Source organism: Syzygium oleosum, unplaced genomic scaffold, assembly GCF_021117445.2.
Source record: "Syzygium oleosum isolate NSW1041296 unplaced genomic scaffold, Sole_v2.1 Sole_v2.35, whole genome shotgun sequence".
Taxonomy (NCBI): Eukaryota; Viridiplantae; Streptophyta; class Magnoliopsida; order Myrtales; family Myrtaceae; genus Syzygium; species Syzygium oleosum.
The window spans coordinates 72,031-129,621 of record NW_026607519.1 but is presented as its reverse complement, the minus strand read 5'-3'; the positions used below and the strand labels follow the sequence as shown (position 1 = coordinate 129,621).

At 40.2% G+C, this 57,591-nt stretch overlaps 5 protein-coding genes across 8 annotated transcripts; 1 reads left to right on the top strand and 4 right to left on the bottom strand.

The window, feature by feature from the left end:
- Positions 1-6,253: 6,253 nt before the first annotated feature.
- Positions 6,254-10,022, bottom strand: LOC130135619 (metal transporter Nramp3.2-like). The gene is made up of 4 exons (XM_056305219.1): positions 9,388-10,022; positions 8,543-8,679; positions 7,789-8,438; positions 6,254-6,907 (listed from the first exon to the last, which is right to left on the bottom strand). The coding sequence occupies exons 1-4, from the start codon at positions 9,951-9,953 to the stop codon at positions 6,686-6,688; spliced, it is 1,575 nt and encodes a 524-aa protein (XP_056161194.1). The 5' UTR covers positions 9,954-10,022; the 3' UTR covers positions 6,254-6,685.
- A 6,663-nt stretch (positions 10,023-16,685) lies between these two features.
- Positions 16,686-19,040, bottom strand: LOC130135611 (E3 ubiquitin-protein ligase APD2-like). 4 transcript variants are annotated; one of them, XM_056305196.1, is made up of 5 exons: positions 18,627-19,040; positions 18,277-18,352; positions 17,947-18,019; positions 17,478-17,769; positions 16,686-16,883 (listed from the first exon to the last, which is right to left on the bottom strand). In XM_056305196.1, exons 2-5 carry the CDS (start codon positions 18,286-18,288, stop codon positions 16,805-16,807), a joined length of 456 nt encoding a protein of 151 aa, XP_056161171.1. In that variant the 5' UTR covers positions 18,289-18,352; positions 18,627-19,040; the 3' UTR covers positions 16,686-16,804. The 4 variants fall into 4 exon arrangements, with proteins under 4 accessions (XP_056161171.1, XP_056161172.1, XP_056161170.1 ...); XM_056305197.1 differs by having other exon boundaries at positions 18,712-19,040; XM_056305195.1 differs by having other exon boundaries at positions 18,277-18,364; positions 18,627-19,039.
- A 4,945-nt stretch (positions 19,041-23,985) lies between these two features.
- On the bottom strand, positions 23,986-27,204 carry LOC130135623 (probable indole-3-acetic acid-amido synthetase GH3.1). The gene is made up of 3 exons (XM_056305225.1): positions 26,850-27,204; positions 25,923-26,024; positions 23,986-25,363 (listed from the first exon to the last, which is right to left on the bottom strand). The coding sequence occupies exons 1-3, from the start codon at positions 27,173-27,175 to the stop codon at positions 23,986-23,988; spliced, it is 1,806 nt and encodes a 601-aa protein (XP_056161200.1). The 5' UTR covers positions 27,176-27,204.
- An 8,518-nt stretch (positions 27,205-35,722) lies between these two features.
- LOC130135591 (pentatricopeptide repeat-containing protein ELI1, chloroplastic-like) lies at positions 35,723-37,819 on the top strand. The gene has a single exon (XM_056305118.1). It carries the CDS (start codon positions 35,735-35,737, stop codon positions 37,637-37,639), a length of 1,905 nt encoding a protein of 634 aa, XP_056161093.1. The 5' UTR covers positions 35,723-35,734; the 3' UTR covers positions 37,640-37,819.
- A 2,330-nt stretch (positions 37,820-40,149) lies between these two features.
- Positions 40,150-51,654, bottom strand: LOC130135613 (WD40 repeat-containing protein HOS15-like). Its single transcript, XM_056305201.1, has 14 exons — positions 51,492-51,654; positions 49,169-49,314; positions 48,727-49,066; positions 46,706-46,800; positions 46,523-46,569; positions 45,279-45,429; positions 44,973-45,036; positions 43,945-44,103; positions 43,745-43,866; positions 42,116-42,190; positions 41,843-41,896; positions 41,699-41,772; positions 40,918-40,992; positions 40,150-40,637 (listed from the first exon to the last, which is right to left on the bottom strand). Exons 1-14 carry the CDS (start codon positions 51,550-51,552, stop codon positions 40,418-40,420), a joined length of 1,683 nt encoding a protein of 560 aa, XP_056161176.1. The 5' UTR covers positions 51,553-51,654; the 3' UTR covers positions 40,150-40,417.
- Between the last annotated feature and the right edge of the window lie 5,937 nt (positions 51,655-57,591).

The following is a 57,591-nucleotide window of genomic DNA, read 5'->3' as shown; positions in this document are numbered from 1 at the left end:
GTGGTATTCCTATTTATTATTTCAAAGACCCGATTACAGGACACTATTACTGGGAGGTGAACTATCAATGTAAACTTTGAACAGTCCCTCTAGAAGAAGAAGATGATCACCCTTCGGTGAAGAAGAAAAGAAAAAGGCCCGAGATCCTTATTACTAGAAATACTTAGATGGAGATTCTTTCATAGGACCTCTTGATGAAGATTGTGTAAGGTACCAGTTTATGGTATCCTACGTAGTGCCTAATCTCACTCCTTTATTACCTTCGGTCTCTTCACCACCTCCTGATAATGAGCCTAATGAATCACCAAAACCAAAGCCTCAAAAAATAGAGCCAAAATAAAAACCCATTTCCCCATTTTTCAAACCCATTTACAAGTGGATTAGAAAAAATTCCTCTTGAAAACCATACTTACTCAACCTAGGAGCTTATCCTCCTATTGATCCGATACCAAATGGCAAAAAAAAATCCAAAAGCTTGAACAAGATATGGGAACCCAACTTCCTACTGTATGTATGTTCTCTCCCGTTGAGTTTCCCCCTTTGACACCTATACCTCAACTAGAACAAGAGTTCGAGATAACTACTTCCGGCTAGAGATTTAAGCATGTTGCAAAAGTACCAAATCCTTCACGGGTTAATGCTAGTGAAAATCCTAAGAATATTTTTGCAAGAGAAGTTGTTCTTAATTGGCAAACTAAAAATGCACTTCTTCAAAATAAGGTGCTTGTTTATCATACTACTGCTCTTTAGCAAATTGGCACCACTCTTGGAACCATGCATGAACAACTTGATCATGTGCACCAAAGAGCTAACCAATGTGTAGAAACTTCCATCAAAATAGAGGGCATGATTAGAAACCCTGAAAAAAGGCATTCTATTTGGATAACCCGCTGGAAGATATTGTAAAAGTAAAACAGCAGATAGCTGAACTCAAAGAGCATGGTCTTCCTCAGAATCTGAGACAACTAGCTGATCTTTTTGCCCCAATTGCTGCTCCAACTCTACAACTTAGTAGTTGTCTTTTAAGCTCTACTAAAAACATATTTGCAGAAATCTCAGCTAGGCAAGACTTGGTAACTCGACGCCCTGATATTAGAACTCTATGAGATCGTGTTCGAGACTCGAAAAGAAAAGGGGAAATCCCAGAATCCAAGGATGGAGATCCTGTTTAGATGAGCTGAATGGTTCTCAAAATATTCCTTTGAGTCCAAGCATATTAAAGGAGACAATAATGTCCTTGCAAATCTCCTTTCCAGACCCAAAGAAGATTCTTCATTGTTTGTATTCTTTTCCAGAAATCCGACCGGTGGATTTCGATCACAAGACATGAAGCCCATATTCCTTAGTAGATTGTATCATCCTCAAGTTCCAGACTTGATCAAATCCAACATTCTTTTTGATAATTTCACAAACCTCATGTAGGGAAATTAGTATAAGATCTTCAGAAAGTATGGTGCGCTAAATATACAACCAAGTGGCATGCATTCAGATTATTCGTTCATTCATCATTTGTCATTCTCTCCGGATGATGAATTTTCGGAAGAACTCAAATGGTTTTACTAGTATGCATTTAATTGTTATACTTTTGCCATTCAGTTTCCAACCGAAAAGATGTCAAGAATTATCGGCCAAGTAATATGAGAAATTGGTGGCAGAAAATACCATCATTTTGCGGAAATACTTTGTTAGTTTAAACCCTTAAGGCTACGTTTGTCTGGACTTCTAGCCAAGATATAATTGGATAGGATAAGATATAAAATCCAAGGGATTTGCTATATCCTATCTACTAATTGGCGAATCGCAGTAATAAAGCTGGATTTTTTTATATATTACCATGCCCAATATTTGCTATGAACATCGTATCAGTGTAAATGAACATGAAAATTGCACAAACGGAGATGATAAAAATTTCTCATGATACTCTTACCTACTTCATTTTTATTTGCTTATATTTTTAGTATTTTTCCCTCTCTCTTTAAATTATTTTCTTTTTTATTTCTTTTTTTCCCTCCCATCATTCTCTAATAAAATTTTATTAAATAGTAAACTATAAAAATATGCCTAAAATATGTAATAAATATAAATACTAAATGTATTTATAAATATATAGATGAAATTTATATCATAAGATAGAAAGAAAAATGAATATATAAATAAAAATAAGAATAAATAAAAACGAATTTATTGTTATTTTTTATTTTGAATTCTTTATATTAAAACTCAATTATTATTTTTATTCAAATATAATTTTAATTTTATTAATTTAACAAGTTTGTTGTTTGAGAAAAATAACTTTTATATTATGGATATTAGAAATCCTATCCACCTTTATCTCACCTCCTCCATGGGATAATTTTATCCGGGTTATATCTCTCTATATCCGACTTTATGCTGTCTTGGACAAACACCAAACACGAGATAGGATAAAATCTATCATATCCTGAATTTTATCCCAACTACCAAGCGTAACCTAAGAGTATGGAAAGTCTTTTTCACTGAACAAGTAAGAGCATGCAAGCCATGGATGTTTGTCAAGCTAGACAACAACATTTCCAAGTATCTAGCCGATATAGGAATCATGACCTATAAAGCTCAAGTAGTCCCTGTCAAACTTTATAAGACGCTCTCATACTATATTAGAGTCAATCTACGAGCATACAGGAAAATTTAGCAAGTCCTCTGTGAAACTAATTGCAACATTCTTCTAGGAGTTTGGCCTAATGACAATACTGATGTACCGTGGGATTATCTAAATACAAAGCCCCTGATTAAGGCTGCCTTGGCGGAATTAAAAAAAAATAATCTAGACCAGCAGTCGTCATCAAAGGCCTAGGGGGTGGACCACTCTCTCAAGATCCTTTTGATTGTGGACTGTCATCAAGCTCGAGAAACTCCTCATCATTGATGAATGTGGACAATTGGCCACGGCCAGTAATGCCCGAAACACATCTATCCCTCAATGTGCAAGATTCTATAATGAACTTCGACCCAACAAACATTCCATTAGAATCAAATGATATCCCATCAAGCTCTTATCAGTCTCCTCTCAAAAAGTCGTGAACTGGACCTACTTTTGAGATTCTCCCTTCTAGATTTATGAAGGAAAGCGTATAAGCAAGGAGAAGAAGATGGAGATAGGAAGGTGTTATAAGCCGTTCAAAAAAGGCGATGGAGACATGTTGCTCTTCGTTATCATCAGATAGTAACTAATAAAATGTGCACCAATAATTGGTTGCGTTGTTGTATTATTAGTGTGTGTGCCAATAATTAATCACATGACACCAATAATTGGTTGTGTCGATGTATTATTAGTGTGTGCGCCAATAATTGGTCACGTGATAGCAATAATTGGTCGCGTTGTTTGTTTTATCTTTCTCCCATGCCTATATAAAGGCATGGTTATATCGTTTGAAGGACAGAGTTCCCTTAATAATAAAACCTATGTAGTGTTTTTGTGAATCATGCAAGGCTAAATGCTCTCTCTCCTTCTCTTTAAATTCCTGTACGGTATTAGGGATCTTAAAATGATAAGATATCTTATCCTGGTAATGAGGCTATAAGGCCTTATGTTCAGAATAAGAATTGAACTAGATACTAAGAGTCGGTCCCGACAGGTAAGAATTTAGCTAGATGCTAAAAGTTGGTCCTAATAGACAAGAATTTAGCTGGATGCTAAGAATCGGTCCCGACAAGGTAAGTCCTATGAAGGCACAACAGGGGACTGAATACCTGCATTCGCTAAGTTATGTGTCTCGTAAGAGGCACCAAAGGGATTGAATGCCTGCATTTGTTGAGTTTTGAGAGTCCTACAAGGGGCACCAAGGGGACTAAATACCTGCATTTGCCGAGTTATGTTTTGAGCATAGATCATTGAAGCGTCTATAGTTGATATAATCAACACTCAGAGCCTTGGTTTTTCACATTAAACAGGTGAGATTTGAATTTGAAACTTGTATTCAAAACGCATAACACCTGTTTGATAGATTGCCCGAGTGAAGTGCTGAAAAAAGTTTAGCATAATCGGAGTTTACAGCTTGAATTGATGCACAGTTACTTCGTTGTTTTGAATAATTATGTCCGACCCAGTGATTTCCTTTGATATTATGGCATGTCTTTCGATTTTCCAGTCGGCCATGGATGAACAAACTTGCCGGTGAATCCATTCCTTGTCAACGATGCTCGCGGTTAGAGGCCACCATAGTCGGTCCATTCTTCTTTGTTTTAATGCGCATTTGTGTTTTTAATATGCTGGAATGGTTGTTGTTTTGAGTATTTCATTCGGTGGAAAGGTGGTCGCCAACGATGTTTTTAAGTTGGCTGGAATCGACGGCCGATGTTGCAGTTCGACAAAGCATGTTGGTCGTCGGTGTTGACCGTCGGTTGTCGGCGCCAATGTAGGCTTGATTTTAGTTCACCGGCGAAGGTCAGTCGATGTTGGAGACGTCACTCTTGGTGCAGGAAGTCTCGGTGAAGAAAAAGCAAGGAAGAAGACGATACGAAGAAAGGGAAAAGAAGAACCTAGTTGCGAATTGGTTTAAACTTGGGAGAGCCCAAGCTAGATTTAGGCTTAGTAATCCATTAGCCAACCTCCAGTGGTGAAGCCAGGGAAGGTCACGACAATGTGGTATATGGATTTGCATTTTGTCAATTTTATGTTTTGTGTTTTTGGGTTCGGCGCATCCTATTTGGGGGCGTCTGGGTTTGCTCTGAGATAGCTTTTGCTTAGATTTGTGCTGAGCTAGTTGCTTTTTCTCTTTGATTGATTGAGTGGGGGGGGGGGGGGGGGGGGTGTGTTCTTTCTTTGTATTGATCAAGAAGGACAAGGCTTTTTCCAAGAAGCAGTGAATAGTGAGAAGAGAAAATGGCTGGAGGTGGAGGAGCAACAAAATCAAATGAGCAGCGCCACACTCACCAGAAGATCAGGTGTCCAACAGAGGAAGCAAGTTAACAATTGGGATAGGTGGAATGTTGAAAGTTCAGCACTTGGTTTCAGTTGCAAGATCTTCTGCTATGCACCAACACAACACATCTGGTTATCTGCAATCCAATCGAATTGCTTATGTTGAGTTCTTTGTGAAACCGGAGGTTGATGGTGATGATACATAAGCTTCTGTGACTGTATCAAAACCAGAGGAAGAACACCAATGGTTCATACGCCTTTCCAAAGCAAATTTAGTTCAGGTTACATCAGTATCAAAAGTAGAGGAAGAATAACAATGGTTTTCAGCAACATGATTGACTTTACTCTGTTATTTGAGGTTCCCAAAAAAAAAAAACTCAAAACTTGACCCGGCCCGACCCAAGGACTTGGGTTATATGCAGTCTTCCGTTTCGGTTCGGTATCATGTAAACCCGAACAGAACTGAACTGTTGACATCCCTAGCATCAATCCATGTTGTTCACATTACAGTCCCTTTGTCACGCCTGCATTGTTCTTTCACCTTCAATTTCATCCTTTCTTTGTGTTTGCTCGTTTGGGATCGTCAATTGGAGCTTTTCGGCACCAATTAAGGATTTTGATGATCCCGTGCATTTTAGTCAAATATTATGATTCTCATACAATAATACCCTTTCATCAGGCGCAGATATGGCACATGAAAATCACCTGCTCGCTGTCCGGTATGAAATTTGGCTGCGGTGAGTTGAGGGGTCGATTGTGACACAGGTTACTGCTTCGGGGTGTTAATTGAGACCAAATCCATGTTATGTTGCTATTTGCAAATTTGGCACTTCTTCAGGGTGTCTTTTGGAATTTTCCTCAAAGAAGTTTAACTTCCAATAAGGTTTGATTTCGACTCGCTACTTTGTGGCAGCATGAGATCATGAGACCATCATCAGTCAGATTCGCATATGTAGGAAGCTGATGATACTGATCGACTTCCGGCAAAGCAATGGTAAAGAACGAAACTACGGATACAGATGGAGAAAGAATAAGGATTTGAGCATCTAGAGATGAATGTGGCAAATGGACTTATGATATGCACTTATAAAGCACAACTCCAACTCCAGTGAACCGCACTTCCGACACCGTCCCAGAACACGATATAAACACAATGAGAACTCATTTGAAAGAAAGACGAATACCGACACGACTAACTTATAATGGACACATAATTATGTTGAAATACTTTGGTAATGACCCTAATATGATGACATGACCCCATTTGTTATCCTACTAACGCTTCATTCGGCAAATCTCAATCCGACCGTTGACACCTGACAACATACACAAACGGATGGCAAACATTAGGCGGACTTCAACTTTTTTGTGTTCTTGTTTCTTTGCACTTCTGTTTTCAACATAAGGAGTTTTATGAGCTATATATCATACATGTAAGGCAGTAACATGTCCACAAGTATCCAAGCCAAAGATATTAACATCATACCACTGCAATGTTTTCCATTTCAGTAACCCTGTCCACAGCTGAAATATCGAATAGCCTAATTGTACATTTAGCTGGTTTCTTTGAACCCTTCTCTCGTTTTAGTCCAATGGCTCGGATTCAATTCTCTCTACACAGGTCCCTGTGAGTGCGTCTAAGTGTAAAAGTACACGCTTCATCCAAAACGACACTGTAGATATGCCAATATGATGAGGAGCCCTTGAATGACTTCACAAATAAAAGGCTGCCGGATTGAAGCAGTGTCTGTTAATGTACACCAGACTCCATCGATTGGCCCGCTTTTAACTCTCTGTGGCAGTGACCGTCTTAGATTGTACGAGGTTGCGCCACGATGAAAACGTTAGGCCCCGAGAAACAAGGTACAGTATGAATGCGACGTAGGCAGCCGTGAAACCAGACACGACGGTGCCGAACATAATGCCGGTTACTTCATTGGAGAAGAAATCCAGTAAAAGATAGCCGTTGATCACAATCACCAGAGCAGCCACGAGCCAAGAGACGATCTAGAAACAAGAAAGGACGATAGTTTCAGGGTTGTTACCATGAGTACGATGAATGCCGATTCAAACAGTTCATTAAGAGATGTTTACTAATGTTTATCGAGCCAGAGCATGAGAAAACCAAATGCTTTCTTACAAGCTACAAGCGCTTTTCTGATTTACTAGTGAAATCTCATCATGCCTAACTAGCTACGGTACTCCACAGTTCCTTCATACAACATCAGAAGCTTGTGAAAGCAGATGGCATTACAATAATTCTCCACAAAGAATGCGGAGAACTGACAATTGTTAAGATGATGAGACTTCATGAAAAGTTTGCAACCAAATCCACTCGATCACCAAAGAGTTATGATTTAAGTATTTCACAGACGAAATCAAGGTATCTAGAATGAGTTGCACCAGTGTCCCTGTAGGTTAAACCCTACTTTACTGCACATACAGGCATATAAATGTACGTGTATACAGCATAAGAATGGAAGTAACTAGAAAGAATCGCACGCTAAAGCATAAAAAATTATCCGCCGCCAGTAATGCAGAAGAAGACAGAATAGCGTTGGTAAAACTGAACTCACAATCACAATCTGCCATTGTAATCACAACAAAATAAGAGGGAGGCCTTTTAGAGGCAAGCAGTTCACACATCAAAAACTTAATTTCTTTGATCCACTATCGATGGGTCTACTATCCACGTAGGCAATCATTTTCTTGTCCTTCTTACAACTAACATTCACGCCTTTATGTTCTTTCTGAGGTATACACTCGCATAGTTGGCCTTCATTTAGCTGCTACTTGGAAGGCAATAAAAGAAAGCGAATAAAGAATAGTGCATCAATCAACGTCGAAACGATCAGGGTACACAGCAGAAAAATGAAATTGCAGCATACCTTAAGAACAGGGCCGATCTTAAAAGAGCCCATGATCTGCTCCCTGGAGACCAGATAGAGAAGAGGGATAAGTGCGAAAGGGATCTGTATTGATTGGAGCACATTAAGCCACTCGTTCAGAACATCTAGCGTCTCCTCAGTATCGAAAACAAGAGCCACTATCATAGTCGGCACGATCGCACAGCTCCGCGTGATCAACGCCCTCAACCATTTCTTCAAACGCAGGTTAAGAAAACCCCCCATTATAAATTGCCCGGCATAAGTGCCTGTGATGGTGCTGCTCTGCCCCGCAGCTAACAACCCTATTCCCCATATGTACAGTATAGGAAAAAGGCCTCCCCCGTATTTCTCTTGGAGATACTGCCCGGCATTTACAAGACCAATGCTGTTGGCAGCCGGAGTGCCGTAGAAACCCTTCGCAAAAACAGTCGTGACAAAGAGATTGATGATGAAGGAGATCACGAGGGCGGCAGTGGATTCTATTGAGTAATACCTCAGGGCTTCGTGGACCCTGCCCTTTTGGTTATGGTCAATCTCCCTCGATTGCACGAGGGCCGAGTGCAAGAACACATTGTGAGGCATAATAATGCAACCCACGACTCCCACGGCTTGCTTTATTGTTCTGGAGCTAAGTTTCGGGATCAACATGCCTGCAAAGAGAATTCGGTTTACCATCTGTCCCCAAGGTTACTATTGTGGATCTCAGTTAAGCACAATCTGAGAAGAACAATTATAAGAAACTATTTATAATTACCCAAAAGCAGCTCGGTTCCACTTGGCTTTGCATCAGCAAACATCCAGGCAAATGCCATTGCCATCGTTGCAATAAGGAAGGCAAAAAATGCTTCAAGTTTCCTCACTCCATAGTTCTCAAGTAACAGAAAGATAAAGCTGCAGCAACAGTAATGGAGATTTCAGATTCAGGAAGCATTCTACGAATAGATAGCATAAATCACCCCTATCAGAAGCTTGTCACTTTTCTAGATGGGCTGCATTTGCTTTCAGACAGCAACTTAGGAAACTTCAACTCAATCTACTATTGTCATTACTCAGCGACTCTATTTACTCTGTGAATTGGCCTGACCGAGCAAAATAGTAAATTCAAAATCTGACAACTCCTAAAGGGCCCGAGAAAATACTCAATATAAATCCTTTCAAAAACTTTGGCATGTCATTAGAAAAACTGCAATTAACCCAACAAAGACAATCCTCGAAACATGAAAAGGAAAAGTAAAAATCAACCCACGGATAACTATCCTCTCCTGCAGAGAAAAGGCAAAGAAAATCCAAAAGGCCTCCGGCACACAACTCAGATTAAAGCCAACAACGAGCCTCAAACCCCACGACAAAGAGAAAGCTGGACGAAACAAAAACAGAACAAAATTTTTATCAAGAAAACACCACAAAGAGCGAAATTCCGCACCGACACCAAGACCCCTGCAAATTCATAAGGCAAAGGCAAAAGCTAACATAAATTAATTAAAAAAATTTCCATCTTGCCAAAAAATTCAAGAAAAAAACAACTATGAAGTCACCACAAAGAAACAAAAAGCAAGGATCGAAATCAAGATTCCACTTCAATCGAATCGAGAAGCTCACCAATCAGCGGCAGTGATGACGACGCCGGACCAGAGGGGCAAGACCCCATTGCTGAGAATCTTGATGGCGATGGCGCTGCCGATGACCTCCTGTATGTCCGCGCCGATGAGGGCCAGCTCGGCCATCACCCACAGCACCATCCTCGCCCACGGCGGGTACTCCTCCCGGCACAGCTCGGCCAGGTGCCGCCCCGTCGCGACGCCGAGCCGGGCGGAGAGGAGCTGGACAAGGAGCCCCATGGCGGTGGCCCACATGAGGAGCCACAGCAGGGAGTAGCCGGCGATGGCGCCGGCCTGGAGGTCGCCCTCCAGGTTCCCGGGGTCGAGGAAGGCGATGCTCATCAGGAACCCCGGGCCGGTGAAGAGCCACAGCTTCCGCCACGAGAACGGCGGCGCGCCGCCGGAGGAGGACGGGCGGCCCGAGGAGGCGGAGGGGTCGTCGCCGTCGCCGTCGCCGCCGCCGCCGGAGACGATCTGGACCTTCTCGGCGGCGTCGTAGGCGGCCTCCTCTTCTGTGTCGGAGGAGGAGTGCAGGAGGGGCTGCCGGCGCTCGTCTTGAGGTCCCATGGCGACGGAGAGGGAGGGAGGTTGGCGTTGAGGAAGTTAAGGTTTGCTTCTCCGTTTCTCTCTCTCTCTCTCTTTCTTGGCTTTATCGTTACGAGAAAGGGAAGCTGAGAAAACTGCCACTCTCCTCCTCCTCCCCCCTCACTCACTAGCTATTTCGTTTACGTTGTTTCTTTTTTTTTTGGGATTAAACTAATACGGCTGTGACAAATTTACTCTTCATTAGTGCTCGTTAAATTAGATTAATACCATGAGAAATCATAAACTGATATTGACAAACGAAGGGTAAAACTCCAAATTGGTGCACCCGTCAACTGTCCCGTGCCATCCAACTCAACAATTTGACGGTAAAATTTAACGGAAACCAACGGAGGTGAGTTTGTCACAAGTGTGCCAGTTTGGGATTTTTGGTGATCAAAAAATTGGTTTGAAGTAAATTCGTCACGGATGTACTAATTTGGGGTTTCTTTGTGGTATTAACCTTTTTATTTTAAAGGGATAAGTATACCGGAAGTTCTAAAATTTATCACGAAAGTGCAATCGAGTCCTGAAACTTTCGAAAAGTGCAATCAAGTCCCGAAACTTGTGGGGAAAGTGCAATCGAGTCTTAAAAATTTCAAAAAGTGTAATCAATTGAAGGACTTGATTGGACAAATTTGGTAAGTTTTAGGACTTAATTGCACTTATGACTTAATTGCGCTTTTTGAAAATTTTATGATTCAATTTCATTTTCGCGACAAATTTTAGACACTTTCAATGCACTTATTCCTTCTTTTATGGATGGATGTACTATAAGGTTACATTTTTGTATTTCGTATGCAAACACATGTCCCTAAATTTTTTAAAAATAATTCAATCATGTCCTCGACCTCTCTTATTTTGTGCAATTAAATCCTCAAAGTACACAGTAATGGTTGTTAATGTTTGTCTACTCATCCACCGCTATACAATGTTGTTTCATATCCTATTACAGATATTGATGCACATGTATCGAAAACATATAACAAGACAAGGACGAATACGTTGAACCAGTATGATGTGAGATTGCTTCAGAGGGACGTCGCCTAGTGATCATAACTAGAGTAATGTGGGATTAGGTCCGCCAAGTACTTGTAAATTTTTCTTTTGGCTAAGGTGACTTTATGTCAATGACATCGGCATACAGTTACAGCCCATGTTGAAAAACTGGCCTAGCTTTGTGAAATTTCGCGAGCCTTCTCGAGAAGTAAGGGGTTTTATTTTGATGGAGATGTCTGTAAAGTGTTTCCGTAAGTATCTTTTCTTCTTCATTCAAAGTACAAGAATGCATAATACAAGAAAAAAAGAACTATCTAAAAAGCCACAGCTTTATCGTCCGGCGGCCAATTCAGTTTTAAATTTTTCAATTTGATCAGTTCGGTCCTACATCTTCGGAGAATTACCAATTATAGCCCTTCCGGCCAATCTTGACGAAAAAAATCGCTAGCATGATGATACGATAAAATAGTCCCGAGAGGTAGAACAAGCCGTAATTTGGCAGGAAAAAATTGTAAAATTCTTACTAAAAATAAAACATGCCGAGTAAAAAAATGACCGTGCTGAAAATCAGATCAGAAATTCAGAAGTGACTGTTGAGCTGTCCACATCGGCACCGCAAAAAAAAGCTTGAAACCAAGCCCCCAATAATTGCTTCACAGTTTCAAAACTCACAAGGTTCCCCCCCCCCCCCCCCCAAAAAAAGAAAAAAAAAGGAAAGTCAAAAACCCATCTGCATTTCCGAAATTAACCCCACTTTGCTGCCCTTTTTCGGGGTTTGATTAGTCATTATCCATCACATGACATCACGGCGCGTCTTAGTCAGTGGGGCCCCACGGGCCACGATGGCTCTTACTTTCTTGACTTTTTTTTTCTTTTTTTGGGGGTCGAATATTTTCTTGGATTGAGTATGAACTGCGCAGCGACGTCGAATCGACCCGCTTCCCGCAGAACCGAAGCCGTATAAAGTCGTAGAAAAATATCCGGCACGGCTAAAAGGAGGTGGGGGTGCGAGCTGGCAAAAACGACGTGGCGGGCGGTGCCGTTTTTCCTCATTTTTCGACGAATTTGACCGCGACGGACGGTGAGTTGCGGGGCTAATTCCAAAAAACATGCACAGGCTTTAGATAGAATGATAATTTTGAACTAAATATTTTTTTTTATTTTGGCCCGAACTTTTTTGTCTCACAAAAAATTACCAACTTTCATCCTTATCCCAAATTTGGCCCCCCGTTGGCTTTATGTCATAAGTCTCCCTTGTTTGAAAAAAAAAGGTCATAGTCGTGAGCTCGGCAGATCTCGTTCATGGTGTCTGTCGATGGGCGGTGGTCTATAGCTTTAAATTACAGTCTGACCAAAGCGATTCGATAAGGAGATCTTTTTGACTTGTCGGTGAAGTGAAAGAGATCAACAGTTTTACCGTTATTTTTTAAGCTGTGGCTTAGAGAATAAGACAATGAATAGTGCTTTAAATCCAGTCAGCAAGCCATGTGAATTTATTGCTGAGGTGAAATAGTCAAGTCGAATAATCAATTGGTTCTAAATCAAGGGGATTGGATTTGGGATTTAAGTGAAAATTAGTGATTTTTTATGAGACAAAAAAAAAATTAGGGCAAGAATTGTTACTCGTCCTAAAGTTGGTATTTTTTTACGAGATAAAAAAAAAAGTTGGGATCGAAATTGTCGCTCGATCTAAAATTGATGCTTTTTTTTTTTTTAATTAGGCCTAAGTTGCGTGGGGTCCTTTGGATGACCGTGACCCGAAGGAAGAGGGGCGCGAGCGAGGACGAGTAGGAGCGGGACACGTGCGCGCGTGCGCCTCGACCGTGCCTGGCCCGTGGTTGCACGGGCTCCTCCGTGCCTCTAGTGACGACAGATGTTTTTCCCCCGTTTTGAAAATTCCGCGGGAGGGGTACCCCATTTTTGCGGTTTCCCACGTGCACTCGCTGGAGCGTAAGTCACACGCGCCTGCCCTCTTCGATTTTGCCACACTCTCCCATGTGGGGCCGCGCGCATTGAAGTGAATGGTTCCGAAACCCATTAATTTAGGACCAAACAATATCAAATTTTAAAGATAAGGGCATCATAGAGCGAGCACGTCTTTAAAAGGCTCCATCTCTGTTTTCGTCCGGACCTAAATATCACCTGCTTGTAAAACTTTCGCGGGGTATCCCATCTCCTTAGGAAAGTCAAAGATATAGAGAAATTAGGAGTGCGAGGCGTGTGTACACCAGCACATTAAAATAAGGAACACATCCGTGGAGTATGTCCCATAGAATGAGGACAGGCTATGGAAGCTTTCGTAGGAGCTAAGTTCCATTTTCTTGGTGAAGTTATCTTTTAATCGAACACCGGTATGTAACTATAGGATTGATAATTAACAATTCGTGGTGCCCCTTAATATAAGAAGCGTATTCATGTCAATTATAGGACTCTCCTGCGTGTAGTCATGGCTCACATATCATAAAACAATAAGGTGAACATATTTCAATTAATGAAATTATATAACAATGTAGAGGTTTTGGCTAGTGTATTTTTAATCTTAAAAAGGAAAAACAAAAAATATTGAGGAAAAACAGAAAATATGTTCCCAGGCTCAACCTCTGTGAACCTGGACCCAGTCTCGATAGACTTAGGTTCGAGTATCAGGGATCCGAGCATGGTCACAGAGGCCTCGGGCTTGGCCTCTGTGGACCCGAGCTGAGCGGGATGCCAAGGACCTAGGCATAGGCATCAGGTTCTCGCCCCCCTAACTTATGTGCATTAGGGATCAATTGCCGTGCCTGGGTCCTTGTCGCTTGGGTCAAGGTTCATCAAGGCCGAACCCGAGACCTCGGTGCTCACACCCAGTTCCCCAGTTGTTCGTGCATAAGTCGCTAATGCCCGAATAATATATGTCTCGATTTTCCTTACCAAGCAATGGAAATTATTTTCCTATTCATTTTCAGATTTCAGTCAAACACCGATGAATACTGTTACTCTCAGTGGAAATAACTTTTCGAAAAATATTTTCCAAAAAAATGTCATATTTTTCGACGAAATAAACGTAATCTACATCCGAAAAAGAAAAATCCTTGAATATCTAATACAAACTCAACCTGTCCAAATAGCAGGTTGGTGAACTCAAATTCCAAAGTGGGCAGTGGATGGTGCATCTTTCTCCCCAACTCCTGCAAAGATTCCTTAACAATTATAAGAAAAGACAAGTTGTGATCCAAAGTTCCGTGAACATTCAACTTTATTGCCCTAAAAACAAATGTTATCCGAGCAGAAGCAATGGCGCTTTGCAGTCTAGACATAGTTGGCTTCTGATCTAAAATGATTTTGTTGATGGGTCAAAAGCAAACAGCTCTGATTGCTACTTTCTATGGTCATCATGTGAGCTCTTGTTATTTCTTTTTTCCTTTCCCTATTCAATTTTTGGCACATTGGCACATTGGCACATTGTTGTTCGAATCCCACGTAGTCACGAGCAGACATCTTGTGCTTTAGTGCTTTTGTCGATGTGTGGCAACTTCGCAGTTGGTGTGGACGGAATCTTTCTTACTGGTTTCTGTCTTCCTCTTGTAGTGAGTGAGAAAAAAAGCGAAAAATTATCCAAAAAGTTCTAAACCTATTACATTATTGTCAATTCGGTCGTAAATCTTTCAATTTTGCCAATTAAATCATGAATCTTTTCACCTTTTCACCTTTTACCAATTGAGTTCAAATTTCTGATGCGGACACCCGCTGTCCTACATGGCGTGACCGACGCTGACGTGGATAAAATTTAATAATATTTTAATCTTTTGGAGCCATGGCGAGGCCCGACCTCACTCAGCCATGGCAAGTCTGAGCCTCAAGCCCGAGGCTAGCGGGCCGACCTCGCCGACCCTCGCCTCTAGCCGGTCATCGGCCACCGCCAAACGCCCTAAATATAAAGGGTCCCAAAGCACACAAAGCACTGTATTTTTACATTCTCCTTTTAACTTCATTTAAGTGCCTCGAGCTTCTTGAACAAGCTTTGGTTTGCATTCCCTCCTTGACCGCATCTGGTGCTCCCTGTCGCTCTCCATTGTCCACCACCATTCGATTTTGCGGCCTGAACACATCATGACCCATTTGAAAGAATCATTAAAGAAAAGGGGAAACAAAAAAGGCCAAAAAGGAAAAAAGAAGAAAAAATCCAAGGCACAAGTCGTTCAATTTGAAACGTCTCTCGTGTTGCGTTCCTTGAAATGAAGAGAAGGCATCCCCACTTCGTCGTGGGGTCACATTGATGAGAGAACAGATGACCAAACAGATCTTGTTCTGTAGCACTTCAATGCGCGTGCGGGTCTCCTTTCTGTTTCGCTTTCCTTCCCCTTCAAGCACCAGTTCATCTGATAGGTATGCACCAGATATTTCTTGGGAGATTGAGTGTGATTCAAGAGTGACATCGTTTCAAAGTCCTCAACTCGCCTTTCATGCGATGGTTGGCTCCACATACTTATTCTCTACTCCTAATTATTGGTCATGAATATTCCTCTAAAACTTTAAAGTAAAAGTACTGGTTTAGATTTACAAATATTATGACACATTATATATATATATAGTGTAAGAATTTCGTAATGTGGGCTTCATTAATTGAAATTAACTGAATTAGTTTGGTCTAATAAAGGTAAGATATATAGGTTCTTAATAAATCTAATATGGGCACTTGCCATGGCCGAAGACGGCCCGCCTGTAATGAGTGGCCGCTGGTCGAAGACTCTACAAATAATAAGCCAAGTCCCTCCCCTAACCCGATTTACGCACAATCGACTCACATACTGATTTTGAGAGAACTTTCTTCTCGTGAGTGGCAATCTCATTAGGCCAGTGTTCTAACGAAGGGGATAGGGGAGAAGTACTTGAGTTCGTGTTCGGAAACCGTCGCAAATTCCGCGTCAAGTTCGATGGATTCCAAATCCGGTACGCGAATCGACAATTTCTCCATTATCGTGTTTCGGTTTCTGATTATGGTGGTCTTGGGCGTGCCATTTTCGTGGCCAACATATAGGACGAGAGCCATGGCCCAGTCTTGCAACAAGTCAAAAATGACCTCGCTGAGGCACAAGTTAGAATACTTTCTTGGCGTATATTAGTGTATTTTTGAAAGGTGCCAGTAAAAGATCAAAAGTAGAAGTCTTCCGAATAGACCACTTATTTGGATTATGAGTCATCCTCTGATCTGAATTATTAATGAATTCTTAATTAAATAGTTTGAGTAAATTTAGAGTTTAAAAATCAGACTGCATCAAAGATATTTGACTTATATAATTCAGCACTTATATCGTTCCACACTTAACATTCAGTACTTAAAAGTTTTCAGTTTCGACATGTATGCAGCTCATAAGAGGCGTTCAGTGATCAAAAGTTCGACTAGAAAACGCATGCCACCCCCTAAAAATTCGCGAGGACTTTGTGTAGCTTCCCCTCTTCAGCACCAAAAATTTGAAGAGAATGCATTCTTATTAACCCCAGAAAAGTCACATGCAATGTACATATCTATGGACAGCCGAAAGAAGTGAAGAGTGTGTCTCAATTGAGCTGAGGCTTACACTTCGTTTAGTCATATTTTCCTGTCACCTTCTGACTTGTGGGCTGCTTTACAACGTTTGCTTGGGGCCTTAGGGACCATCTGTACGCTTGAAGTTCCCACAATCAGTTTGACCTCTCACGGTGACAGACAACTCTCATGTGACCATGAACATGAAGTGGTGAGCGCAATCATCAATTTTAATCCTAATAACTCGAGCCAAGGACCAAAAATTTCCACTGAAATCATCGCTATAAAACCCAAGAAAATCTTTAAACCGTAACAAAACGGTGTGTTTATCTCATGAGGTGAACCACTTCCTCACTTTCCTGACGGGTCTCCTGCAAACAGGGCATGCCCTGGTTTCTCCATCAAAGATCCTGCAGAAACCCAAAGTAGTCATGAGAAACAGAAGTAGCAACCACACCAGCAAAGTGGAATTGACTCGGTCCTTAGAACCTAATGTTAGACATGAGATTTTTTCCAAAATTTCAAATTAAAATGTTGATTTTCTCACCTGACACGCAAGAATTTTGTGGGGACAGATTAATCATAAGGAAAGGTGACTTTCACTCGCTTTTTTGATCATATATTGTCCAATCCGGTTGGAAGTTTTGTACTTGGACAAGCATTAAAACGCAGAGCTGGAGTGATATGCACTTTTCAAGTTCTAAATTGCAGATAGTGATGCTAAATCAATGTCCTTTTTTTTTGTTTTATGTCATTTTTCTAAATGACGAGGAAATCCATGTCGCCTAATCGTAAGAAACCCAATAATCTCGTGAACTAAGCAGCGATCTTGTGGGGATTGGGGAATCGAATCTGTTCTGTGCGCCTAATCTTTGCACATATGTCCATTCATACTTTTGCCGGGTAAGTACATGTTCATTCTTTAACCATTAAGCGAATCCATAAACGTGAGAAAGAAAGTTAAAGAAAAAGAAATCATCCATGATAAATCAATGTTTTATTACCTCTGAGCACAGTCATAGCAGGTAGCACAATGGCCACAAGGGACGAAGTAGCAATTCCTTTCCTCGTCGTAGCAAATCACACAAATCTTCCCATCATACAACTCCTCCGAGGAGCTGCTGCCACAGCTGCCGGTTTCTATGTCCTCCTCACATGTCCCGTACGTCGACTGTGGTGGCTTGAATAATTGTATCGGGGTTGTCTCTGTCACTACTGGCTCTCGTTCTGCTGGACTTTCATCCTCCGAGTTGTCCAGGTATCTCAAGATCGCGAAAACGATGAACACGAGCAACGCTGTGAGATTTCGAGACGTTGAGTTACCGCACAAAAATTATGAAAAGAAAGAAGGAAGAATTTGAGTAAGGGGTAATATGAACTCTCCAGTTACACTCTTTTGATGTTTCTCTCTTTCCTTTAACGAGATTCGAATCAAACACATCTAGAGAGTAACAATTTTGTGAGAAAACTCACCCAATACTGCGATGTAAGCGACCAACCGAGCCAAGAACGTAAATGCAAAGCACAATTCAGCCAGCTTATCATCCTGACACCGGCAAGGAACAAATCAGAAATCAAAATGTCGCGCCCGCTAAACTAGACATAATTGACATAAGCACTGTAAAGAATTGTTGAATATCGGCTGTCAGAACTCCCGAACGAGCAGAGAGAGAGAGAGAGAGAGAGAGAGAGAGAGAGAGACAGACAGACAGAGAGAGGCAATTGCTCCTCCTTGGGCTTTATATTTGAAGGCTTTTTGAAGGTAAACTGAACTCTAAGTTTAGATTAGCTCGATCCACCTACCGTGGAACACATTCTATCTTTCCTCTAGCCTTCGCGGCTGTCCGTTCTCTATTTTCCTCGAAGTTCAACTCCGGACCTGAAAAACGAACTTCCAAAATGGAAGCAAACATCATATCATTATATAATGGTGCTACACAGAATTCTGTGTATTGAACAGAGAAGTTAGTAAAGTGAAATGTAGCAAATCTCCTGATCAATTAGCATTTTACATCAACGTGGGTGCAAGAGCATGAGTCGAACAATATAGTTTCCTTCGTCTAGAGCCCTAGTTCGTGCCATCTTTTTTGTGTTTGGTAGTTTTCAAAGCAGATCCAGAAATGAAACACAGAGAGCTAAAGCAGAAAAGCTACCTGCATTGCTTCAGAGCGCCTCACATATAGCCATCAAGCTCGCTCAATCTTTCTCGGAGAGCCCACTCACAATGACAATGTGCACCATCTCAAGCGTGTCTCATTCGAAGATTGCTGATTCAGAAAATTCGCGATTGCAGACCCGGCGTTGCTTCTGATAAGTTAGAATTGGTTCAAGAAACGGAGAAAAGTAACCGAAAGCTTGCTTCTTGCGTGCCCAAATGAGCCCAAGATTTGACCAATGTCCGTGACTCTGGGAATGAACAGAGTGCGAGAGAACAATTGGAAACGAAAAGCGTGCCTTTGAGAATGATAATAAGAAGTCGAAGAAGAAGAGGAAGTTGAAGAAAAGCTTTCTGATTGGCGAGTGCGCGATTCTGGAAGACCCAGAAGAAGGAAAGGAAAAGGGTTGACTTCTTTCATGGAGAATGGAAAGGTAGTTGATGGCTTCTTTACTTGAGTTCTGGTGCTCAACTACCAGACAGCCTTTGAGGGTTTGGCGGGTAACCGAATCGAAGGTTGTCCCTAAGTTTCTGGTTCTTGAATGGTAGGTTTAGTACAAGCATGGGGACCAAAGTTATTGAGGTTATATTATAATATCCATGCGGGACAATATATTATAATTGCATGCATCCGAACCATTTCATCTGGTAAGATTTATCGGACTTACAATTGCGACGTGCTTAATTTAACAGTTCGAAAGAATTCAAGTAGTGCGTAAATCGATCCGTGTAATAATATTTCGAACGTCGTATAATGAAATGGGTATGCGCATCCTCGTGCCCCGTGCAATAATTGGGATGTTACAGCTATTTTTTAGTCACCCTACACATGTTTGGCGTCACCAAAATAAAGTTCTTCAACTGTTCTTGCAAATGCTGGTCCTCTGTCATGTGGGCCATAAAAGAGATGCTGCTGCATATGGTGGGTTCATTCCCACAAGTTCCCAGCTCTTTTAGTTAAGAAACAAAATCAGATTTGCTAGCTAGTCGTTTAGACATGTTCTCCACAAAATTGATTGTGTCGGCATCACAAGTATTTGTCTTCGCCTGCCCAAACCGACCACTTGGGTATTCTTAGCTTAGGCTGACGCCAAGACAAGACCGACCAGTTCGTGTAAATTCCCGGCCCGCGATCGTGCTGGAGCGAAATGGGTCATCATATCGGTGCAGAATCATGATTAGCCACAGCAAAATGTGCATGTGCAGGATAAAGCACTGGAGTTTCTGATCCGGACCTAGATTCGATCGATCGAGATGGTCCTAACCATCGATTTTATGGATCCCACGAGATCGACGCTTATCATGCACTTGGTCCTGTGATTTTGGGTCTATCAGGGGAAAACACGAGCTCTCACATTTGTCAAGAGATATCGGTGAATGTTATTGTCTCTGGCTCCATTTCAGACTGCTTTTTATCCAAAGTAACTAGTCAATATAATATCTCTTGCGACCTAATCTTTACAGCCAGAATGATAAGTGATGATGATTGATAGTGTCAAAGTGCGAGTTAGGTGTACTTAAAATAACAGATGATGCTTACTTTCCTATTCACATTCAAACCAGGACTTCTGTTCTCTACTCTTTGCCTTGCAAAGGCGTGCGATTCCATGTTCTGCGGTAATAGTTTTTTCCTTGTCTCTGTGGATGAAATGTTTAGATAGTGGTTTCCAAGGAAAGTTGTCAATTTCGTTGTCAACCGACCACGAAAGCCATCAAATGAGATGAATTTGATAATTTTCTCGTGCAGACAGATTCAAATTGGAGCTCCTAATAGGTTAATTTCTTATGGAAGATCGAAAATTTCTCTTTGATCCTGGAATTCGTCCGTGTTCCGTTACGAGGTATTGTCCACTTTGACCGCGGGCCTCACAGTTTTGTCCTGAAAAGGGTTATTGATGGGAATGGGGATGAGACCCAACTTATAAGCCACAACCATCCTTGATTCTCAATCATTGTGGGAAAAGTTTATAAACACACCAATATAAGTTCGAAATGAACTTACATAAGAGTTGATAAATTAAACATAGCTGCTAACTAAGTAGGGAAAACTTGTTTTGCCGCTAGAAAGTTTTTTGATTTGCCAGTTGGTCAATTTATATGTACTAGCTAATTTCAGAAGAGAAAAATTGGTAAGTCATTCGAATTTTAGGTGGTCATTTTCCATGATAGCCCAGAAATTCGTACAATTCATAATCAAGGAAAACAAAAGTTGGTTAGTTATTAAAAAAGCGAGAAAATTTCAATGCATAGTCCTAAAACATATATACTTCAGGCACTTGTATCCTGAAGTTAATATTAGGCTTTAACTTTAGTTAACTCATATAAATTCATTACTAAGACAGTGTCATGCTTAAACTCACCTCAATCATCAAAATTAAACTAATTGCCTCTAGTTCCAAATTTCCAGAATTTCGTAACTGCTCCAATGAAGTTATTCAGTTCACATTTTTTTTTTCACTCTTAACTTCCAATCTTTTCTGAATCAAGCCAAACTAATTAAAATAAATACCTTAGGCCACTCATTTTCTATATAAGACATAAGAATATTTTATTTACCTATAGAAATGTCACAAGTTTTATAAAATTATCAAAACGACCCACTTTTAAATTAATTATGCGATAAAGTCCAAATTTTGGGTAGTTAGATTAATTGCCTAGATTAATCAATTAATTAAAAAAATAATTTAGTTACTTGTCATCACAAGGTTCCTGATTCTATAATCATGCCCTAGGTTCCAGTTTTAGCAAATTAGCCCCCTAGCTGTGCGAAATTACAAATTTGCCCCTAAAGTTTCTAAACTTGTTATTTTTAAGCAGTTTGATTTACTTTAATTATCTAACTTAATAACCTGCTAATTAATACTTAAAACCATAAAATAACACTATTGCAATAGCCATCTCATTTGAGCAAATTTTACAAAATTACACCAAGACATGTCAAAGTTACTAAAATGCTACTTTTGGGCCTAATTTTATCATTTTCACATTTTCCCATGCAAGTTGCAACAAAACCTTTTTGCTAACACATAAATACATTTTTAGGCATCTGGGAAACTTTTCAAATTAAGCCACGAGATCACACTAGTTCAATATAACGAGATGTACATCATGCCATTTTTAAAGGCCAAATAAACTTAATCTCCAAACTCGAACAAACATTAAACAACCAAGTTTAAGAATGCCAAGTAGATAAATACTTAAAACCATAAAATAACACTATTGCAATAGCCATCTCATTTGAGCAAATTTTACAAAATTACACCAAGACATGTCAAAGTTACTAAAATGCTACTTTTGGGCCTAATTTTATCATTTTCACATTTTCCCATGCAAGTTGCAACAAAACCTTTTTGCTAACACATAAATACATTTTTAGGCATCTGGGAAACTTTTCAAATTAAGCCACGAGATCACACTAGTTCAATATAACGAGATGTACATCATGCCATTTTTAAAGGCCAAATAAACTTAATCTCCAAACTCGAACAAACATTAAACAACCAAGTTTAAGAATGCCAAGTAGATAAATGAGATAAGTGCAGTAAAAGTCCTAAATCTTGTCATGAAAGTGCAATTAAAACCTAAAACTTTCAAAAAATGCAATCAAGTCCTAAAACTTGTAGAATTGATAGAATCAAGTCTTTCCGTTATCACTATCAATTTGTCTACCATAAAATGTTGATATGGCCTTTTAAAATTAATTTCTCTTTCCTACTTGCATTTTTTTCATTATTTTCTTCTTCAAGTCTTATTTAAATTAGATTAAAAAACTAAAAAACGATAAAATTTAATTTTAAGAAAAAAACATTGAACAAAAGAAAAAAGAATGGCAGGGCCCTGCCGATGGTGGCGTTGCCGCCTATCGCTGGAGGGATCAACAGTAAGGGTGGCTAGTCTTGGCTAGCCCTAGGCGAGGCCTCCTAGGCCCAGGCAAGAGCCAGCTGGCTTGCCCCGATATGGGCGACGCCGACCCTCATTAGGCCTGGCCGAGTCCTAGCAGGGCCTCACTTGGGGTGGCGAGGCTCGCCTAGATTTGGGTGATGCTGGCCCTCGCCCGGGGCTGGTGAGGGCTGCCGGTCCTTGCCTGCGGTTGTCGATGCCTCACCTAGGTTGTCAAGGGCCGGCCACCCTCGTCGGCCACTTCGATGTTGGGGTGCGGCAACAACGCCCTAGGCGAGGCCCTACCATTCTTTTTTTTTTTTTCTAGTTTTGTTTTTTTAAAATAAAATTTTAGCCTTTTTTAGTTTTTTAATCTAAAAATAATTTAAATTAATTAAAAAAATGTCACATCAGTATTTTCTGTTAGACAAATGGACAATGTTAATGGAAAGACTCGATTGCACCAATTTGACGAGTTTTAGGACATGATTGCACTTTTTAAAAGTTTTATAATTCAATTACAATTTCGAGATAAGTTTCAAGACTTCTAGTTTACTTGTCACTAGAAAAATCTAACTTAATTTCTAGAGTTTTCACTTATCTTGAATGGAAGGCTTGAACTAATTCATAATCATACCTTTTACATCCACGATCAATGATTGTTTCACTAATGCGTATACCACTAGTGGTCGAAGATGCAATTACTTATAGGAAAATACCCAAGTTCCATAGCCAATTATGCCACTTGATCCAATAAATCTCACTCTTGCATGTAGTGGTGCTTTGATGGAGATAAGGTCTACTGTTCTTTGAGAAACAAAGAAGTAATTTTTCCTTTTCTTAAGATTAATGTGCAAGTAGGAGATTGTTATCTCTTATATCCAACCACCTCCTATGTAAACTCATGATGGCTTGTTTCAAGGAGAGGAGTGCTTATCCAAATTTACCCGTTCCCTCCAAAAGGAACCTCAAAGAACATGGATCAGGCTTTGAATCGACTCATCGTAGGCGGACTGGACCTGATATTCAACAGTTATTTTAATAGACCATAACACCATGAACTTCAGTGAAATGTTCTCCATATTTAAAAGAAAAAAGAAAACCATAAACACAAGTTTCTCCCTCTCACTCACCTCCTCTGCATATATCAGACATAGTTGTCTTGCCAGTCCCGCCCTTGCGCCTTCCCGCTGCCATCACACTGCCACCTTTCGCACGGGCGCGCACACACAAAGTGAAATAAATACACGCGCAGCTTGAAAGATCTCAATCCTAGCAATAAATTGATAATTCAAAGACGATAGCATGTTTGATCGTTTAATAGGAACACAGATATTGAGGTTTATGAAGACAAGAAATCCGAATTGACACACTTTTACATGGACAAAGAGAAGTTACATAGACAATCCATGGACCTTAATGCATGGAAGTAAGCTAGAGCAATAGAACTTGATTTTTCTTAGCTTGGCACCGTCAAATCAATGGCGTCTCTCTGGGGTCCAACTCGGTGCCCTCGGGCTAAAATGCGCTGAAACCACCCTAGAATCAAGAAGCTCAACAATCGGCCCAAGACTCACGCACCTTGGAACCTTATATTGATTAATGGATGCACCCCTAGAGATGGCATAGTCCATAAGTTCCTCGAACGAGCCATTCTTGACTACCCGAATCTCCAGCGGTCCGATCGAGTTGTCTGTGACCCGGCACTGTCGATACACTGAGTTGAGTGACTCTTCCATTGCGAGGCAACATTGATCAAGTACTTCATGGCTTGGCCCATTTTCTTTATCTTTCCCCAGCAATTCCCAATAAATCACGTAGTGCCCTGGTATCGTCGCGGTATCCGCATAGCTTGTGTACTCGACCACACTCGTGTTGGACTCACGCAGCAACCTCAATGCCCTCTCGACAGCACCCTGCAGCTCTGCCTCGTCGGTCTTGTCGGAGTCGATGCTGAGCAGCACGTTCCTCCTCCTTACAAAGCGGAACTGCGGGGCTGAGTTGTGGAACCCAGTGACCCTGAGGATATCCCCTACCCTGTAACGGCAAAGTCCCGAATAGGTCGTGACAATGAGCTCGTACTCTTTCCCGACTTCCACATTAGCTAAGTCGACCATCCTTGGCGGCAAGTCTAGGGACGGGTATGCCGGGACCTGCGGGTCATGGGGTGTGAACTCGAAGTAGCCCATGTTGGGCATGATCGTATAAGAGACCTCAGATGGCTTGCAAATTGGGTTCAGGTTGAGCCCAAAGTAGCACTCAGAAGAAGCATACATTGTGCACGCTAGAGGCAAACCTCGACTATAATAGTCCAACGTGGGAATGTATTGAGCCATAGCGCCAGTCACAATCACATCTAAGTACTTGGTATTTGGCCAAATCCTGGTGATGATTCCCTCCCAAGCTTCTCCCTCGCACTGCGTCCGGATAAACTCAGCGAGCCCTTGGTCCGGTCTCAGGCTCTCCTCCATGCACCGGCGGATCGAAGGGTCAGCGATTCTAGGGTTTAGGGTCCCAGTCTCAATGTCGTGAGCCAACAGCTTCCAATTGACCTGGAGGAATCGGATGGCCCGGATCAGGCCAGAGGCAAACACGGCGCCGACACGGAGGACCTTGTGGTGCATGATCAGGCCACACAGCATTTGGGCGTACATGCTCTGAAAGGTGTCCGGACAGAGGATCGCCTCGTTCGGGCTCGTGTAGACATTGAAGGGGTCGTACGGCCTTGTCTTAAAGTGGTCGCTTTTGTAGTAGCCCGTGAGCACGGGGCGCGCCAAGAGTCCTCCTGGGGTTTTCGTCTCTGCTTTCACGAAGAGGAAGTAGAGTGCCTTTCCTTTGTCCAAGTCTGGGACATAACTGTTCCAAGAGGGAATAGAAGTTTAGATTAAATTTTTGTCAAAGAATTGTTCTCGATATTAAGGTTAATCAACACAATAGGTTCGATGCCATTAGATCCTTGAAACACGAGGATTTTGCGATTAAAGGATCGGTTTATTTTTTTTAAATCACAGGAAGAGACTAGCTCGTATATGCGAATTAGTATGGGGATTCTGGGGTATGTATGTATATATGTATATATATATATATATATATATATATATATATATAATGGAATATTTCTAACTATTGAATGGTAAAATATGAGCTCATCATAGTCATTATTTGAGAGACCATCTGTCCTACTTGCATAAATATATCAACCTACAAAGAACCTGTTATATGTCAATATACCCTTTTGGACAACACGTCCATATGAATGTCTAATTAATTATCAACATGGTCATGTTGCATACGACTTGAGAGAGAGAGAGAGAGAGAGAGAGAGAGAGAGAGAGAGAGAGAGAGAGAGAGAGAGAGAGAGAGAGAGAGAGAGAGAGAGAGAGAGAGAGAGAGAGAGAGAGAGAGAGAGACTAACAGGTTCATTACGGGCATGAGGAGGCTGTAGAGTAGCTGGCGACGATTCCACTCTTCTTCAATGGTAGGCATGAGCTTTCTTTCTCCGGCTGAAGTTCCAGAACTGAAAAGTTTCATGTATGAATCACGCGTTATTTCCAGGATTAATCCTCATACACCAACAATTCTTGTTCTTTAAGATTTGTCATTAGAAATGTTGGGAAACCCACATGCTCTGAATTGAATCCTAGTAATAATAAGAATTGGTACAGTACTCCATTTATCTAAACTAATTGTGGTTGTAGGATCAAGTCGAATAAGATTAGCGGTTAAGCAGAATTATTAGTTAATATTTCTAGTCAAAAGCATTTATAAATAATAATGAATTGTAAATTTGGGATTCTTGAACTTGACTGGAAGCACGAAAAACTTAATGTGTGTATATGAACTGTCATAGCCTTCAGTAGCACGCACTGCAATCTTTTCCAGCAAGAATATGGCATGAGCAAAAAAAATGCTCACTATTAATGATGGAATTAATACAAATTCAATGAAAAACCCAAAATCAAGATCAAGTTTCCTGTCCTGCTTATGTATTGACACTTTGATTCTGCACGGGATGCTGCATGGTTTGCCGAAACCAGTAACGGGGATTAGCAATATAGCGAGCTGATCATTTTGAGATACTAGACACAAATTCACGTGTAAAACTTAGATTGCACCATCGGCAAGATTTTCCTTTTGATGAGCCAACTGCATACATTTAGACGAAAGATCTTAGTCTAACGCACGTAGTTATTTTGTTGGAATAACATGTCTCATGTCCTGGATTTCGCATTGCATAGCCAAGCATTAATCTTCCAACGAATTTAATCAACCGACGGAACCTAAATTTTGACAGAATAACCAATTAGTAATTCTGAACGTCATCAACAAATATTTATCTTGCCTGGTGAGGAACTCAGAGATGGGGCGAGAGGACAAGATTTTGGAGCGGTCGCCATTGGCGATACGTTGAATCTCTGGCTTCAAATCCTCGTACGTGACAACGGGCACTTTGGCCTTGAACGTGTCTCTATCGGTTTTGCCACCGAGTTGGAATCGCTGGAGATACTCAGTGTCCGAGTTCCCACTCAGTATCTCGCCCAGAACCCTCTCTTGAACCGAGTCGCAGTTTCGGGTCATCTCCTCGATGAACTCGAGAGCCTCCACGTCCTTCTCGTGTGCAGGACGACGGCGGCCCAGTGGAGATGAAACGACCGGTTCGACGGACATGGTTTGAATGTTGTATAGTTTCTGAACTCAGAGATTCAGAGATGGTGAAAAGCTCAAAGTTATGCAGCTCGATAGTGAAGAGACCATGCCACGAGCATGCACTCTATATATACAGCGAAGGCACAGAAGTGCCACGTCACGTGCGTCACGCGTTTTGGTGTACACGTGGAGGCAGGCTTTTGGAAGCAACGATGGCTTCGGGGAGGAAGCTGACTGAGCCTTCGGGAGTCTTGTTACGACAGTGGTTCCCCTTGCCCTTCTCTTTGCATGTTTTTTATTAGAAGTTGGAGGGAGAAGAGGAGACAGGTGGGGTCCATGGCAAGAACGAGTGGCTGGAAAGAGTGAGACATGTGGGGCCTACCTGTCTGCCACGTCAGCTAAACGTCAGCCGTCGTCGTGGTGGTGGTGGTGGTGGTGGTGGTGGTTATGTGCTCTTGGCTGCCGGCTGAAATGAGTGAAGTTGAAACGGATATTAGCAATCTGGAAATGAAAGTTTCATCTACTGATGGTATTGTTGGCTCAAGAATAGGAGATAGAGCAATGCCATGTTGCTATTTCTATCATTAATGGGAGCAATTTTATGAAGATTGTTACTTGATTGAGGCGGGTCACAAGTTCAAATTCCAGAGTCGTGGCCTTCTGACTGGCGACATGTCTAGCTAATTGTAGACATTGGTGCGGTAGGAGTCTTTAGCTATGTATAGGTGAAAATGACATAAACGTCCCGTTTAGAGTTTGAGCAGCTTGCCTGTTTTTCATTTTTTGCTCTTGTAGAACAACAACTTGCTACAACAATTCATGACGTGGTGAGCTATAACATCTCTTTCAATACCTAAGGTACATTCCTATGTTTGGTTCTACCCAAGTTAGGATAAAGTTCGATATAAGAGGGATATAACCAAGATAAAATTATCCCATGAGGAAGATGGGATAAAGGTAGATATGATTTTTAATATCTATAATATAAAAGTTATTCTTCTTGAATAAAAAACTTATTAAATTAATTAAATTTAAAAAATATTTGAATATAAAAAATATTTGAGTTCCAATATAAAAAATTAAAAAAACCAAAAAAAAAGCAGAAACTTTGTTTTTATTTATTCCTATTTTATTTTTAATATATGAATTTATTTCTATCTTATAATAAAAATTCAATATATATATAAATATATATTTAGTATTTATATTAACTACATATTTAGGTGTTTTAGGTATAATAGTATATTTTATTGCTTAATAAATTTTACTAGAGAATGAATGAAGGGGTAAAAAGAAATAAAAAAGAAAAGAAACAAAAAAAGAGAGGAAAAATAATAAAAATAAGCTAATAAATATGAAGTACACAAGGGTGTCACGAGAGATTCTTACCATCTCTGTTTGTGCAATTTTTAGATTCATTTGCACTGATATGCCGTTCATATAAAATAATGGACACGATAAGATGTGAAAATATCCGGCTTTATTACTGTAATTCACCAAAAAGTGGATTGAATATAGCAAAATCCCTGGATTTTATATCCTATCTTGACTAATAATCTAGACGACTAAACGCAGCCTTAGATATATACAATGGGTCGGGATTTTCTAAGTTCAATGTGATAGCATCTCCTTTACATCCATTAGGGTGGAATGAAACTTGCTCAAAAAAGTAATTCTTCTCCTTAAACTTTTGTAGTTTTCATGTGGGCCAATGTATTCTTGGAACACATGATAACCTTAGAATATGTTTGGTGGCTAGGATAAAAGTTGGAACACATGATAACTTTTGTCACTTTTCCTATATTTGATTGTATACTCTATAATATATATTTTCTGTATATATACACTTAGTTTCTATATTTATTACATATTTTAGGTATATTAGTATAGTTTATTCTTTGATAAATTTTTTAAGGAATGATGCAAGCGAATAAAAAAGAAGTAAAACAGGAGAGGAAAATAATTAAAAAATAAGTAAATAAAAATGAAGTGAAAGAGCCCTGATTTCAAATGAACAAATTCAAATTTAAAATGGATCTTTCTAATTCACTCTGTCTCCTTCTTATTCGTATCTCTGATTCATGTTGAAGCTTCACGAAAACGAAAAGAGAGTCGAAGCCCCTTCTTCTTCATAGCTCCCTAGTCCTTTTTCTTCGTAGCTCTCTTATCACTAAAAGTCCACAAAAGCAACAAAAGAGTTGAAACTCCTCTTTTCCGTAACTTTGTGGTTCATGTTGAAGTTTCACAAAATTGACAAGAGATTCAAAGCATTATATTTTTCGGAATCACAAAGGTGAATAATCATATTTTCCCTCTTTTACTAGATTTGACGTTTGCTGACTAATCTACCTTGTCGATGTTGCTGTAACCCATTTACATTTTTTGTCATTGTCAAACATGGGGCTCTGAAACGCTGCAATGAGATATTTTTCTATTTAAGATGCAAATTGTACGATAATTATGAATTGATTTTTCATGTGTGTATTTGTAATTTCTTTAGCAGTGAATTATGATAAATTTTTTTCCATCTTGTTTGTGAATTTTCAAATTCATTTAGAGCGATATGCTGTTTATAGCAAATGATGGAGGCAACGATGGCTTCGCGAAGGAAGCCGGCTGAGCCTTCGCAGGTCTTGTTACGACAGTGGTTCTCCTTTCCCTTCTCTTTGCATGGTGTTTTTTATTAGCAGTTAGAGGGAGAAGAGGAGACAGGTGGGGCCCATGACGAGAATGAATGGCTGTAAAGGGCAAGACATGTGGGGCCTTTGTGTCTGCCACGTCTGCTAAACATCGGCCGTCGTGATGGTGGTGGTGGTAGTGGTTATGTGCTGTTGGCTGCCGGCTCAAACGAGTGAAGTTGAAACGAATATTATTAATCTGGAGATGAAAGTTTCATCTACTGATAGCATTGTTGGCTCAAGAATAGGAGATAGAGTAATGCCATGTTGCTATTTCTATCATTAATCAGAGCAATTTGCCGTTGAGGAGGGTTCACAACTCACAAGTTCTAATTCCAGTTCTGTAGCCTTTGACTGGCTATGTGTTTAGATAATTGTAGTGCAGTAAGAGTCTTTATATATAGTGATATATATATATATATATATATATATGTGAAAATGATGTTCCCATTTAGAGTTTTGAGTACCATACATGTCTTTCGTTTTCAGCTTTTATAGAACAACATATCACTACAACAATTCATGATGTGGTGAGCTATAACAACCCTTCCAATACATTTTAATATATACAACGGGTGGGGGTTTTCGAAGTTCATTGTGATAGCATCTCCTTTGTATCGAATCGATCAAAGGTGGAGTGAGACTTGCCGGAAAAGTAGTTAGTTCTCCTTAACTTGTGTAGTTTTCAATTCGGCCAATGTAGTCTCGGAACACATGATAACCTAAAGCATTTTGTACTGGATGCACCATTGTTCTCTATCATTTTTAACTGAAGCAAATTTAGGATGACGATCCAAATAGACATTGATATGGCATTCAGAGGGATTGCCTTGGGATGGGACGTAGAATGCCACAATGCTATTACCATCTATAGTGTGATGTTGTAGAGATTTGTGATGAGATTTAGAATCAGTCTGCCCCTTCATATTAGTGGGTTTCCGATCTACCCTCGCATGTATCTTCAGGGATAATTATCAAAAAATTTCTAAACATATTGTACGGACCCCAATTCGATCCTAAATTTTTCAATTTGATTAATTTAGTCTTAAATTTTTTTACGATTCGCCAATATAGTTCTTTCGGCTAATTTCGGTTGAAAATCGCTGACGTTGTGATCTAGTCAGCGCCAGCCATCCTATATGGCACGACGGACGCTGACATGGATAATTTTTACATTTTTTTAAAATTTACCCGAATTTTCTCTTTCTTTCTTCCTTTTTCTTCATTTTCTTTTCTTTCCTACATTAGACACACGACACCCAACTATAGTGTCCTCCACCTTAAATTTGTGGTTTCACATGCGTCATGTATTACACATGGCAAACTTAGTCTTATATCCTTGGTAATCGGGAGAACCTACCGCTACTCTATTTCGTTGGATATCGACATTTGTCACTTATGAATATCACTTCCAGCCTCTAAGGCCGTGCTAAGGCAAATATGAGCGAGTCTAGGCAACTGCCCGAAATTCAACGTGATACGACATTTGGGATGAACATTTCTTAAAACATTCAAGCGATTGATCGTAAATTATGACATTTAAGTAAATAATTTTTTTCATAAAAGTCGTAACTTTTAAGTGAACGTTTTTAGAAGTTATAATACTCAAATGAAAAAAAAAAAGTTATGGTACTTGTAGTGTCCCAATCCCATATTAAGCACTATTCTATGAACTAGACCAATAATGTTTGCTTTTATATTATTGCTTTGTTAAATGTGTTTCAGGTACCGTTATAAATGTGTATAATTGATGCTTAATTTACTTAGAAGAGATTTATGCTACTCACTGAGCGGTGGTTTGCTCGTACCATTCATCTCAATATTGATGAATAGGACGAGAGCTGTATCGGCGAGAGATTTTTGGGAGTTGGACCTTGGTATAAGTTGAGATAGTTGCATATATATTTGAAATGATATTCTTTGGGTACAGTTAGTTAGTCATTGGAAATGTATATATTATTTTTTGTGGACTTTAGAACTCTGATTTTCTAACTAACTTGTTGTTTCATCAGATATAGAAAGATACATAGTATGATAACATGTTAATGTTGGTTATATGTATATGATGCTATGTCCTTCAGATAGGAGGATGACCATGTTATTTCGTCTATATATGTAAAATATGAATCTAACAATATATATTTGAAGGGGGATTTTGCCGGGCATTCTAGTGTAAAAGAGTAGAAGAAAGGCGAGGCTCGGAAGGAGAGAGAAGTTCATGTTGCTGGAATTTCCTCCCGTTTGTTATTCATTTGTCAAGTGAATTGTGTTGACGCTCTCCGAGTAGACCTGTCAAATGGGTGGGTCGAGTCGGATCATAAATGGTTCGACCCAAATTGACCCGTTTATTCGTAATGCAAAATTCTTGACCCATACGCGACCTAACCCGTATTGCTAAAACATTTCCATATTCAATCCAATCTAGGAAACTTGTTTCTTAAAAAAATTTTAAAAAATTCTATTGCCAAAACACTGTGGACAATTTTTTTAAAAAATTATGAATTTCTTATATTTTTCTTTTCTTTTTTATTTTTCTTTTTTTTTTGTTCTAAGTCCGGTGAGGGTCACTAAAGGACCCTCGCTTAAACGGTCTGGGTAAGGGCCGCAACCGTCACCAACTATCAATGAGGGCCGGGACCCTTGCCTGCCGCGGGCGAGGAGTGACTGGCCCTCGCCTACGACCGACGAGGGTCGGTCGGATTTTGTTAAAAGAAAAAGGAGAATAAAGAAACAAAAAGAAAAAAATTGTAAAAAATTCAAAAATTTTAGAAGAATAAAAAATTATAAAATTTAAAAAATTAAAAATGACCTGTTTATGATTCACTTGAGCTTATTAGCTAAACCATTTATGACTAATTTAAAACCCATTTATGACCGATCAAATTGTTAGGTAACCAATTTATGACCTATTTAAGCTTGTTTTGAAAATTTAAGGCAATTCATTTATGATCCACACAATTAAATATGACTTAAAATATGCATTCTAGACCTACTTCGTCCCCTCTACCCCGATACATCGCATATAGCATTAGGTGTGTCAGAATCGAACCGAAAAATCAAACCGAGATACGAATCGAACCGAACCGAACCGGAAATTTTGTGCATTTCGGTTTGGTTCGGTTTTCGGTTCGGATACTCAAAACAAACCATTTTTTTTCTTTCAGTTCGGTTTATTTCGGTTCGGTTCGGATCGAACCGAATTGAAAATACGCCCTTCGCTTTTTACCCTAAAAGGCTTTTAGGGCTCTTCGTCGTCTCGCCCTTCCTTAGCCTTACTTCCCAGATCTTCCGGCCCCGTTCCATCAAGAAGAGCTGGGACACTATCAACCTTGTCCTCGTCCTCTTTGCCATCATCTGCTGGTTCCTCAGTAGATCCAACCGCGGCAGAGACGCGGGTCGTCGAGCTTGTACCCGAGGTCGGACTCGCGGAAGTTGTCGTCGTCGTCGAACCCGGCGACGCCGTACAAGTGGTACGACAGCTACGACCGTCGGAGCTCCGATCGGGGCGAATATGGGTTCTCCTCGAGTTCGTCTGGGAGGATGAGAAATAGCAGCTCGTACCCGGATCTGAGGGACGCTTGATTTACCTTCGTGTCTCTTCTTCCCTCTGCTTCACCAGAGGGATGCGGAGGTGGAGGGGCTGAGGGAGAGGGTGGGCGAGCGGGTGGATGGCCTCGAAAGGGAGAGGGCGGCTTTGAGGGACGTGAGCGGCAAGAGGGATTCGTTGAAGGTGGAGTACGTGGGCTTGGTGGAGAAGGTGTGAAGGTATCTGGAAGGGAGCTTCGAGAGGTTGAAGTTGCAGAATGAGAAGTTGGTCAGGGAGAAAGAGAAAGGGGAGAGAGCAATCGAGGCGGTGATGAATAAAAAGAAAAAAAAAGAAGAAACCGAAAATTGATCCGAACCAAGCCGAACCAAATCGATTTTTCGGTTCGGTTCCAATTCAGTTCGAGCGAGTTTCGGTTCGGTTCAAGGGGGCGCCCTTAATGGTTCGGTTCGGTTCGGTTTTTCAAAAAAACCGAACCGAACCGAACCGTTTACACCCTTATATAGCATGATGAGGTAAGGGAGTGTAGCCTGTGATGGAGCAAGGCCATCACCCATTGCGAAGAAGCGCAGTTGGCTCTGACTTATTAGAATATGCTTGTGTTGCAACAATCACATTGCAGTAGAACAAAGCTATAGTAATCAGTACAAGTTTTATTTGGGAAAAGTGTATTGAAAGTCTCAAAACTTGTCACGAAAGTGTAATTAAGTTCTAAAACTTTAAAAAAATGTAATTAAGTCTTAAAAATTATCATGAAAGTGCAATTGAATCCTAAAATTTTCGAAAAGTACAATCAAGATCTAAAACTTGTCACATTGGTCCAATCAAGTCCTTCCGTTGATTTCATTTTTTAAAAGTTTTAACACAATTAAAAATTATCTACGTCAGAGCCGGCGGTGTCCCATAGGACAGCTAGCGTCCATGTCAGCGCTGGCCGGCCAAAATGCATTGGCCAGACTGAATTGGCACAATGTAAAAGGTTTAGGACTCAATTAGCACAAAAAAAGAGAGTTTAGAGCTAAATTGGTACAATTGCAATAAGTTTATAATTGTTTTGGTAATTTTCTCCCCATAAAACCTATTCTCTCCACGGTCCACCGTCACCTGTCATTGTTAGAGGTTATCATTCAGCAGGCTTGGGCCAGACCGAGGTTACAGTTAGGCCGGAATGTTCATCCTAGCTTGATTATCATAAAATTCTTATGTACAAATTTTCAAGCCGCATTTTCTCACTAAATGTTCTTACTTAAGTCTCCCACAAAGATTTCAAACCCTTGTGACATGGACCGGGTAGGGTGGATCGTCGAGTCACAAGGCTCATGATTAGGTATAGCAGTTGTCTATCGCCTACCAACAGCATCGAAGCACCATGTTGCTATGATGACCTTGATTGGAGTTGTCCTTGTTTATGTGTTCCACAAACTTTATTCGAGGTCATGGGCTCCCAACAACCTCATATCGAGGTCGTCAACAACCTTAGATTTAAAGTCACCAGTGGGCACCGTGGCTACGGGTGTAATCGGTGCAAGTCGAGCCCATATAATTTCAATCTCAATCTCGACTCGATATACTCATTCAGTGCTCAAAAATCAGCTCGAGCTCAATGGTATTAATCTATTTGAACTCGAATAGAAAATCAAGATACATAAGCCTGATTTATCTTAATTATAATCAATTTACAAAGGAACTCGAACTCAAGCCGAGCTCACTTTGAATAGTCGAATGTTTTTCCATACACAAATAATTTTAAGAATTTCTAATTTTTTTGAATAAATATTGACTAATCTTTTTCCTAAAAATTAAGGCTTTTAAATTAAGAAAGGAAATTATGACAAAAAAAAATTACGAAAGAAAATGGCATTTGAAATTATTATATTATCCATGGAATGGGACACTTTGAATAACAAGTAGGGCTGCGTTTGGTCGTCCGGATTTCTAAACAGGATATGACTGGATAGGATAGGATAAGAAATCCTGGGATTTCTTCATATCCTATCCACTGTTTGGTGGACTACGGATTTAAAGTCGGATAGGATAAATTTTTTTTTTTTGCTATTCACGGGTTCGGAGGAGTCAGTGAAGAAAAAAAAGCCGAGAAATTTTTTTGGTGAAAGCGCACAAGGTGTGGGGATGAAGATGACGGTGAGTGGAGCGTAGAGTTTCTGGAAAAATAGGCATTAAAAATCCTATCCGGGTCTATCCTACCCCTTCCCCCGGATTTTTTTATCCGGACTATATCCGGTCTATATCCGACCTTATCCTATCCTGGACCACCACCAAATATAGAATATGATAAAACATATCCTATCCTGGCTTTTATACGGTCGACCAAACGCAGCCTAGGAGTATATCTCAGCCATGTCCATGTCCATCGTCTCCGCCACACCGCCACCGCTACCCGCCACCGCCAAGAGCCCCTCCGCCGTCCCACCACCCACGACCGCCGCCGCCGACACCGCTCGGCCACAGAGGCTCGCGTCCCTCATCGACAACTCCACGTCCCCCGGCCACCTCCTCCAAATCCACGCCGCTCTCCTCCGCCACGGCCTCCACCGCGACCGCATCCTCAACTTCAAGCTCCAGCGCTCCTACTCCTCCCACGGCCGCCTCCGCAGCTCCGTCGCCCTCTTCAACTGCGACCCAAACCCCACCGTCTTCAACTGGACCGCCCTCATCCACGACCATGCCCATCTGGGTCTTCACCGGCAAGCGCTTCTCTACTTCGTCCAGATGATGGGCGATGGGATCGAGCCCAATGCCTTCACGTTCTCCTCCGTCCTTAAGTCTTGCCCGCTCGAGAGCGGGAAGGCCCTTCACTGCCACGCCGTCAAGCTCGGGTTTTGCTCCGATGCGTACGTGAGGACGGGCCTCGTCGACGTCTACGCGAGAGGGGGAGAGATCGCGTCCGCGCGCCGGTTGTTCGATTCCATGCCCGAGAGAAGTTTGGTTTCTTTGACCTCAATGATCACGTGCTACGCGAAGCACGGGGAGCTCAAGGAGGCGCGGGCGGTGTTTGACGAAATGTTGGAGAGGGATGTGGTTTGTTGGAATGTGATGATTGATGGGTATGCGCAACATGGGAAGCCGGATGAGGCTTTGGTTTTGTTCAGGCAAATGCTGAGTGCTGGTGCGAGGCCTAACGAAGTGACTGTACTGTCTGTGCTCTCTGCTTGTGGACAACTTGGAGCATTGGAGTTGGGTAGGTGGATCCATTCGCATATCGAGAATAATGGAATTCAGATGAATGCTCATGTGGGCACTGCATTGATTGATATGTATAGCAAATGTGGCAGTTTGGAAGATGCACTCTCGGTCTTTGAAAGTATGAATCCCAAGGACGTGGTCGCTTGGAATTCGATGATATCGGGGTGTGCAATCCATGGGTCTAGCCTGTGTGCTTTGGGGACATTCAATACAATGTGTAGATTGGGTGTGAACCCTAACGATGTCACCTTCATTGCCATCTTGACCGCGTGCAGCCACACGGGATTGATTAAAGAGGGTTGGGATTTCTTCAACTCGATGAAGGATAAATACAGGATTCAGCCGAAGATAGAGCACTATGGGTGTATGGTAAACCTCCTAAGCCGGGCCGGGAATTTAGAAGAGGCATATCAGCTTGTCAAGGAAATGGAGACAGAACCGGACGCTGTCATCTGGGGAACTTTACTTGGGGCCTGTAGGCTTCACGGTAAGACGGCGCTGGCAGAGGAAATTGCGGAATTTCTTGTTGGGAAAGGCCTAGCGAATTGTGGAACCTATACCCTTCTGTCCAACATATATGCTGCTTCCGGTGATTGGGATGCGGTTGCAAAGGTGAGGACGTTGATGAAGTCCAGCGGGGTGATAAAGGAGAAAGGTTGTAGTTCGATTGAAGTTAATAACAGGGTCCACGAATTCCTTGCAGGTGATAAGAGACATCCCAAGAGCAGAGAAATTTATTCAATGTTGGAAGAGATCAACAGTTGGCTTAAGGCTTACAATTACCGAGCACAGACGGATACGGTGCTGCATGATTTAGGGGAAGAGCAAAAGGAGCAATCCCTGGAAGTTCACAGCGAGAGGCTCGCCATCGCTTTCGGGCTCATCAGTACTGAAGCGGGAACTACAATCAGAATCGTAAAGAATCTCCGAGTATGCTCGGATTGCCATGCGGTTACTAAGCTTATTTCACTGATGACGGGGCGGAAAATAGTGATGAGAGATCGTAACAGGTTCCACCACTTTGTAAATGGTTCTTGTTCTTGTGGGGATTACTGGTAGCCTCTTGTTTGTTAACCTTGTACTGTTGGCTTGTCAGATATAGCTGTAACGATCTAGTTGCCTGTCAGATACTAGTAAGAATAACGTGTCAGAATTCTTCAGGTAGAAGTAAGGCCCTCGATACCTGCTATATGTTCTGCTACTTCTGATTTGCTTAATGCATCTTTAGCAAGTCATTAACATTGGTCTTTAAAAACCGAAACACGCTTGATAAAGTGAATTTTGACCCTAAGAACATTGCCTTCTGCGACTCTCTGATGATAGGAACTACATCAATCCGTATTGATATTCAAAATTGAAATCCAAACCTCGTCTGTGACTTACCATCGAGTGTATGTATGATCACATCTTGAGCAATCAAGTCGATCTGACCATAACATATCCGATTATTCGTACATGGCAGTTTTGTTAAAGGAGGGTACATTTTCTTTTCCTCAAATTGGGACGTGATTGCAAAAGCTGAAACATTTAAGGGTTGAGCGCAGAGGAGAAGTTAGTGTACTTTTCTCCTTTTATGTTGTATGAATTTCAAAATTGTACAACTTTCTTTTTTCAGCCATAGGGGTATGTTCGTCCCTGCATATCTAATCTAATCTTAAGACACTACGGGTGTGTTTTGTAACTTGCCAAATAGTGATTGATTTTATTCATTTGTTCTTGAGAATAAAAAAAGAACAGAAATCCATTGTAGAAAATTTTTTGTTCCCCGATACAAATTTGTTCCCAGAATCAATTTTGGAACAGAATAAAAAAAAAATAGTTGATTCTAGGAACAAGAATAAGAAATAAAAGAGATTTTTTTTTTCCTTTTTCTTCTTTCCTAGCCGGTGGCCAGCAACTGATGACCGGCCACAGGTCAAGGCTGGCGAGGGTATCGCGGCCCTCGCCGGCCACAGGCGAGGGCTAGACCCTCGCAGCTAGGGCGAGGGCCGCCCTCGCCTATGGCCAGCAAGGGCTAGACACCGTGGCCGACAACCCGACCATGGCCAAGAAGGAGAAGAAGAAAAAGAAAAAAAAAAGAAATATTAAAATATTTAAAAATATTATTAATAAAAAAGAAATTTCGTGCAGTTACCAAGCGCATTTCTGTTCTTTTTTTATTCCATGAATAGAAATTTTGGGCAGTTACCAAATGCCTTCAAATGCTTAATAATTGTTTTTAGAAACAGAATAAAAATAATAATTTATGAGCAGAAATTATTTCCGAGAACAGAATTGTTACCAAATACACCCTATGTTTTTTTTGGTGCAAAAGCAAGAGAGCTATCAGTGATTGATAGTTGGTCCTCTCTGAGTGACACATGTCTCACTAACTATATAGATAAAAAAAGAAACAGGTCCAATCAAATGACATGGCCAGCTTTGGAGCTCAAATAGTAGCCAAAGCTCAGCACGATTTCCTCGGAATAATAGTCTAATGAGAACTTATCCTTCCCACTCAAGCAGACAAGTCAACAAGCAGTCAACATTGGAGGATGCAAGGAACCTGAAAGAAGCTGAGGCCCGTTTGGCAACGTGCCAAACAGTGAAATTTCTATTTTTTTATTCTCAGAAATAATTTAGGAACAGAAATGCGTTTGGTAAACTTTTTGTTCCCGGGCACATTTTTGCAAAAATTTATGCCTAGAAACAGTTTTGGAAAAGAAACAAGAAGTAAAAAAAAATTGCTTCTTGTTTCTCGGCACAATTTTGAGAATCAGTTTTTTTTCTTTTCTTATTTTTGTGTTGTTCTTCCCTGGGCTGGGCCGGCCGCCGGCGACCGGCCACAGCCCAAGGCCGGCAAGGGCGTCACGGCCCTCGCCGACGAGGGCCGGGACCCTCGCCGCCCGGGCGAGGCCGCCTCGCCCGATTAGGCGAGGCCGAGCCTCGCCGTCGGTCTCGACGGCAAGGTCGGCCTCGCCCGAGACGACTGCGAGGCCGAGCCTTGCCGTCGCGACCCACCTACGGCCGACCTCACCGTGGGTTGCGACAACGAGGCTCGGCCTCGCCAGTCGGTCGCGACGGCGAGGCTCGACCTCGCCCAGGGGCGGCGAAGGTCCAGCCCTCGCCCTCGCCGGCCCTAGGCTGTGGCCAGTCGCCGGCCGCCGGTCGCCGGCGACCGGCCATGGCCAAAGAAGAAAATGGGTAGAAAGAAAAAAAAAATTAAACAATTCAAAATATTATTAAAATATTATTTGAAAACAGAAATTTTGTGTAGTTACCAAACGCATTTCTGTTCTTTTCTACTCTAGGAATAGAAATTTTGGTCAGTTTATCAAACGCCTTCAAATACTCAGAAATTGTTTCCGGGCACAGAATAAAAAAAAATCATTTCTGTTCAGAAATAGTTCCCGGGCACAAAATGGTATTCATGCGCACCCTAGAATTATGATTGTTTCAAGATAATTCCTTCTATGTAAATGCCTCCAATGAGACTCCTTTTGAGGAAAAAACAAACAAGAACGAAGAATTGAAATACATCAGCACTGTCGATGGAGCTGCACACTGATAGGACGACCAAGTTGGGAACATCCACATCTAAAACGCATTTGCAATTGAATTCGTCCATGTGAAGGTTACAATTAGCAAAGTACATATGTACATGGTTCCTACAAAACAATCTTGCTGGAAGCGAAAACTGACAATTTGCCAAGAAAATATGACGAGAGGTCAGAATCAGTGAGAGAAAGCTACCTACACACCTGCAGAGTGCAGAGCACAGCCACATCCACCAAAGAAGGTAAAGCCATGTCTCCTTGGTGATTGCCCGAGCTCTAATGCTTGAAAAGCCCTGAGACTTCACATTCTAAAATCCAAGACACAAACTGTATTGTTTGCAAAACAAGCGGCGATTTTGTCACCTTCCTTATTCCAACAGACTTCAAAGATTCCTCCATTTCCGGTGTATGTCTTCACGATCTTACCTTCCTTCAGTGACCAGATGTGAACGGATTTATCAAGAGATCCACTGGCCAAATATTCTCCATTGGGGCTAAATGCTACAGAATATACAGGGTCCCTTTCCAAAAAGAAATAAACAAAACAAAAATCAGAGACCACAACAATCAAGCATCAACATGTCCACAAATCAATCAAACCAATTCTTCGTGAAGTCACAAGAATGACAAATAATAACATGCTTCCAATACAAGTTCAACAGCACAAAAGTAATCTTCTCAACATTCCACACAAATAGCCTTCTACTGTCACAGATAGCAAACTTCACAATCATTAGTGACTAACTAGCGCTTGCATCTTTCTATTGTTCCAAAGTGCAAATGAAGCAACAGAAAATTTACCTGTGACCATTCAAGCTGTAAATAAGTTTCCCCAATTCAACATCCCACAATTTCACTGTTGAATCAAATGATGCACTGCATGACAAGACAACAATATTACAACAACCAACAAAGAACAGCCAGCAGAAGATTTTTATCAGTTAAAGCAATAGTTAAATGAAAAGAGAGCTCAAGATGAGAATGCTGCACGATCAAGAAAAGATAAGACTATCCAAGAGAGCAGTCCAAAGTCTAAACCAATAATGAGAAGTTAAAAAAGTAAAAATAAATAAGAAGAGCAACTTCAAAATGGATTTTGGACACGACACTGTAACCAAAGAAAATATGTAACTTCACACACAGGTAAGATGCAAAGAACATATAGATAAGAAAACCTTCACAAAAGCACCTGAAGTACTTACATTACCAGAATCATCGTCCCACTAGACTGAAAAAGCATGCAATATGTACCTTTGACATAAAAAAATCTACAAATTGTGCACAGAGGTCTTAAACTTTTCCAAATGATGGAACATCCCATTTCTAAAACAATAGTCTTCTCCAGTACATGCAGCAGCTTTAAAGATATCCTCCAAATCCCAAACATTTCAAAGATGTTGCAAGAATTAGGCCAACTCAACCCAGATGATAATACCAATTTGTCTCTGAAAGTTTTAGTATAGCTAACACCCCATCTTTTTGAAGAGATGCTATGACAAGTCCCACCACCCATATTAAGAAAATTCGAATCACGCAAGCCTGAATGGAAAAATAAACTTGGTTAAAAGTTGCAGTAATTCACCTGGCGAGCACTAACTGCTGGTTAGGATTGTTTGTGCCAGATCCAGTGGGGCTCCACCTGAGAGTGTATATTTCCTGCAATACAGTAATTAGCACAAAAACATGCAGGACAAATAAATAAAAAACTTGCTAAAGCACAAGGTACCTTCAAATGCTCCTTCAAGTCATGAACATACTTGTCCTGCTTCATGCTCCATATCTGTAGCACTTAAAAAGTTAGGAGGCCAGAAAGATGGAATTACTGAGAGAACAGACAGGTCAAAGACAGAAATGACTCAGGATGGGATAAATGCAAGACACATATTGAATTACTTTACATCCAAAACCTAAGAACGAAAAAGGTAATATCAGGAAAGCAATTACTGGCTGAGAAATAGAGTATCAGTGAACAAGATAAACTAGAAGTCATTTTTACAACCTTCGCAGTAATGTCATCAGAGCAAGATGCTAACAATGAACCAGTTGGATCCCATTTGACACAATTCACCTCACCCTGCAATAACATCCAAAAGAATTGAAAAAAATAAAAAAAAAGAGAGCACAAATCAGTCTCAAGAACCTACAAAATAATAACCATTTAAATGACGTACATCCACCAAAAAATACACCCTTTAGAGCTACAAGCTGTTAAAATAAAAGTTGATAATCACTGCTAGTACACAACAAGATTAAGCAAAGACAAAGCTCCCAATATCAAGCAACCAAATCACACATAAATTAACTACAGCAGAAGGGTATAATATACTGCTATAAGCAAGCAATGTAGTTTACTCACCATCTTCTACTTTCTCACACATCGGTAAAAAATGTAACACATTTTGGTTGATGAACTCTCAAATAAATCACAGCACCTAGATTTCAAACTTAGACATTATTTCTCGCAAACTATTATTATCACTGACGCTCATATTTTCCAGGTCCTTTCACAGTATTATCTTAACGAGGCTACTTAAATTGAAGACAACATCATGGCATTCTATTGCATTTTTCAGCCGCTCAAAAAAAGTCTAAATCAAAAGTGTCCCAACTTCAAATCAAGACTAAAAGATTTTCTATTCACAACACGCAAGGGCAATAAGTACCAGCAAGCAAACATGCGCTCTATGCGAAATCATGTGATTACAAGAGGGTAAGAAATGTGCAACAATTTAAGATTTGCAATGAATGATTTAAAGAATATAACTAACTAGCACCCTCCCCTCACCAACCTAGTTAATTAAGCAAGAGGTAAGACTGGCCACCAAATTAGAAATCACGAGATTCAACATTATTCATAAGTCTGAGTGACATTAGCGTAATTATGTTAGGATGGAACTACTTCCAAAAATGCGAAAAAAGATCGATCAACAAGCCTTTGCTTATAAACCACTTTATCCCCTTTCTTAATGATCTGATATGCGTAAGCTTTCTTCCAATGGGTCCCCTCATTGTAAGTTGCTTCCGATTTTTCCCTGTTTTTACATTTTTTGACTGTCAGGTGGCCACACAATAGCCACCTTTTCTCCAATGTTCCCCTTTCTGTTTTCTATTTTTGCTCTCATTCTCTCATATTCATTTTTCTTTTCATTAACCAGAGGCTTTTTGAGGATCCCACCATGGGATGAGGACTTTGTGTGTGTTGTAGTGTAGTGGTACCAAGGCTTTTAAGCTTTTGACCAGCTCCTCGTGCTCCCTAGTGCCTCATCTAAGGCTTTTCTCAGCCCATGCTCTATGTATTGTTATCGATCTAGGGGGTGGATGCCATTTTGAAATTTTATTAGGCTCAACCCACGTCTCAAACCTAAAGCTCAACAATACCCATATGGATCTTGCCTTGGCTTACATGCCACCCATCTTCTTTGGATCTTACTATTAATCCCAACATAACATCTTTTCACAAAAATTCTGTGTTAACCAATCTAATCCGCCAATGAGGCATCTGCAATCCTATCCCTAACATCATTTTTTACAGAATGGATGGAAGAAAATAAATATATTACAACACACACACACACACAGAGATTTCAATGTGAGCGGCTCTCAAAGCACATAGAAACCAAAACTAAACCTGATGCCCTGCGAAAGTTTTGATTGGGCGGTTTTCTCCAATCTTGCAGACATATATCATGTTGTCTGTGGAGCTTGTTGCAAATGAAACATTGTTGCGCCAGTCAACATCAAGTGTTGGACCTAGAAAACCACAAAAAAGTAAAAAAATCAGTAGCCCGACCTATAATTTTATCCTAAAACCAAATTTATGTCCCAAACCTGTATGAAATTCAAATTGCTGTTTCCCTTCCTCTGCCTTGACATCCCACACAATAGCAGTTTTGTCACAGCTTCCTGTGAGCAGATAGTCTCCTTTCTTATTCCATTTTAGAGAGAATATGGGCCCTTTATGTCTACTCAAAGTGGTCTTCAGTTCACCTAATCACGATAGAGCACTAGTGTAAGCAGCAAAAATTCCAAAATGTAGTATATGGCCATATATTGACAGAGAAAACTCTCACAATACAGGATTGTCCAAAAGCAACAATAAAAGCATGACAAACAGGCACAAACAAAAGTTGAAAGATGCTATTACTAAAGTATGCAAAAGTCGGGAACTTATTTCGTTCTGTTTAGGTTCCTCTCTCATCTGCTTTTCCAGGCTTTTCTTCCACATTACAGTATTTTCAGTATACTCCACAAATACAAAATACTGTAACTTCCTCTCTATGATATATTTTCTCTACATATCCAACAGGAAATAGAGCTAAAAAAACACTACAGCCTCTGGTGTGTAAATACACAGGTTGGGGACCCAAAATGGCACACATGTTGACTTATCAATGGGGGGAGCTTAACTATCGTTTCTGGAGAATGGGAACAACAGACTCCACTCAAAATTTAGTATCAGTTTTATCCTGAAAGTGCACCTACAAGTTCTCCCGTTTCATTCACATCGTTTATGCATACACATGATGCCTAAAACCAGAGTGTTTTTAAAGGCATCAACCGATAAACCCTTAAAAAAGAAAATAAAGTGCCACATCTTCTTATGTTGTTGTTTATGCCATAGAAGATAGGAGGTTTTGGATCTCATTAATGGTAGGAAACTAGAAGTGCATAACCCGCACTCTCAGAAGTTCAAGTATTTGGGTTCTGAAAACACGAGAATCTACAAAAGATTGGGTTGCATAGTTCAAACAAGGACAGTGATATACCAGTAATGATGATACAGATGTTTGTTTGGAGCTAGACATTTGTAGTTAATATATGGTTAAATTACAAAGCAGTATGATCTCAAAACATACCATTTGTAGTCCAAATTCTTGCTTGCCCGTCGTATGAACCTGTTGCAAGCAGTGTTCCATCCCCCTGCAGAGAGACACGGAGGTAATTGTAGTTTAAAAGGACAAGCAAATGGAACCTGCTTACTCACGAAAGTTTTAAGGCACCTAAAATATAATTGAGAGAAGCAATTTCTAGCTTCAAGAAATTAAGAAACAAGCCATTCCAGAAAAAACAAAAACAAAAAACAGGAAGAAGGCAAAATGACTAAGGAAAAGATTTGAACAGAACCAGTTATATTTTCTCTCACAAGTCATCACTAGACTTACATTCCAATCAAGAGTCGTGACATCTTTGCTCTTTTCATTTGTTCTACCCTTTACATGCTTCAATATCAGCACGTCTGGGGTACCATTTTGCAGACTAGATTTAGTGGTCCCATCTGGTATGGTCCATATACGAGCAGTAGAATCTCCAGATCTAAGAAACAGGTCATTGCAGTCAATTGGAAAACATAAAATCTTGACATAAGTCTTTCAACTGTAACATAGGTGAGAAGAATGTCATTATCTAGAACAATCTATGAATTCCAGAATGAAGGAAAAAGATACAGTATACCAATTTATAACATACAAGTCAATTGTAATAATGAAAAAGCTGACGCAAGTTATTAGGGAAAATTGCATGGAGAATGATATCAATGAATTCTGCAATCGTCAAGCTAACCAGTCTAGTCATATATTCTCTACAGAATCACTTTCCTTACCCCAAGTGTGCACTTTGGTTTTACATCCTATCAACAAAATGAAACCCAAACACAAAATAATCTCTGAACAGAATTATCGTTTGAAAAAGTGCCACTGGACAAAAGAAAGTAAATTGATCATTTTGCAAATGAAAATCACATCCAAATGGACTTGCTTAAGAAATGCTGTAAACAAAATATATTGGACATCTTTCATTTGAGAAATGTTTGTTTTCAAAAATTATTCTTCCAAACAAGTCCTTTTGGGTGGGTGGGTGGGTGTGCAAGAAAGTTTGCTCTAAACCAACACAAACAGAAGCCCCTGCTAGTGAATATGTATCAATGACTAGTTAACCGAACAATGATGTTGTTCAGCCAAAATATGAAAGAATCTTGAATACAGAACGTCTTAGAGAATCAAATAAACCATGACCATGCAATGGAATAACTGAATCTTTCATGTACAATTCTATTCCTCGTGAAGTCCCACATACAACCACCTTGCATCACTGTGATTTACAGGGAAAAGCAAACAACAAAATCCAATTCAATTTCCAGGGTAGCTTTCTTCAGAAAATTAACTCATTTAAGAATTTTAAAAAAGGAATCCAAAAGTAAAGTAAAGAAATTGTCATCATCTCAGCTCACATAATCATCTTTATAAGTCCAGATTTGACAGACTAAAATCCACTTCCTATAGGGCTACGCTTCAAAGGGTGAACAGTAAATGTGTAGAAACTTACTCCAAAGAATCTAGTTAATGTAAGAACTCAATGTGAATAGCAGAAAATAGACCAGTCAGAATTATCCACCAGATAAAGTACCAACCCTGAAGCAAGAAGTGAACCTGCAGGACTCCATGCACAGGCGCAAACCTGCAGTGAAGAATTGAAAAGAGGCCCATTGTCAAAATATGAATGACAGATTTCAGGTACAAGAATAGTATCAATAATAGTTTAAAATGAATAAGGGTAAGTATTCCGAAGATATGCTATATAAAAAGATTCGAACCTCAGAAGTATGTCCTTCTAATATTGTCACATCTGTACCAGGAATCTCACATGGCTGAGAAGTTGATGTGGTAGAAATTTCCATTGGTTCAGGTCCTAAAAGAACATGCAATAAAAGGTTACAAACCTTATTTGAAAAAGACATGTAGAGCGAGATAGAATCTTCAACAAGAAGGAAAGACATAACCCAATGTCAGTCGCAGCCTAAGATGAGTCCAAGCTCGCTCTCTCTCTCTCTCTCTCTCTGAGGCCGGAGAAATGCCCCAATACAAATGGCAAGGACTATAAGTCCCATAACAACATTGTTCTCCCGACCTAGGATGAGTCCAACCTGCCTCCCTCCCTCCCTCCCTCTGAGGCTGGAGAATTGCCCCAATATAAATGGCAAGGACTATAAGTCCCATAACAACATTGTTCTCCCATCCTAGGATGAGTCCAACATCCCTCCCTCCCTCCCTCTGAGGCCGGAGAATTGCCCCAATATAAATGGCAAGAACTATAAGTCCCATAACAACATTGTTCTCCTGACCTAGGTCACCGGATAAAGAATAGCACATAACAAGAGACTACATGACCACACAAATTCCCAGGAGAGAAAATCGACAAAATACTAGTAGGTTACCTTTTCTGTGAGTTTATGTACCCCATTAACTATTGATTATTTTAATCCCCTCCCGATCACTCTCATTATCTCCTTCGATTGATCCTTTCTCAGTTTTTCATTTAGCAATATCCATTCTTTCGTTGTGACAATTAGAAGAGTCAGTTGTTGCTATTGAGCATAAAATGGCTAAAAAAGAGAATTAGTTCTTGTCAGCGATTATAATAGATTGGCGTTTGCAGATCCAACTGTCATCACTTCAACTAATTATGCCGAATAACTTTGTTTCTTTTTCCCTTACCTACTTCAAAAATTCAAACTGACAAAATGCCAAAGAAAAATTGCCAAATAAAGCAAGTAAGAAAAGCCAATTTGTTGATGCCAACTGGGTGCAATAAAAGGTTGAGTAGCAAGGTAAATGGTGGCAAGGCTATTGACTCAAAACTTGTATGAAGAATGTCATCAAGCTATTAACAATCCATAATCCCAAGTATCATTTTAGCACCACTACGCTAGAACGCTCAAAACAAAGAATCTCCTAGTGAGTATCTTTGCATGAGCAATTGCATGATCTTTCAATCAAGAGATTCGGAGATTCACTTTTGAATACTAATTTTTTTATCAACTCGTCAGCAAACAATAATGCCATACTTTTCCTCTTTTAACGCTTATAAGACTCTCTCTCTCTCTCTCTCTCTCACCTGGGCAAATGAGCATCGTGCGTGACCACAATGCACGTTTTCATGGACTTTAAAGGAAATTTTACTTACATCCCCGGTGACCAGATATGCTATTGTCAAACATTAACCACTGTCCGATGTCTAAATTGTCTAGAATTTGACAGTTGATGCACTAGTTAACATTTTTGAACATCAAGAACCCACCGAACCCCCAAAATTTCATATACTTCCCTTGCAGTCATATTTTTATTTATCTACAAAAAAACAGAGACAAATTCTCAATTTATTTACATCATCATAGGAATGAGTAACTCCCAATTTGTTGGGATGCAATGAAGCCCTGTTAAACCAGAAACAACTATCTGACCTAAAAAAAACCCAGAACAACTACACTAGATCTATGCTTCCCAATATACCTGTTGCAGTACAATTTAAGAGCATGTTCTCTCAACTTTAATTAAACCCCTCTTTCTTGCTTGATACCCTCAATTGTTCATTTCCTGTCGCTTCATACTCATATTTCCATGTCCTTCATAACAAGTCATACAGAAAAAAAGCGTGTATAATTCAATTCAGTTACAAACAGCCACATGACAGATCACGACTTCATGTCAGTTTTTGTTGCTTTCATGTGTTTACGCAAAGAGTAATAGTGACACTAGAAACTCTAAATTGATACTGCAGTGACAGACAAGTTCATGTTTGAAACGGCAAATAAAATTTGCAAGAAAGAATATTCACCAGAAGGTCCATTTTCTTCATGCTTTGTATCGTTCCTGTCCACCTCTTGATTCGCAATTATTTCCTTTTCAGAGTGATCTTCCCGATGTTTTGGTTGCTCCTTCTCTTTCTCTTTCCGTTCCCTATCTTTTTCAAGTTCCTTCTCCTTTTCATGTCTATCCTTCTCCCTTGCCCGTCCACGCTCAGCTTCATGGTCCTTATCTGATTCTCTGTCTTTATCTCTATCTTTTTGCAAATTTTTCTTTTTCTCTCTTATAATTTTCCTGAGTTCATAGACATCCTTTGTAATAAGATCCAACGGTTCCAAGAAGGAGAAGTCCTCATCCACATCTGGGTCACTCTGACAAGCTTACAGTGAACACTGATCAACATAATTTCCAGAATAGAGTATTTAAATAAAAGCTGACAAATGCAAGTTAATGATAGGTTGGGGCATGCTCACGCTATTCAAGTTTGCTTCCATCTCCAGATACTGAAGTCCTTTCTGCACCAATGTAATAAGAGCACTAGGGGGAACCATATTCCCGTCAATTGTGCATTTGTTAATGCCTGCCTCATATCCCAAGGCAAATGCGGAATGTGTAAAACCTGCATATGTATTTTCAAGCATGTATCAGAAACATCAGTCCAACATCGTATTCGATATTAAAAACTTGCATTTTTGTGAAAAGTAGTCATACCGAGATCAAAACTTTGTAAATGAAACTAATAAAAAGGGACTATACTAATACATGGAGCAAGCAATCGCACTCTTGCTTCTACCACATCCTTGGCAATACACAATTTAATACTCCTACAACAACAAAGATGGATTGACTACATGGATCAAGCAATCGCACTCTCACTTCGACCACGTCCTTGGTAATATTGAAGTACTCAAGATCTTTTCTAAAGTTCCTAATCATGTCTGCCCCCACCTTCTGTAACCCCTTTCGCCTTGCATTTCCACCATAATGTCACATCTTCTCATTGTATTTTCTAAAGTTCGCATTTCCACAAGTCCAAACATTTTTAAACGTGCTTCTCCCATTTTATTCTCAATTGAAGTGGCAACAGTGTTTTCCATACCCAGCTTCCCATGCAATATTCCATCATTGTTCTCCTTAGATTACGCTCTAAAATAAAATCAATATTTTGTGCTCGTACAAGATAGCAAATGTGTTTCTCCACGTTATCCACTTGACTAATCCTCGATGTTACCATCCCCTCAAGTTCCCTATCCTCCTGCAAATTGTACCCATATAACATTATGAAGTTTGTTGTTCGGCACCTTTTGGCCTCCAATTTATACTAAGGCTTTCTTTGAACTTCTTTCCTAATGAAACTTGGAGAATGGAAAACTCTAGGAAGTTACATCACTGCAAGATATGGGATCCAAGAGTTTTATCAGAATGAGGGAGCCAAGATTGCCTCCCAAAACTGCACTATGTGGTGTCTCTATTAACCGGCCAGGATTGCATATAGCAAAGATAATAAAGAATATTCAAAACGTAACCTGCTGTGCCACAGCTAGGAGAAGCTTTTACATACGATCAAGTGAATTAAAACATGACATGCAACCTTCTGATAGAGGTTCTAGGAACTAGACCCTGCAGGTACTGTAGGAAGCTCTGCTGACTCAATGATTGTGAACATTCATGAAAACAGGAGAGGACAAGGGCTGAAATAAACATGGCACTATTTGACATGGGTGGTTAACAGACAATAAAGTGACAGCCTCAGCATTAGCCCATGGAGATGGGATGGAAAGATATTAAAGTTACAAGCATCAGGCTGCACCGGATCTTCATGAACTTTGGAATACAAATCTCGTGAGATCAACAAGATAAGGGTTACCAAACTATTTTCGGTCAATGAGGTGGAAGCACACTCTTGTCACTGGAAATGCCAAAAAGCAAGACGGTAATTTCTTGATGCATTATTTTACAGAATGCAGAAGACCGGGAACTAGAAATTCACAATAACTGATTGACAAGGTTGACGATATCACAATGATGGCTGCCGTGAAATGAATTGTACAGAGTAAATATCTAGAAAAGATGGAAATTTCTCTGCCAAATCCATACGTAGGGGAGAGCTGAATACGAGCCTCTTTCCCCCGGAAAGATCGTTCAGAATAGGGAGGCACAAACAGAGCTGTCTTCTAGTTGGAAAATGAGTAAGAAAGAACTTCTGCAGACTCCAGAAAGTCCACAAGACAGTGGAGAACTGGTGCCCCACTTTGCAAACGAGAGGCCAAAGCAGTTCGACACTTTGCTTTGCATTCCTCAAAGGTCACAACCATGGAAACTAAGCATGAGCTAACCCCCCAAACAATAAAGCTTCTTCTTGTATCGCTTAGATGTAGCTAAAGGAAACCCAAATTTACGCACAAGAAACTCTTCCTCTTTCAACTCAAGCAACAAAATCTGTCCACCAGTCTCTTTGGCAGCCAAATACGCAACACTTGCAAAACCCTAGAACAAACCCCCACGCCAAAATCTAAACTTTTTTTTTATGAGGCAAGAACAACTGGGATTCCAGTTCAAAGCAAAGAGATCTCGCCACGGGCCACTAACCAACACCCGTTCAGATTCCCTTTTGCCCTAAGCGAAAAATCAATTCGAGCCGTCACAGCAAATTTAGCAAACGAAGCTCCCAGCTGCAAGAAGGTGCCCTAACGACCGCACGTCGAGCCGGAATCGACAGAAACCCTAGAGCCGTCATCAGCGTGAAGCGACGCCAAATCGGGGCGCGGCCGTCACGTAGAAGAGGATGAGGTTTACCTGATTCTTGAAGGTAGCGGAAGACGAGGTAATTCAGCTGGACGGAGGTGATGGAGGCCATGCTCGCGACGGTGCGGAGGATTCAATGGCCGCGGAGAGCTGTTACTGAGGATGCATACGGCACGAGTTTCAGAAAAAGAGAGAGAGAGAGAGAGGGGGAGAATCATCAACTGTGCGTTCCACCAGAAAGGTTGGGTTTTCAAACGGAAGAGGAGAGATCGATCTCCAGCGAACCGAACCGCCCGTGGCCACGGGATCAAACCGAACCGCTTTCCTAACGCCAATCGAACCGGTAGCCCCCCTCCCCCCCAACCAAACTATCCTTTTTAGGGAATGATTATCAAACAAGTCCTAAACCTATTGAATTTTTATGAACTTGACGGTCTAATCTTCCTTTTGGTACAGAGGTAATATCGAATCACGGTCCTCGATCATTTCTTGTGCTATTATCTTTTCAAATGTGCGGTTAGAGTCATTTATCTTGTCAATCTTAATATGGAAGATTTAGTACTTTTTCTTACGTTAGGAGATCTGCTCATTATGTGTCTTGTTTTAGTCAAATTTATGTAGAAGATATTGAATTTGATTCTAAAGTAAGACCAAGCTTTTGGAAGCTAAAGTAAATGAGAGAAGAAAGAGAGTCAATTTCACTTTATGTAACCGGAACAATTTGTCGATAGGGTTATTGACACATAATTTTTTACCATGGTGTAGAGCCTCGTATCTCACGGTTCGAGGTTGCCACATCTAGTATCGCCTTCGGCCCCTAAAATCGCCCAAATATTAGGTTTGGGCAATCTACAAGATCAAGATATTATCGTGAACTTAAATACCATAACAGAGTCGCCACCAGTCAATTTTAAATAAATCTAGGTTAATTGGACACCCAAATGGCCGAGCTATTGATGGGTAAACTAAGTAGGTACACGTGTGGAGGAACTGGTCAAATAATGTGGGGTGTTTAGCATCACATGCGCTCTTTTGGTAGCTAGTTTTGCTAAGTCTTAAAACATTCATCAATTAATTCCGTAAGCATGCATAATATTTTGGTTTTAAAATTTTGAAAAGTCGCTAAAACACTTACCTGACTTTGCTATTAGTTAACGAGGCCATGTACAATAATGTGACTCCATTTGTGCGTGTGCAAATGTCCATCAAAATGCAAAATTAATTCGTGACATGTGAGAATGAGATAACGTGACAATAACCACATGCAGCGAGACATGGCAAATAATATGAAAAACAGGATAATGAAATGACATAATCTGGCAATAATCACATGAAATATGACATGACAAATTAGATAGAAGACGTGACAATGATATGACATGATATGACAATAATTACATGCAGCAATATACGACAAACCTGATGCAAGACATGGCAAATCAGATGCAAGACACACCAATAGAAGACATGACATGCCAATAATCACATGCAATATGCATGACAAATAAAATAAAATATATAATAATGAAATGAAATGACATGACAATAATCATCTGCAGCTCGACGTGGCAAATCAGATGTAAAACATAATGACGACATGACAATAATTTGATGTGCAAGTTATATTATGTGAGGAGTTATTTACTCAATTTGTGGCTTTACATGGACATGGTGGTGTTTATGTAGAGACGCGCCCTTTTCTTTTTGGCTAGGTCAACACGAAATCATTTTTTGAATCGAAATCATGAATGGAATAACGGCATGCATGGGACCTCAGTTCATGAGTAAAATCGCAATGGCTATTGACTTTTGACTTTAAGTCTCGTTGTCATAATCTATCCTGTACTCGAACCCACTTCTACTATACATGATTTATGGGTTGGTTCATAGATAAAGGGGTGTCCTAATGAAGTACTTCAATGCATCTGCCATCTTATATATCTACTAAAACACAGTTTATATGTCACCAACAATAATGGTATGCATCCTTTATATTTTTATCATAATTAGTATCGTAAGAGCCTAATCTATATCTAAAATGTTTTATGACGGCTTACAAATCTTGCATAATTTTTAGTATCAAATAGGTCGTGATATTATTTCGGCATTACGACGGCCCAAGAACATGCAAATCCGGCTATATAAAGAAGCAACATGACGACATACTCTTGATTCTATGATTTCACACATACATCAGTACATCCTAGCATGGATTTCTATATCATATTTGAAAACGAGGGAGTTGAGACTTACCATGAAAGCGCAAGAGTTTCAATACCTAATTTGATAGAAAGATAGGCGAAAACAAGAGAAACATGAAAACTAGACTCAATTTGAGAGAAACTTAAAGAACAAGAGAAAAAAAAAAACTCATCTCCTCAAAAAAGAAGAAATGAGGGGTTTATATAGAAATTTCAGCCCGCCTCAAGAAGTGTGTCAAGGCATATGCCTTGCCCTCCGTTTGATGTCCGATTCATGTGATCTTTGCGCCATTGAAACGCTCGCATCAAGTGCTTTCGAACGAGCCCAATATTGTTAGGTAACATCATGAAGTTAATGACCCAAGATTTCAACCCACAGTGCAGTCTACGACTCGAGTCTATGAAATAGGCATTGTTACGGTAATTTATCATTTTCAAAAATCATTATTTACCATCGCTTATGTGAATGGAAAGTTTTATTCGATTCCGAGCCTCTAGCTAGAGTCTTGGTCTCTAAGAACTTTCTTTTGGGTATTGGAAGGATTGACCAAAGTTTGACTGGCGATTACTCTCTCATCTAACATTCATTTGGCTCGATTTTGTTGCGTTGGGATGCTTGCGATGCCTAGTTTCTAGATGTGAAATCGAAATCATGAAATCACAAACTTCTTGATATTACATTCTAAGGAACATGTTCATTATCTCCAATTTGTTATGAAAGACTGCACTGAAGACCATCTTGTATATGAGGAATTTGAAAGCTATAGCTCATCTTTGGAAGTTTCAGGAAGCTAAGGAGGCTTTCTTTAAACGAAAATCCAGGGTTAAATAGTTGAGACTTGATGATTAAAACTCTAAAATTTTCATAAAGCAATAAAGGTTAGGATCTCCATAAATCACTTAAAGTTTTGTGTTCCAAAAAGTAGAAAGGATTTAGGTCACAAAAATATTGCAGTCTTTTGGGAAGCCCTAATAGTCCCTGTCAAGACTTTTCCTTGCTATCTAGATTTCAAATTAATTGAGGAGCAGCAAGCTCTTATGACTGATTAAGTTACATTCTTGAAAATTAAGCAGGCTCTTTGGTTCGTGGAAGATGCTAAATTTCTTGGCCTTGATGGTTTCATAGCTCATTCTTTAAGAATGCTTGATCTCTGGTCGGTGAAGATTTCACTAAAGCAATTTTTGATGTTTTTAAGAGTGCTAAGCTGCTGAAAAAGGTTAATGCAACAATTGTTTCTTTGGTTCCATGGGTTCCAAATTCTGTAGAACTATCTCAGTTCAGAACCAGTTCTTGCTACAATATAATTTACAAATGCCTAATTAGGACTCTTTGCATATGAGCAGGTATATGTAAAGGTCGGAATATCCTCTTGACTTCAAAAGTTCTCCCCGCAATTCACTTATGAGCAGGTATAAGTGAAGCGGCCAAATCTTTGCAAACACCTATGGAGATGTATAGGTAGTTGGTAAAGATTGGAACTGTTCTCACGAATCCAGATGATGATTGGATACGTCGAGCTTTCTTCGTGTGTTTTGACTTAACTGCAGATCACCGAAGTTCATCAACGTATATCAGGCAATACCTATGGAAATGAGCCCAGACATTTGCCAAACAACATACAAAGTCCGAGTCGTGCCTCGAATTGCGCTATCTCACTCCTGTCAGGTAAGTAATTCCAGGTATGATTTCCACTCATGTTAGCATGCATCATTTATTAATGCATTTTAAAATGGGACTCATAATCCCGACAAAAACAACATTCATTGCATTTGCATGGTTGAAATTTAGGTATCATTTAGTCTTTGAATGCAACCTCTACGAGCTGACCTTCAAAGAGGGGCAGCTGTTGACACCTAAAGTTTGGCGTATCATTTAGTGTAATTTGCATAGAAAATTAGGGATTAAATTTTTAACCCCTAAACAAAAATATTTAAATTGCATAAACATATAGTTTAGGTCCATTTAATTTAATTGCATTTTTTGCATCAGATTGGCAGTGGCGAATGAGCTTAAAATTTCATCGAACGAGACTCGGCTCGCTCGGAAGGCAAGGGCCGGGAATTACAAGTCAAACGGGCTCGGTTGTTTTAATTTGAGTTTAATTCAGCCCATTATGCTTAATTAAATAAAAGCCCAAGTTAAATCAGCCCATTTAAATTAAATTAAACCAAAGCCTAAACCTAAGCTCATTAGGACTAGGAAGCCCGGTTAATTAACCTAGGGTTGCGATATAAATATGTCGTTATGCGTCATAATCAGGGGGACTCTCATAATTTTCGGTTGAGAATTTTCAGAGGAAACACAGACATCCACGGCCACCATTGAGAGAAAAAGAAAATCGTGAAGAGAGGGACACATTCGGAGAAGCACGGCCACAGAGAAGAAGACGTGGGACACATTCAAAGAAGCTCTCCCTTGACTGCCATGTGTTGACTCCACCTCATGAACAATTGTTGCTTTATTTCCTGCGGATGATATCACGTCCCACTCGGCACCTCCGCGCCTCCAACATCCGGAGTTGTCCCTTCTTCAGCCCTTCACGTCTGAGACGCTGCTCCACCAATCAGCGAGCGCCCAGAGATAGCAGCCAGTGATCCCGAGCAGTTTCCAGTAATTCTAGATGATTTTCTGCAGATTCTCGGCGAGCTCATCCTCTCCGACGTTGAGCACAGCGATCCAGCGGAACTTGCCAGCCACCATAGCACCGTCACAGTCCCGGTCTGGCGTGTCTCAATCAATTTGGACGACTCCTGGAGGTCCTCCTTTGAATACCACAGTAACGTCCACACAGCAGCGAATTTCCGGTAGTGATCCAGCGAGCTCTCGACTTTCTTGCCATGCTCGCTAAACCAAATCAGCTTCTTTCCAAGCCATCCAGCACTGGCGGCACCACCACCATCAGCCACCGCAATCCGAGCTGCCCCTGAGCCGCCGTCGGTCACCCGCCATTGGCCATTCCGCGATCCCGATCCGCCGGTGATTCAAATTTGGAAAGTAATCCGCAAATCAGGTAAAAACTCTATCCGGTATATTTTCAAAATATTTAAATTCTTAGTTTGAATATTTTGAATATTCCATGAATATTGCGAGATTGATTAGATACCTTAGGATAATATTTGCGATATCCGCAATATTCTAAGATACCCTAAATTAGGAATTTTTCCTAATTTGGCAACGTATCTGGACGACTATCCGACCTTATCCCTAAGGTATGATACGCGGTGATACGGAAAATAGTTATCTTTTCCATAATCACTTGGATACGATAATAGATTTTATTTGCTTTCCAAATTTAAACAATCAACTTTCTGTCGATATCTATAACCCTATAGATATGACCGTTAGTTTGATTTCTTTGCCTTATCCGAATTTGAAGAATCTTGCGGATTGCGTGGATTGTTTGAATGTGCTTGTTATCTTTGTTTGATTGCTTTCCTTTTAAATAAAGAAAATCCAAAAATTTGTTAGTTAGATTTAAATTAGAAGTTTTGCATGTTTAGGGAACCCTAAATGTATCTAGAAAATAGGATAATTATTTAATTTAAATTAGGACTTGAGATAATTTATTTCCTAGTTTAAATTAGGTGTTATTCTAATCCTAATAGATTATTTAGGTTATTTTAAAATTTCGAATTTTAATAAAAATCCCAAAAAAAGAATCACTTTAGGATAGATCAAATCATTTTCTCTAGGATAGATTGCATGTTAATTTGAGTAATTTTTAATTCCGAATTTCATTTGAAAATACCAAAAATAAATCATTTGTCTGTCATTAGAATTAGGTCACGTCGTTGCATGACATATAGTTTGCATGTTAGGCTGCATTAATCGCATGTTAATTTTTGCACGTCATTACATATAGGTTAGCTTTCATTTAAATAAGTGAAAATCCAAAAAATATTGAGTGAACTGCTTGTTAATTAGAAATCATATTAGGATTGTTGATGTG

Bases quoted from the DNA above. Each gene is read 5' to 3' on its own strand.
- LOC130135619 (XM_056305219.1), bottom strand. From the start codon at position 9,953: ATGGGACCTCAAGACGAGCGCCGGCAGCCCCTCCTGCACTCCTCCTCC. The intron at 8,680-9,387 runs GTGAGCTTCTCG...CTGTTGCTGCAG, and splicing joins GTCATCACTGCCGCTGATTG to CTTTATCTTTCTGTTACTTG. The intron at 6,908-7,788 runs GTATGCTGCAAT...TCTTGTTTCTAG, and splicing joins AGATCGGCCCTGTTCTTAAG to ATCGTCTCTTGGCTCGTGGC.
- LOC130135611 (XM_056305196.1), bottom strand. The intron at 17,770-17,946 runs GTGAGTTTTCTC...GAAATCTCACAG, and splicing joins CGCTTACATCGCAGTATTGG to CGTTGCTCGTGTTCATCGTT. The intron at 16,884-17,477 runs GTAATAAAACAT...GGGTTTCTGCAG, and splicing joins TGCTATGACTGTGCTCAGAG to GATCTTTGATGGAGAAACCA.
- LOC130135623 (XM_056305225.1), bottom strand. From the start codon at position 27,175: ATGTCCGTCGAACCGGTCGTTTCATCTCCACTGGGCCGCCGTCGTCCT. The intron at 26,025-26,849 runs GCAAGATAAATA...GAAACTTTTCAG, and splicing joins ATCTCTGAGTTCCTCACCAG to TTCTGGAACTTCAGCCGGAG. The intron at 25,364-25,922 runs GTTAGTCTCTCT...CTCTTGGAACAG, and splicing joins CTCATGCCCGTAATGAACCT to TTATGTCCCAGACTTGGACA.
- LOC130135591 (XM_056305118.1), top strand. From the start codon at position 35,735: ATGTCCATGTCCATCGTCTCCGCCACACCGCCACCGCTACCCGCCACC.
- LOC130135613 (XM_056305201.1), bottom strand. From the start codon at position 51,552: ATGGCCTCCATCACCTCCGTCCAGCTGAATTACCTCGTCTTCCGCTAC. The intron at 46,570-46,705 runs GTTCGAATCTTT...TCTTCACTGCAG, and splicing joins TAGAAGGACATACTTCTGAG to GTTTGCGCCTGTGCATGGAG. The intron at 45,037-45,278 runs GTAAGTCTAGTG...GTCTCTCTGCAG, and splicing joins TCACGACTCTTGATTGGAAT to GGGGATGGAACACTGCTTGC.